Source organism: Numenius arquata, chromosome 3, assembly GCF_964106895.1.
Source record: "Numenius arquata chromosome 3, bNumArq3.hap1.1, whole genome shotgun sequence".
NCBI lineage: Eukaryota > Metazoa > Chordata > Aves > Charadriiformes > Scolopacidae > Numenius > Numenius arquata.
The window spans coordinates 52,573,193-52,645,056 of record NC_133578.1 but is presented as its reverse complement, the minus strand read 5'-3'; the positions used below and the strand labels follow the sequence as shown (position 1 = coordinate 52,645,056).

The following is a 71,864-nucleotide window of genomic DNA, read 5'->3' as shown; positions in this document are numbered from 1 at the left end:
TCTCTGCTCTGCAATGAGGAAATGAGTTGAAAGGGAAAATATTTTAATAAGTTCTGTACTCACAGAGTCACGCACAGGGAAGGCAAATGGAGAATATGGAAGTTATCAGAACAGTAGTTATAAAATACTATAAAAGCCAAATAACACACGTACCATTTTAAACACAAGGTAACAGAGTTTAAGTTGGAAGCACAGACTAAGAGATCTCCCGCTTCTCTCTTACCTAGTATTACTGTTAAACAGTTCTGTTGACATGCTAACCTAGAACAGTTGAAAAGGTTTAAAGGTGAACTTGAAGGTTTGTGTTGACAGTCAAGATTCAGCCATCCTTCTGGGCTGAGCCATGTATTTGCAGCTGTGAAATCCTAACTTGGAAAAGTAATCACAGCGTCCCATATAAAGTAGCAGTATCTTCCTCAATGCAATATGTTTAGTAGACAATGCAAACAGAACACATCCTCTGCCCGTGGCAGAAGACTGTTTCTATCTAGTTTAGCATCAATTCACTCTCCTGCCATTTTAATCTGCACTTAAGTATTTTGGATTGTTATGAAACGTATTGCTCTGTATAGGGTACAGTCCACACCGTAATGCTTTACCTGCAGCACTGTCCCTGGGGGTAATCATGAGATGATGGGAACTGAGACAATCGGTGACACTGAGGGAGAGATGTGCGCTTCACTGCCAGGCGGCGGCAGCACCAGCATGCCCCATGCAGGTGTTCAAGCCTCACAGTGGCATTTAGGAGCTCTGAAGTCCAAGTCTCAGTCTGTTTCCATTTATACTTTGCTTTGTCTGGCTATCTGTTCTATTCATAACAGGGACTACACAACACAATCTTGAAATACAAGCAATTCATAAGCTTCAGCCCTAGTGGAATAGCTATCACATTCTATATCAACCCAATACACGTGGATTTCTGCATAATTGATCATTTTATTGGAATTTGTTAAAAGATGTTTGTTCAGATCACCTGTTCAGCAGGCAGTTATGCTGCTGCTTTTCACTGCATACATACTGAGCAAGTCTCCAAGCAATACATAAATACTATTTTGTCTGACCCCACACATACACATCTTCACTACAAAAAGCAGCTTTTCCTCAATAAAAGTTGTATCCATGGGACCAATGTTCATTTCTTCTAGCTATGACTTGTACCAAATCCATACCAATAATCATAGGTTAAATACATCAATACATGTAATAGAGCTTTAACAGTAAAAAAGTAAGAAAGTTAAATACTGCAACAGTTTAGATACATACTGCATTAGAATGACAGAACATAAAGTCTATTGACCTAGCTAATGACACAGTCACCAAAACACAACATAAAGAAGCAATGTCAACAGCCGGTACTTGTCTAAGCATTTAGGAGTTCCCCTTTTCCCTTCAAATAAAGAAGGGTTGTGCACATCTTCAATGTCAACTTAGATATCATTAAGCTTACAGCAACATTGATCCTGATACTTAAGGGGTAAAGGAACAGACATGTTACAGCTGTAGGCCACTAAGTACACACAGCATTTGTGAGTTTGAGGAGCCAATTTTTACCATAGCACAGGTTCACTGTTCAAACCAAGTGTACCCTGTGTAACAGTGGCATTAATTGGCAATATCTGTATTTAGTAGAAAATGCCACATTAGTCAATTAACCAAGATCAGCTAGGTTTTTGAAGTGTTGATTTAATTAGCTATGATGAAGGCTAGGGAGGTATTTTAACTGAAACATCTTGGTAAAGTGAAATAAGCTGACCTATCACTGTTCTCTATAGCACAGGATTCAAGCTACATGTGTTCGCTGTCATCAAGGGCTGGTATTTTAGCCAGCATTCGAGTTTTTAACCTAAGAGCAGGTTAAAATAAATCTGTTTACAATGCAACATACCTAAAACAGATGCAATGATGACCAATAAATTAGTTGTCAAGTCCCTACTTTTTACGGTTACAAGCCCAACTTTAGGCACTCAAGTTATAGTCAATCTTTTACATTCAAATTCAACAATCAAGCCAGAGAGACCCATTTCAGAGATTGCTCTGTGATAGCATTCTGGACTGTAAGAACATGCATACACCAGCTGTCCAGAAATACAGAGCTGCTAAGAAAGAAGTTGCTAGAAAAAGCCATTAAACATATACATGCACACCAGTTAGCTTCCCAACTAAAACACTATTTACAAGCCATACTTCAATTTTTTGTAATTTTAGTTTTTAAACTAACTTATAAAATATGAGTTCAAGTGCAAGACATCCAATATGTGACCATTTGAAATAGCCAAAGTGAAAATGAGTGCAAATTACAAAGCCAAAGAAGTTAACAATGATTTCCTGATCTTTTCCAGATGAACATCTATTTACCAGGTAAGTAACACCAGACAGGTGTGGAGTCCATGAAGGATATGACCTTTAATAAAGCCAATCTTGACCAACACCACAGACATTTTGAAAAGTCTGGAAGTTTCTTCATACTGCAAACTGAAGTCCTCCACACAGTTATCTGGTATCTTACTGCATGTTGTAATGTATTATTGCCCTACAAGTTGTGCAGAAACCCACAGCAAAGAAACTATTAATGCACAAGAAGTTACCATGCATAAGATAGGATTAAGCTGTAACAGAATCTCAGGTATTGATTATGGCTTAGACCTGCATTGAAAGTCAACACTTAGACAAATATCCTTAAGTGAATGACATTGTCTATATGAAAGTGAGACAACTTTTTTTTTTTTACACCAAAGACTTACTCGGTTAAAGTGACCTTCTGCTTAGAAGAAACAGTAGACAATATATCCACAAATAACCATATCTACTTTGCAAGAATTAGCCCTGTAAGTATTCAACAATACTTCTTTTCACTCATCTTTTAAGATAATGTGTAGATATGTACAGATAGTTATAAACAGGCTTTGTTTCTTGAACAGCCAGATCTGTTAGTTAATTCTTCATCCTCCTTCCCTCTCTCAGTCAAATCTGCCAAATTCAAGACATTGTTCTAGCAGCATTCATGAAATCAATAGTGCAAAGTTATTACAAAAACCTCTTTTCCCAAGCTATGTCATCCTCTTCAAGTTTGTATTAGGTCAATGGCACTTCCCATGTATTCAGAGCTCTGGGGAAGGCAGAAACAATAGATATGCTGAATCTAGCAAGCAACCAATTTGTTTGCCGAGGGTTGGTTTTGGTTTTTTGTTTTTGGGGGGGTGGGGGTGGTATTGTTGGGTGGTTGTTTACTTGCTGCTCATACTGGCCATTGTTACAACTTTGGTAACTAGTTCACTACACTGGATTTACAGTGCCTCATTTTGACATGCACCTATAACATGCGAGTTGAACTGCACCACGATAATTGTAATGTCATCTCTATACATTCGAGCCAGCTCTTCTGGAAGACTAAGCATCTTGGACAATCGCTCATGATCCACAGTGCCAAACTCATTGTTACCCACTGCATGGCGTATCAGGTGAGTTGCTGCATTCTGATCTTCAAACACTGAAGAGATTCTTGCTCTCCTTTCTGTTAAGAGACCATGCATCTGTCCCAAAGTTACCTTATAGCCACCAACAGCTATTGGCTGTTGATGGTGAACACCAGTCAGGTACTCCCCTACAATTCTAGCCACATCTTGCCTGTGCATTGTCTCCCACAGCCCATCTGTGGCCAAAACCAGGAACTTATCCTGCGGCCGTAATTTGTGATGTATGACTTCTGGCTCAGCTGTGAGGTATGGGGGAGTGTGATAGTTTGGAGGAATAAACTTTGTATATTCATTGTCATTCAGCTGATCTGGGCCCGATTCTACTACTCTCTTCTGTAGTTCAATACTCCATTTGAACTTCACATCACCAAAAGCTCTGAAAGGCATCAGGAGACCTAAGAGACGATCTTGTTTCACAAGACTTTTCTCTTCAGACTTTGGATGCTCCATTTTCACACGTTCCACTTCATGTTCATTTTGTGCGTTGTGATCATAGGACAGATTAACTGCAGACCAAGATCCATCTTCTTCCTGAACCCCAAGCATTGCCCTACTATCACCTGTGTTTGCAATGTGCAAGTCAACACCATCCACGTGGGCCACGCAGGCAGTTGCACCAGAAAATGCTACTCGCAGCACCAGGTAGTTGAGAAAAGAATTTGGATCTCCTACTTGAGCTTCCAGAGAAATATCATTATCAAGCCTCTTAAAAGCATTAATTAAAGCTTCTTTCACATCAGTAGTCTCTCCACTGTTGAGATCAATCAGCTCCTGCCAGTAAGTTCTTAGACTATTGAAGTAAAGCTTGGAAGCTTCTTTGCTAAAATAATCATTAGGATGTTTGTGCCACTGTAAAATGGGCAACAGAGCTCTGCCACTTTCCACCGCATTTTCAATTTCAAGTAAAGTCTCATGAGGTAACAAAGAGACAGCAATGTAGTAAAACAGTCTTTCACTGACAGCTTGAGCACAAGCACAGCCTGCGTGGCCATCAAACACACCCAGAAGCATCCCTCTTGTCTGTAAGCAAGTGGCAGCACTCCTCCGATCTTCTATCGGAGCATTAGCAGGCAACTGGTTGCTATCGAAGCCAAGAACAGAACTTACATTTTTACCATCAAATTCTGGGACTTTGAAACTGTATTCGTTTGCCTTCAGAATGCTGTTGACCTGTGGAGGAGTGAGGTAAAATCTCTGTGGTGTAGAAGCATAATCCCTTGCGTGAATAAAGTGATTAAAGTTCTCCTTTGGCCTATAAAGTGCTGCAAATTTCTTCTGAGGTGCATATCTGAAGTGACCATGAGCAAAATGAGATGATAAACAACACAGATGTTTATGGTGGCAGTAGCACACAGTACTGCATATTCTGCTAATCTCACAGTTACGAATCAATGGAAACAGATGAGCTGGTGCTGGCATGGCATCAGATAACAATGGTAGCCTGGAGCTTCGGACTGGAATTGCTGAAAGACAAGAGAACAACTATGCTTAGGGGCACAGCTAATACAGAGTTCTGGGAAAAAAAATCTGTTAAGACATTTACAGCCCCTAACAACGTTACTTATTATATGGAGTTCACAGCTTCATAGATCTTGAGAAAGAAAAGGGCTTGAGAGGTGCTTGTTTATAGACACTCCATTGGGCTACAAGAATAAAGCCATACGATACTTAAGCACAGCATAGATATTTTAGCTCTTATACCCACTCAGATAGCAGGCAGGAAGTGAACACATCATCCAGACAGACAATGCAGCTTCAAACAGAACTTAAGACAACAGTTAGCATGGAGCACTCTACACTATGGCCATCTTCTACAAGACTTTTACGGAGACTTGTTTTCCTGCTGATTTCCCAGCTGACAGAGCCAGATGTGGCCCACAGGGAGGAAAACTCTGTCTTTCTATAAAGCTGAAGAAGACATAAAGTATCTAACAGTAAGATTCAAGAAACAACTTTGAGGTGAGATACGACTGGGTTTAAGATGAAGACGGTTTAGACAACAAAAGCAAGCAGTAGGTCATAGACAGCAGATATTCTTTAGGGAATTAGTAGCAGGTTTTGTTTCTTCTCCCCCCTTTCACATGTAAAACTTCAAACTTGTGTGACACCATGGTATACAAAGTAGCCACAGCAGTCTATGCAGCAATTTTCTAGCTTATTAGATAAAAAAAAAATTACAAGAGGTAAAAGCAGATGCATCTGTCCTACCAGCAGCTCATCTATCCCAGTAAATTTTAGGATCAGAGGTTGCTTAAAAAAGCTACTCAATTGGAGGACTACATGCAAGCTGTATTTGCTTCCACGACTACAACAGAGCCCTGAAGGATAGCCTAAAGCTAGTTCAGTGTTAATATAAACTACTTAGTAACCAAGAAAAGTATTCTACTACTTTTTCCCACATCTAAAAAACTCTCCTTAGAATGATCTTTAAGAGGGATGAAAAATTATAACATGCTTTTCCTCATCTCCATTTACATACCCAATCATAACATTAGCGTGAGTGCCTCTTAAATCCCTTATTTGCTATGCCTCATTATCAGGAAGTTTTTTACAACATTGTACTTGAGAAAACAATTCCATAGTGGAAAAAAAGTTGAACTGTGCCTTATGTGAAGCACACACAGTTAAGGGGAATTCAGTTTTCTCTTTCCAACCTTTATGATATAAAGTTTAATCATAAAAGCTTCTTTTTAGAAAAGACCATTACAAATTATCTTACACTGCAGTCGTAAGTACTAGTTGGTCAGCACCACTGTATCTCAGATGTAATCATTCCACTGAAAAACTGGATAATGCTATCTTGTGCAAGATGATTCAGCCACTCAATTGATTACCTATTTTTTTTTTAGCCAAGCAGGCATACCACTACTTCAGATGAGACACAACCCCTATAAAATATGCAGGAAGCCCCAACAGTCAGCCTAAAAGATCATGCAACATAGAGAGGAATTGCATTCTGCCATCACCCTATTCCATAGCTTCTGCCACAGGATTCTGATCACCCAGACTAGCTGAGAAGATTCTGGAAATATATGAAGCTTCACCCCATTCTCTGTGTTGCAACAGAAGTCACATTCTCCCTCCAAGCTTGCTTGTTCTCCTTAAGTAACCAGCAGTGGAGCCTGTTTCTCTGTTACAAGATACCTAAGTGCTGAAAGCAAAGTAGAATTCATGTTTCTACTACTCCACTGGCTTCCTACTACTAATGAGTGACTGTCAGTCTTGACTTGCATTGACAAAAATTCTTGTCCATTGACCTCTCCCAGGTCTCCCACTGACAGCTATGAAGACTGAACTGGCCAGTCTTCTGTCATTCAGCGACCAGGAAGAGCTCTGGTTGTAGCCCTGTGGATCACAGCCAGCTGTCCAGACACTCAGCAGTAGTGTACTGGCTTGAATTTCCAGATGCATACTAAATTTATGTTAGCCATTTGCTTCCCAGAAAGTCTATTTCTCCAGCCCAGGCTTCACATGCACACAGCATGACAGAAGTAAACTGCAACTCCAAATATAGATTTTAAAATCTATTCACTGCCTTCTAATTATAAGGGAGTTATTTTGGCAACAGTTATGTATATTTCTTCACATGACATTTAAAAGCAACAATTTTGCTTACACAATGGGAACCTCAAGGTTCTACAGATGTGCCTGGTCTACAGCAGCACCTCAAATGCTGTCCTGGTCTTCCATTAGACTCTGAACCAAGTTCTCCTGACTGCTAAGCATTTGCGTTCAGTGCTGACCCACACATAGCGCTGCAACTGTTCTCACAGTTTTGCTGTTGATCCATGATGAAGCAAAAATACAAATGCACTGCTGTTACAGTGGCTCTGCAGTGCCACCAGGGGATATTTTGCTGACTTTTAATCATTAGTTTATCATATATTACATAAAATCCAAGAGGAAGTAGTAAGAAGTTGGTGTCATATTTTCCATGGCCTGTATCACTTACAGTAGATCCATGTCAGTTTAAGATACCAATCTGTTTCACATACCAGATTTAATAAATCCTACTTATTAAGAGAGAAATTGCAAGTTTGCCAACCTGAAATTTTCCTAAGTTTCTCCCATTTATCTCCACAACATGGATGCCCCAAATATAACCAGATACTTCAACTAGCTCTTAAATAATTACTTTAAGATCCCAACTTCATTGTATTTGATCAAGAGATGGCAGAGAAGGAAAAAAGATGAAGGAGAAATTTTACAATCCAATTGATTTATCAAGAAATTAGCATCTGAACCAGTATTAAACACCTCTCCAAGCCCAGGATAGGGTACAAATGCTACTTTTCAGGCCACAAATATAATCTGACTGACTCATTATGGCCATTTTATGAGTTTTGTAGTACCACACTGGTAAAATGGAAAAAACATTGCCCCTTCCTTTAATAAAGGCTTGTTATAACTGGCCAACTGATGCTGCACAGACAGGTTCCTCCAAAACACCTGCCTTTAACTGTGCCAAAGGCACCCATGGCTTCAGATAAAAACACTTCCCCCAGGTGCCTTTCAGACAGTTGACAGACCTGAATGAATTTGCCCGTTGGAGAGGACGGGAAGGGTGGGGGGGAGGAGGAACAAAACACACTCAAGACAAGCAGAACCTTCCCTCCGGCCAGGTCTCAGCCCTGAGGCACAGCCCAACCCGGCTGCCCCTTCCCCGGGTCCCATCCGACCCCCGAGCCCGGCGCTCCAGCGCCTACCGGTGCGAGATACATACCGATCCGCCTGGGCCCGGGACACACACACATTCTCCTGTCACAACAAGAAGCCGCCAACATCCACAAAGCAGAAGCCCGGGGGGCGAGGGAGAAGCAAGGCAGAGAGTTTGTTAGAGAAAACGGAGAGCTCCGACACGGAGGGGGGGGGACGACGACAGAGAGGTGGAGACACGCACACAGGCACTCAGCCCCTCCGCGGGCCACCGGACTCACCGCCGCCCGCCCGGCCACGGCGGCGAGCCAGCCCCGCCGAGAGCTCGGCAGCCAGCGCCCACACACACCGCCCCGCCGCGCACCGAGCCCCCCGCCGGCCCCGATCTCCCTTCCGGCGGAGGCGAGGCCAGGCGCCGCTCCCGCTCCCCGCGGGCAGGGCCCGCCCGCCAGCGCTGGGCGTCGCCGCGGCGGAGACCGCTACTCCCTCAGGCGACGCGCGGCCCCGACATGGCCGCCCCTCCCCAGCCCTCCTCCCTCCGCAACGACCACCGCCTGCCTGCCTCCCTTCGCACCGGGCACAGACCTGGCCCCTTCGCGGACGGCTCAGCCCGGCCCTCCGGGCGGAACAAGAAAGCGGCTGAAGGGACCGAGCGGCCCGAGACGCCCCCACACACGCACCGGCCGCTGCTCCCGACCCCCGCGACCGCCGCCGCCACAACCGCCTCCCGCTCGCGGCCGCCGTGCAGCGCGGCGCCTTATAAAGGCCCAGCCGCGCGCGGCGCGCCGCCCATTGGCTGCCGGGGAGGGCAAGGAGGGCACGTGACACGGAGGCTCGGCGGCGGCTGAGGGAGCGAGAGGGGGTGAGAAGAAGAAGGAGAAGACGTGGGGGGGGGCTCTGCGTGCGCGCGCATTGCGCAGGGGCGGGAAGGCGCGAACGCGGTGGTGGCGTGAGGCCCTCCCCCGCCCCCCGCGGTGTGTGTGAGGGGAGGGGAGACCGTCCCCCTCAGGCCCCCTCGGTCCCCACCGCCCCTCAGCCGTCCCTCCGCCCTCCCTCCGCCCTTCCTCCGCCGCATCGCCGCGGGAGCGGGCCGAAGCTGCCCCTCCGTGAGGGAACAGCCGGTAGGAGGCTCGCCGCACTCCTGAGGGAAGGAGGGCGCGGCGGCCCGCCCGTCGTCCCCTCCCCTCGCCTCGTCCTCCTCCTCCTCACCCTCCTCCTCACGGCGGGGACCGGGCTGAGGTGAGGGGTGCCGTGGCCGCGGCTGGCGGCTCCTCCCGCAGCGCTGCGCGGGTGTCACAGGTGATTGGGAGATGAGAAGCGGAGAAGCGCTGTCCCCGGCCTCCGGCTGGCACCCAGCGGAGGAGCTGAAGGGGAAGCCCTGGCGCCTCGTCCCGTTGTCCTGCGAACAGCCACCCTCGCGGCAGCCTGCCCCCCACCATCCGCCGGTCGGGAGTCAGTGTCATTTAACTTCTGCCTGTTAAGGAGGCTGAAAATGGGAAGGCGTCTGAAAACTTCAGTAGGGCCTATTGACTTGTACTCTGAATTAATTTTTAAAAGTGGGAAATGTGTTATTTGGGAGTTTTTTTTCCCTTAAAATGTTAATGAAGTGCCTTTAGCAGTCACAAAGCACGCTAACTCTGCAAGAGGCCGCTGAAGCCTGTACTGCAACATTTGGGTTTTCTGTTTTTCATTAGCTCCCTGGTGTTCTGTCTTCACCAGAATCTCTCCAGGCAAAGCAGGCTGCCAGGGAGAGCAAAACACCTCCCTGCCCTGTGTTTCTCAGAAAGCCACGTTTGCTGCTGCCAGCAAGGGATGGTTTGAGAGCAATGGCTACCAAGAAAGCACAGTCCTTCCCCAGAAGAGCAGCACCTGTCGTTCCCACCAGTGGGACAGGAACCACGGCCTCCCCACCTTCCTTTCTCTCCCCTCCTTCCTTTCTCTCCCCTCTGTTAGATACAATCCTGTCCCCGTTTCACATCTCTAGGACAACGTTCAGTTTTGCATTCGCTTTTGAGACACTTTGACCCAGCCATAATCTTCATGTAAATTTTGAAATACGGAAAGTATATAAATTCAACAACGTTTTGATTTCCTTGATCATCTCTTTCTCTCTTTATAGATGCACGTGCTCTCATGCCTTTCTATTTTCAGGGTGGCTGGGATGCCCACTTTGCTGTGTGTTGTTGGCAGCAGATGTTCGGCTAGCCTGTGGAGTGCTGCAATTAGCATTCCGTTAGCGGCTGTAACAAAACATAGATTTTGACTATACTCGCATCCTTATCTTCTTTATTGTGTTTACAGCTGTATACTGAAACCAGTAGAGGAAACAAAGGAAAATCTGCGCTTGGTGCCCAGGAGACTCAAGAAGTCTACTTGCAACATGAGAGTGGAAAGTACTGCCCTGCGACCCTCTGCGTGAGAACCAGCTAGAAAGATAAAATGATGCCATCCTTAAAAATGCAAGTCTTTCACAGTAGTAGTTGAAAGCACAAAGTATTAAAATGTTCATTTATTGGTGTTCTGGGTGACTTTTGTGACATTTCTTTGTTTATCCAGAATGGTACACCATCATCTTCTCTTTGAGGCTTATTTTAGAATAAAATAAAGCATCTGACAGACACCATTGTACATTAAAGCCTTCATTAAACGGCATGGAAGATGAATAATTTACATTCCTTTTTAATGGTAGCACATGGTTAGAAATAGATTGGCAGAGTGTGCTGTAGCAACAACCGTTTACATAATTTTCTACTTGCAGCAAAAGTGACTGTAAAACGCCCAAGTTTAGGAATGTTCTTAAAGGCTAGGTAAGACGGCACAATTAAGGCATCCTCTTACCTCATCAGAAGGTAAAAGGCTGTGGCAAGACAGACCTGTGCCTGGGTGTATTTGAGTGACAGTCGTGTGAGTAGATACACAGAAATGGATTGGGATGAAGTCACCACTGATGACCCGTTTCTGATTGGAAGTACGGGGTTGGGAGAGTGGATTCCCGTTTGACTTCTGTAGAGAATGTGGCTGCCTAGAGTTGCCTGTTGAGGGAAAAAAAAATTCCACAAAATAATTATCATTTAGCACTTTTGGTCTTCAGAACCTCTTGTGACCATTAGTTCAATTCCCCATAACATGCTGTGAAATTGAAAAGTTAGTGTTATAGGTCCCTGATTATTTTATTCATTCCTTTTTCTTCCTGATTTTGGGCCAGGAGAGGAGCTACTTTTAGAGCTGGTATTGGAAGCCGTGGCTGCCTGTCTCACAGTATCTCTTTGAACACAAGAGAGAATTTGAATTTTAAAATACTGAGCGAGAAGAGAATTTGGCCTTAGTGGCCCCAAATAAATCCCACAAATGAAAAACAAAATACTGAAACTTGGCTGACATTTTGGTCCTCAAGCTGATGCGAGTTTGCTGGTGTGCCAGAAGCTGGGTTTTGCAATCTGACTGGAAAGTTGGGGTTTCCTTTTCTTCATCTTGCTGCTACCAAGACCTTTTTGTGCACTTTGAGCCACAGTCCCTTTCGGCTGATTTTTAGAGAATTAAAAACTATTTTAATGAGCAAAAAACCACGTTGTTCCGTGTTTGGCATTTTACATCAAGGATTGAAGGAAAAGCTATCACTTGTGACTGCTTCGAGGTACGCGGAGTCTCTCTGTCTCCCTGGCTGGAAGCTGAGTGTAACAAAAGACACCGGTTCTTGTGGGCTGCTGCGCCTGTTGCCGGCAGCGGGTGACTCTGCATTGCAGAACCGGCCGGCAGCCGTGCGTTAGCGCCGCAGCTGAAAGTTACCCTGCAGCTTTCGACAAGCGTTCCCGGAGGAAAATCCATCGCAGCGCGTCGAAATCCATTCCCGTTTTAGATCAGGTGTTTTGTGGTAACCTTCTAGTTTTGAGTGAGCTCCTGCGCCTAACGGATGAATGTTTCATTGGTTCAGGTTTACTGCAGGCCAGCCCCGGGAACACAGGGGTAATGCTTCAGCTGGTTGAGTCAGTCCCCTGACTGCTTGGCGTTTTTGGCGACGCCTTTGCACGCAGTGTTTCAGAAGTGCCATTTCGCTCCTGTGCCTGCTGAAAGGAGCAGTCGCTCATAAAAGCCGTCTCCAAACGGGGCGCGCAGATCAAATGCTTCCCAACCTGACGCGCTGCCAGGCCAACCTGGAGCAGGAAAAAAAAATAATAAAAAAAAATAAATAAATAGAGGAGTCCTGCGAGTTTTTGAAGGCGGAAAGAAAAGCCTAACAAAGAGGAAAATAAGGGAGAAAAACATGCCGTGTGCTGAATAAACAGGAAGAGCAGGACAAGACTAAACTATCTTCTTTCCTTTCCTGAAGGCATTATAGAAGCGACGACAGCAATGTATGTCTGCCGTTCCACGGAGCAGTAATTTATTTTTAGCAGAAATGGGGAGCATTACACGGCAAAACTAAATGTGTCAGTGGAGCTGGAAGCAGACGCGGTACCTGCGAACAGCAATGCTCTGCTTCTAAGGGAAGGTTTTGGTTGTACATCCGTGTCTTCTGCTGCCCTCTCGGGGAGCGTTTGCTGTGGGTGGTGTTTTCGGCCTCCTTTAGCACAGCTGGGTTCCTGGGCACGGGGAATGTTTCTGAAGTGTAACAATGAGCCCCGCAAAAGGTGATTTTTTAAAAACATCAGGCTGAGAGTAAACCAGCAGCGCTGAGCCATTCAACTCCTCTCCCCCCTGCCCTTTCTTAAAGGGGAGGCCGATGGGGAATTAGCAAGACAATTGCTTTCAGAGGGTATTTTGCCGTCACTGTGGGACTCAGGGACAGCTTGATTTATTTTGTCCCCCCCCCAGAGGCCCTTTGTATCTTCATTGTCTGTTCCTTTTCTGAAACGAAGTGGTGGCTCTGGCTTCATTCAGCAGTTGGGATCCAGCTTCCTAGAACCACAGAGTAATTGAGGTGGGACGGGACCTCTGGGAGGTCATACAGCCCAACTCCCCGCTCAAAGCAGGGCCAACCTCAAAGCTAGGTCAGGGTGTTCAGGGACTCGGCCAGTCCCGTTGTGGATGTCTCTGAGGATGGGGGTGCCCCAGCCTGCCTGAGCCCCAGTCCCAGCGCTTCACCACTTTCATTGTGAAGATTCTTTCCTTGTAGTTAATCAGAATTTTCCTTGCTCAGCTTGGATCTGTTGCCTCTTGCCCTCTCCGGACTTCTTTGCACCGTCCCATTATATTCCTCAAATCTCATTAGCGGAGAACCAAATGCCTTTTTCGCATCTGGTAGGAGCCGTGCGCTGGCTCGCACCCTTCACTGGGATTGGTCTGCCAGGGTTTGGTATCCAGTTTGAGCAATACAGCATTCTGACAACTCCATGAAGTAAAGGAAATTCTGTAGTAAAATATTATTGGAAAAAGACATTTTGGCAAGCTTCAAGAATGATATTTATGACGTTATCAATGTCTGTGCTATGAGGAAGCAGTGTCAGGATATCAGGAGGCTGGCTCCAACAATTCTTGTGGCTCTGAAGGGTCTGATCCCTTTTCCAGCTGCAGTCCATCGTGTGCATTTTTCAAATTTATTTGTTACAGTCATTTTCAAAAGTAGCTACATTTGCAGTTGCGGTGGCTGCCGTGCGGAAGATTCACCAGGCTCCAGGGGAAGTAGTGGAGAGTAAAGCTGGGAGGGGAGAGCAATCTGCCTGCATTTTTCCAGAAACAGAATAGCTTACACTTCTCAACAGACAAAATATTACGTGCCTGATACTACTGGAACAGTGATATCCGGGTTTCATTTTGTCATATATGATGCTTCTGAAATTAAAGATTGTTCAGAGATTGGTTACAATTGGATACAGCCTTTTGTCTTAATTTGAGATCATTGGAGGCAAGAGATGGAAAGCCAACGGGTGGTCTGCAGAAACCGCTGGCTGATTTGAGTTGAGATCTTGCAAGGCAGATGGGAATGTTAAAGAATAATAATTTCTCCAGCAATGAGGAAGAGCAACCAGTGCCAATGACCGGGCGTACTGGTGTTATCCTCCTGCCATGAGGGTGTACTTTGGAGTGGAAAGTAGTTATGGAAGATAAAATTAGAAATTTAGATTTAGAACCAAGAGCAGACTCTGAACCAGTCTGTTGGATGTCTCAGGGCCCAGGGTTACATCAGGTCCCATTTCCACTTGTAACAAGGAAGTTTAGAAAGAATACCAGATAAAAGCGACCTCCTCTCACTCCTATTTACTTTCCTGCAGTTTAGCCTTGCCTAAACACTGGGGAAAGAAGACCTGGCTGTATCCTTTGGGATTTGAAGATTTTTTTTCATGAAAAAATATAAGCATTTGTTATTTTTTTCTGTAGAAGAAAGATGAATTAGGTTACTGTTCTAATTGGTTAATAGAATTATTATCTCAAGTGAGCCCCCCTACATAAATATTTACTCTAGGCTTTATACTGTATGTTTATTTTATATTTTTAAACAACGAACCCAAACTATATTTGTTCTATCCTCTTAGTTTCAGTCTGGTTTGTCTGCCCGTCCCTAGACAGCGTGCTTCTCAGAACAAGGCAAATACTTTCCCGGTGGCTTTGGAAAGGGCTTAGCTTGGGTCTAGCCACAGACAAATAACTGAGAACGTGGTCTAACTAATATATGCCTAATATAGTCAGTTAAAAAGATCTGAAGTCTTAGGGCTAGATCCAGTAAATTATTCTGTCCTTCCAGGCAGGTGCCTGAAACCGAAGGTTAGAGAGTCCCAGTTGCTGCCTCTGAGCCAAGGAGTGGTGGATTCCTGTGTCAGTCGGAACCAGGCTTCACTGCAGGGCAAAGGGTTGTCCTTACCTCGGGTGACCTACAGCCGGACAGTAACAGTACTCGCCTGGACAACAGGCAGCGTGGGCTGAAGGTGAAAACTATACCAGTGTTTTCCAGTTACAGGGACTAGGCTTTAGCCACTGGGCTATTACACGGTAAGAGAGGAACCAGCAGAAGTAATGCTATGTCTTACAAGAGAAGTTGGAGCTTTGTTTATGATGTTGAGGAACTGGGGGTAGATGCCTCCCTCTGAGAGATCCTGTCCGTCTCAGTAGAACAAAGCTGGGCTCCTGTGCCAGGTTTTTAATCAAAAGTGAAGGCCTGACTGTCACCATTTCCAGCAGGCCTGCCTTAGGGGTGCCCTTCTTGTCCTGGGGAGTTTTTTAAAAGGTCATTTAGGGACTCCAACTCTAGTTTTGCCTTGCTTGGGTGGCCTTTCCTTCTAGTTTTGCCTTTCCTTCTGGTTGCCTTCCTTGGCTCTGGATTCCAGCCCAGGGCTGGATCTAGCTGGCAGGTCCGAATAACCTGCATTTTCAGTTGTAGAGATCAATGGTGCCCCAGTGGCACAGGCCAGGGAGGTGGTGCAAGGTCACAGGTTTCCCCACAGATGGGCTGTGCCTCTGAAGAAGCTCCAGAAGGATCTGGGAGCATCAGGAAGACATTCAGTGAGTGCAAGGTGACTGCTACCCTGCTTGTCGAAAGCTCATGGCATGTTTCCTGTGGATGATTTTGGGCTTGGAAGTTAGCGGTCCAGGAACCTTACCCTTTCCCAAGGTCCATGTTACTTGATGTGTTTCAAATGTCCTGGACCATGTCCAGGTTACAATCTAAGTGTTTTAGAGTAGTATTTGGAGAGGAAGGATTATTTCTTCTACCCGCGTTGATGCTGAACACGAGGGCTAAACACCAGCCTCGTCAGGCTGTTTCTTTAAATCTTCTTTGGACTTCGGATGCATCTCTGCAGCCCACAGCTCTGTGTAACTGCAGAGGCTTGTTCACTTCGGCTGGATGTTATATAATCAGTCTTTTATTCCCCTTTTTCCTGCGATCATGTTATGTAGGCTGCCTTCTTAAATTTCAGCAACCCGAAGGCAGCCTGAGTCATGTGTATGAGGCTCTTTTTTGCATGGTTGTGTAAGGTGGTGAGTTGCAAAGGTCATGGGAATGAGTTATTTAAAAACTGAAACATGCTGGGCTCCATCCAGCTTAGAATTAGATGAGCTCAGAAAGGCATTTACGTTTTAAATTACAGCTTTGGTTATCAAGGGCTGGTTGACTTCGAGTCAGTGCTTCTGTTGCCTTAGCAAACTGCAGCAGCGCACAACATTCCCGTTTCTCCTATATGTGTTGCTGATATAATCGTGCGTTCACACATGAGGCAATGAATAAAATATTTTCTTTCGATCCTCAGAAAACAAATGCATTCACAAGTGTTGCCGTCACAGGCACAGCCTTCATACTCATTCGTTTTCAGGGCTCACAGCAATTAATCTCCCTTACCGCTTGCTCTCAATGGAAGACATTAGATTCACGGTCGAGGTGCATACTTGAGTGCTTTGTTCCACCCAGTGGACAACCGGGTTGCGATGTGTCACTATGCTCTTGTGTAATCTGGCTCAGTCACAGCAGTGCCATTCAGGGAAAAGGCACAAGAACAGGTAATTCTGGAGGTCCCTTGGGCAGGTCTGTGCGTTTCTATTCTCCCTGTCACCTCTCTCCTTTAAGCCATCCGGCTGCACCCACATTTATAGGAAGCTCTTTCTCGCTTCCTCCTTCATGTCCCCTCCCAGGCCCTCCAAGTTGCCACCCATGCTAGAGTGTGTCCAGCCATACTTTAAGTGGAAGCACTCTGAACTACCCCAAAAGCACTTTAAAACTCGGATCATTTCCCTGAGCCATCCAGGGCACGGCTCCACAGACCACTCAGCAGGCAGAGCCAGGCAGGCAGCAGAAGCGGGGGGACATTTTGGCGGGAGCTGGGAGAGCAGGAGGGAACCCAGACTCACCCCCTGGGAGTGATTTTTGTTCTCCCCGTCAGCCCATGCAGCTATCCCGACGTCATTTTGGCCATTTGCAAAATCCCAGGCGTGCAATGGTAACTTACTTCCATTTGCGTGCAGCAAAATGTGATCAGCCCGTGATCACATCAGCTCTTGTGGAAAATTGTAAGAGAAAGTTATGGGATGAGAAAAAAATACATAAAATTAGTTTGGCATGAGGAAGCAGTTATAAGACTCTGATTACTGAAAACCTGAAGTGCAATCCTCCAAAAAAATATTGCACCACTATCACAAAACCAAGTAAGAGCGTGTCCCCTCCAGGCTGGTAATACAGTGTACTGGCATATGATACAGACGGAAAGGGGTTAAACCATGAGTTGTGCAGCCACACATGTGCATGTAAGTGAGAAAAAACCCCGTAAAAATAAAGAGTAGGAATGCAAAGGGCACAGTAAGATGAGTTCAGGGACATGACACAGAAAGGAAAGAGAACACTGGGGCAAAGGGCTTCCTGGAAGAGGTTTGAGCGGGAGCACAGGTGGGCTCTCGCTCTTTGCTCGCCTGCTTTTTGCTTGGTTTTTTTTTCAGAAAAAACAAGAACTTTGGATGTGTCTTTTTAAATGAAGGAATTGTATAAAGAATAACGCTTGAGTCTATTGGTGCACACCCAGTACCAGCATCAGGACTCGAGGTGATTGCTAGGATCAAACAGGAATGGCTATAAAAGGAGAGCTGGTACAAGGAGGAGCAGGGGATATGAAGCTGTAAGAGTTTAAAGATGTTAGCAAAAAAAAAAAAAAAAAAAATCCCAGTGATTTTCCCAGGTTCAAGTCCTTCTGTTTTGTATTTGCATGTATCAGTGGGTAAAATATGTAAGATTCACGGGTTTGTGTGTTTCTTGCATGATAATAATGAAGGGATGCCTTACCCAGAGTCAAAAAAGCAATGCCTTTAGGTTAATCTGGAAACCGCTGCTTGAATCTGCCATCGCCTGGAAACCGGCAACAGGCTCGCTCCCCTCCAGAGGGGAGCCGTAAAACCAAGCAAGAGAAATCTGCAAAAAAGAGAAGGTCTGTTCACCTCCCTAACGCTGCTCTTATCCTCTTGAGCTATCTCAGGTCGAGCGACCGGGAGACGGCATGTTCTGCAGGCAGGCGGCCGCTGGCAGGCAGGCAGTGCAGCTGCGCGTCCCCCACCCCTGCCAAACACGAGTCCGTAATTTCTGCGACTTTTCCAATCGTCTGCTCTTTGAGGATACCATTTAGTCATTTCCTGGGAAGACAAAGGGTGCCCATCAGAGCTAATGATACTCTGCTCGCACAGGCGTTGCCGTGTGGGAGGTTGTTGTTAACACGCGCTTGGAAAATGAGCGGGGCTGATGCAAAATGACAGCGATGGTGTTGATGCACGGCTGTGCTGCCAGGCAGTTTTCAGAGTCCCCCCACCCTTTGCCGAACGAGGAGGAGTTTTCTTCAGTCATCTAAACGAGAGAGCAAATGCACCTCAGGAGAAATAAGAAGCGTGTTAGTTTTCATTAGCTTTTAATTTGAAGCCTGCATAACTGAATGAAACCACTGTAGTAATCTGGAAAGAGTATCTGAAAGCCCTGTTGAATCAGAGATAATTCCTCCTCTCTTTCTGAAAAGCACATATGAAAAAGGTGCTTTGTTCAGAGGCACAGTGTCCCCCACCAGCGCTGCCAAAGAGTTTCCTCTGCCTGGAGCAGTGGGAGCAGCTCTAGAAAGTCATTTCAGGCTGCTGCAACATTCCCAGGGCTGTAGGAAAGGTCAGCGTGTTGTGTCCTTCAGCCGTGCGGAGTTTTGATTAGCAAATCTGCGTCGTCGACAGCTCTGAACTGCTTCCAGACGGCGATATATTAGGGCTGCCATGTGCAGAAGAAGTGCCCTCCCCGTGCCCAGCTTGTGCTCAAAGGCACCGGACTTGCCCCGCAGCATTTAGGCTGTGACACTGAGCGCAGCGAGGCTCACACCCAAACATTCCAGTCGTGTCAGGAAAGAAAAGTTTAAAAATGTCGTTTCGCTGCCAGGTTTTCCTCAAAAAAAAAAAAAAACAACCCAACAACAAAACAAACAAAAAAGCCGACAAAAAAAAATAGGCTAGTTCCAAATACTTAAGGATGACCTATGAGAATAGACAAACCTCTGGGTCTCAAATGACCTGGGTCTCAAATTGACCTGGTCAGGCTGGAGAACTGGGCAGAGAGGAACCTAATGAGGTTCAACAAGGGCAAGTGTAGGGTCCTGCAGCTGGGGAGGAAGAGTGCCAGACACCAATATAGGTTAGGGGTGGACCTGCTGGAAAGCACTTCTGATGTAAAGGGTCTGGGGGTCCTGGTGGATAGTAAACTTTCCATGAGCCAGCAATATACCCTTGTCGCCAAGAGGGCCAATGGGATCCTGGGCTGCATAGGGAAGAGTGTGGCCAGTAGGTCGAGGGAGGTCATTCTCCTCCTCTACTCTGCACTGGTGAGGCCACAACTGGAATACTGCATCCAGTTCTGGGCTCCCCAGTTCAAGAGGGACAGGGAACTACTGGAGAGAGTCCAACGTAGGGCAACAAAGATGATTAAGGGATTGGAGCATCTCCCTGATGAGGAAAGGCTCAAAGAGCTGGGACTCTTTAGCCTGGAGAAGAGAAGGCTGAGGGGAGACCTTATTAATGCTTACAAATATCTAAAGGGTGGGTTGAAGGATGATGGAGCCGGACTCTTTTCAGTGGTTCCCAGCAATAGGATGAGGGGCAACGGGCACAAGCTGGAACATGGGAAGTTCCATTTAAATAGGAGGAGAAACTTCTTTCTGGTGAGGGTGCCAGAGCCCTGGAACAGGCTGCCCAGGGAGGTCGTGGAGTCCCCTTCTCTGGAGATCTTCAAGACCCACCTGGACGCAGTCCTGAGTGATGTGCTCTGGGCAATCCTGCTTCAGCAGGGGAGTTGGACTAGATGATCTCTAGAGGTCCCTTCCAACTCTGACAATTCCCTGATTCTGTGAAATACCTCCCTGCATCCTTGTAACCAGTAAGGCCAACCCTCTTGTGATTTTGTGTATGAAACAAGGACAATTTGGCTAAGGGAAAAGGGACTACAGCGTGCCTGAGTCTCTCCCCACCCTGCTCCATTTTCCAGGGTCATTCCTTATGGCCATCTTCACAGCACTCACAGTGCCAGACCCTCATGTTTTCAGGATTTTAGTGTGCCTCCAACAATCGTTAATTCCACCAGGCATCTCGCCATCTCTACCTTGTGTTTTGTGACTGTGTCCAAGCCTGTCTGGCCTTGCTGCCGAGGCCAGCTCATCAGGTGTAGTGTGGTGTTGGGAAGCCACGTGTCCCTGACCCCCTTAGAGCTCCAGTGATAAGAGTCCTGCCAGAAATCTGCCCATCCCTGTGAACTAGAAGCTCTTTCTTTCTTGTGCCCCAGCACCACTAACCAATCTGGTGTGGATTAGGATGAGGGTGAGGGCTTGTCGAGTATAGCTATGGTGCGGTTGCTTCCATATGGTGCATTGGTATAGTGAACGTCGAAGTAAATACAGGATCTGGGGCATCCTCCCACTTCTTTTGGTCATCAATAAATAGCAAGTGAAAGCTCATTCACTACAACGTATGTATAAACAGGAAGGGTTTGGGTTTGGTGTTTGAAAATTATTATTTTTCTTCCTTTTGCTTCATCCTCTGTCAGCTACAGCCATTTTCTGCACCAGAAAAAAACCCAACAAACCAAACAGAGAAAAACTGCTGTTTGAAGCAGAGCTGAATGACAGTCCCACGCCACGTGCCAGGGAGCAGCCGGGGAGTGAGGCACTTCCCTGGCAGCGCGGGACATCAGAGGAGCTGGATGCGGAGAGGAAATGTCACTGTATTGATCCATTGCTTCTGGTTTGTTTTATTTTCTGTTAATGCCACACTACTCCCTCATTCGAGCTCACGTATGGGGAGCGCTGGGGACTGTGACGACGCGGCAAGCCAAGGCTGCTGACGCCAACGAAGGTGGAAGGGAAAAACGTACATTTAAGTGACAGAATAATTTGGCCCAGGGTCACCTTTTGCTTTTGTACAGGCAAGGAAAACTGAAATACTGTTGCTGACAATGCCAGCTTTTAACACTAACTGCACAATTACAGGGCATTGTATTGGAATTTAGGTTAATACTCTATTTTGGATTTCACCTCTTTTTTTTTTTCCTTTGCCCGTCATCTTGAAATATATCTCCCTTCATGCCTGGGCACTGCGGAAAGAGGTGTCCCTGTAGTCAGCATGGACAGGGAATGCAGAGGTAATGTCAAATGATTCCTGCAAATACGAACTTCCTACAAAGTTTAATTTTTGTAAAAGTTCATGTCTTCGAAATGTTTGTAAGCCAATGATGTAGACAATTTATTCAGGCTTCCTGAGCGCACTATTTTCCTGTCCTCTCAGTTAAATACTGTGAATGAAGGTTGCCATAGTTACAGCAGAGTTCAGAAATTACCTCTCTTGTATTGTAATTCTAGTTTCTTATCTCGCTCCTCTTGCTCTGATACAATGAAAGACACATTTCCATCTCTGCAATTTAACCGTGATGCGAAAGATCTTGCTCATTCATTTAAAAATGAGCAGATGTGGGAGGGGGGACATTTTTCCTTCTCATTTTCACCAAAACCAATAAAGAACGTGGTACTTCCTGCACCCAGTCTGCATACCTTCCGTGCATAACTTCGGCTTAGTCCTTGAAATTTAGTTTGGCATTTTAATTTGTTGCAAAAATATTCACCATAAATAAACAGCTACACCCATGACTTCCTTTTATAAAGGAAATATTGCATGTAAAGACCTGCACTACACTGGCATTTACTTCGACCAAAATAAAAGGTCCCAACGTGACTGGAGTCAGAAGATCTTCACATTGACTTCTGTGTGGTCTGGACTGGGTCTTAACGTGGTGGTGGGTAAGGAGGGATCGTCAAGGACTTCATGTAAAATCTACTGAGAAGCGAATGCCTTCTCCTCTGGATGGGGAACGACAAGGTGTCTGCCTTACTGTCAGAACAACTTGTCTCCACGAGCTGTTTGCTAACACATCAGAAATGACACGTGAATAATTGGTAGTGATTCAGGAGGTTTTTTTGCAGGCTCCTGAGTCATTACAAAGTAGATTTGGGAGCCGGGTCGTACCGCCCTGCAGACGAGGACTCGGCACATGTGGGTCTGTCCCAGGCTCGCCGGTGAGAGCAGCCCCTGCCCGGGGTCCGAGCGGGGAGTGGGGCAGTGGCTCAGCGACCCAGCTGCAGAAATACGTCCTCCTGCCTTCTGCCCACCCACGTCTCCCACCCACAGCACAGCCCCTTCCTTGTGCCGCCTGTCACGCTCCACGGACCCTTTGCCAGGACAGCGTGACTCCCAAAGCTGGAAATAGAGAACTATTCAGTGTTTTTTTTTCACAGAATCACAGAATAATATGGGGTTGGAAGGGACCTCTGGAGATCATCTAGTCCAACCCCCTGCCAAAGCAGCTTCACCCAGAGCATGTTGCACAGGAACGCATCCAGGCGGGTTTTGAATGTCTCCAGAGAAGGAGACTCCACCACCTCTCTGGGCAGCCTGTTCCAGGGCTCTGTCACCCTCAAAGTAAAGAAGTTTTTCCTCATGTTGATATGGAATTTCCTCTGTTCCAGTTTGTGTCCGTTGCCCCTTGTCCTTTCACTGGGCATCACTGAAAAGAGTCTGGCCCCATCCTCTTGACACCCTCCCTTTAGATATTGATAAGCATTGATGAGGTCCCCTCTCGGTTGTCTCTTCTCCGGGCTAAACAGACCCAGGTCTCTCAGCCTTTCCTCATAAGAGAGGTGCTCCATTCCCTTGACCATCTTCTTAGCCCTCCGTTGGACTCTTTCTTGAGCTGGGTGGCCCAGAACTGGACATGGTACTCTGAATACTTTCTTGTTGCCTGAGCTACTTGCCGGTTCCGTGAGTTGAGTCCTGCCCAGGGAGGAGCAGAGGGATGCCGGGCTGGGGTGAGGGAAGTCACCAGCTCCCGGGGAGAAGCAAGGGAGAGCGAGGGAAGCAGATCAGCTTCTCTTCTTGGCTCCGCTCTATCACCAACCTCTGCCTTTTGAGCTTAAAGGCCTGTGTTCCCATGCGGTTTGTTAAAGAATCAGCATCTCTTCCTTAAGACAGTACTGAGAATAAACACGTTTTATTCTCCTGAGACAGTGGGTGGGAGGGCACATCCGCAGCACAAGAGGGGGACGGCCAACCTTCGTCCTGTGAACATTTTCCTGGGATTATTTTGTTTTTCCCCAGACAGGAATGGGACATGTGTGTACCTTACAGAAGGGGTCCGCTGACCATTTGGGACAAACCACCGTAAACTGACGCAAACGGGGCTTTGTTTTGAACACCATATTCGATGCAACGCTGGTAGAACATTAAGGAAAACCTGCGCTTACCAAGCTTTAATATTAAAATCGAGCTCTGGGAGATTATACGCACATCCCGTCTGCATAGTGGACACAATGAAATATGTATTTTGTACCCGCATTGAAACGAACCTTGGGTTTACTTGCAGCCCGTGAACTGCGGCGGCACATGCTTGACTGAGCATTGCTGCTGCCAGATCCCCCAGCAAGGATGCTTCACGCCGGGGGGCTGAGCCACTCGGTGAGTCACTGGAGTAGAATGCACGGTAGAAAAGCTCATTTCCCTGGTTACTCAGAGGTAAAATATTTTTGGATCCATGCCTGGTTTGTGCTAGGAATATTAAGGATGTTTCTGTTTTTCTGATAAAGTTCAGTCAGGAGAGGGAAGGAGATATCATTGCTGCTGTTAGCACCGAATTCTCTCAGCCTGTGGCTGAGTTTCCCTTTCCAAATCGGTTTGCACGGCGCTGTCTGAAGCAACGCCTTGGAACAGTGCGGTCGGCTTCTGTATGGAGCACAGAGGACTGCATTTACTCTTTCATCTTTGCTTTATATTTAATCCCCCGTAGCAAACTAGCACTGAGCCCTCATCTGAAACACAGACTGTAGGAAATCTGTAATTTTTCAAGCCTTGGTGGAGAAGATGAAAAGTCATATGATAAAAATAATAAAAAAAAAAGGAATAAATAAAGGAATAAATGCATGTTTAGCTCAGTTAAAGCTATTCAAGTTCTTCAAAATAATGTGTGGAATTAAAACCATCTTTTTAATTAAAACCAAAGCAGCGGAAGGAGTGCCCTCAGTGAAAATCTGAGGAGGCTAGGAGTGAAATAGCCCTGGAGCTGGAGGTCAGCCCCATAAAGCGGAGCACGTTCCGTGCTCAGGTGACTGTGGATGGCGCTGATGGGCTCTCACAACATCTGGATGCGAGCGGCTGAGCACAGAACCTGCCCTGCCGGCAGCAGGCACAGCAAGAGCAGACAACCAAAGAGAAAGAGGTGACGGGCTGCTCAGTGGTGTTGTCTCCGAGTTCAGTAAGTCCATGTCCATCAGGGTGGGAAAAGGATGGGCCATTCCCCACATCAAAGGGTTTGTCTCTCCATTTATTGAATCCTAACCTCTTCTAAACGTGCTGTTTCTTGTGCTGTTTCTGAGGGGGTGGTGGCCTGGTTACAGAGGGCAGCAGGGTCCCCTGAGCTGCGTACGGTTCTGATGGACCAAAAAAAGGCACCACGCTGAAGACAATGAAGATTTCTGGCTGTTTCTGCTGAAGGCAGACAATACCACAACATTGTTGGCAGATGCTTTTAATACACCAGAGCAACAAGGCCTGGAAATCAAATAATGGTAGGTAAAATAGGGCTGATACATCAAGCCAGGATGTATTTGAACATCAGAAGACGTCTCATAACCCCTGCTGTAGGTGCCGAGCCTCAGCGGTGACGAGGAGGAACCTTTCCCCCCCCTCAAGCCCCTCGCCTTTCCTCATGTTCTCTTGTCTGTTGTTCCCCATGTCACTTACTCCTTTTACTTCCCACAAGCAAAAGAAATGGGAAGTATTTAGTGCCTTTCCTCAAATCCTGCTGGGGCTATGGAGCACGTTCTCTGCTCTCAGCTCAGGGTCTGCCACCCTTTGCAGCTGCTGCTCCTTTGCTCACATCTGCATCAGACGACGCTAAACCAGAACTTTGGAGGAATGTGTGGGTGTCTGATATGGTGGTTAAAGAGGAATTCAAGCCAGTGCTTACAACTAAGCGGACTCTTAATCACAAGTAATCAACCAGAAACAGCAACGGAAGCACTTCAGAGAGAGGTTATAAACGTGTGCCTTGTCCCTTTGGGGACACACAAGTGCATGTCTCGGAGCTAGGTATCTGCAGTCCTGCCAAATGCCCCTGAATGTCACGTTTGGCGTGAGTCCTGCAGAACGTGTCTCCCCGAGCTGCGGGTGCTCAGTGCTGGTAAGGCACGTGAACAGCTCGCTGTGGGTAAGGAAATGAGGGCTGTGGACTTCTCGCCTTGTACAAAAAGCCCTTGGACCATGCAGAGTAGCCTTTGCTCCCTCCAGCTGTTTGAAAAGACCTGCCCAAATTGGACATCTAGTCTTGCCCTGGGTGGTGGAAGGAAAGGTCTACCCAGGAGAATTGATTATTGTAGCCACAGCCGAAGCGGCACATCTCTTTTTCTGCGCTATCTCTGGATCTCATACAGGCAATTTCACTCTGGCATACAGAAGAGAAGCAGCACCTGTTATTATGACACCTTGGGAATCATCGGCAAATAGCTCTTATAAACATCAAACACAGGAGAGATAAGCACCTGGATAAAAGGACGAATTGTGTGCCCTCAATACAGCAAAGCCAGCACTAAGGGAAGTATATTTTCCCATAAGAAACCTGCAGGATAGCTGCAGTTCCTGCAACAAGTGAGAAAAAGGGATGGAGAGTTACAAATCCTGAGCACTCTCCTTTCCCAGCGGTGGGAGGACGAGCGGTGGGTTTGTTCCTCACAGACCACCAAGCATATGTCCCATTTCAAAAAGAAGTTTGGATAAATGTGTAGACACATATGAGACCTGAATGGAAATCCTGGGGTTTAGGTTGGTTGTTTAGGGTTTGGTGTTCCTGTAAACCTCATTTTCTTCCAGGAATTTCCTTTTGTGATATCCAAGTCCTCTTCAATGTGTCCAAGCTCCTTGTTCCTTGAGCCTGGGCATGGGAACCCTAAAGTCCTTGGTGTGAGGTGATATCCTCTGGGATGCCAGGCTCTATCCTGTGCTGCAGGGAGCTAATCGCTCTTCCTGCTAGGTGTTTCCAGGCTTCCCAGCCCTGGAAAATAAAAAGTCTGAAATATTAGGAGCCCCCAGGAACTACAGATGCAGGAGTCCTGGGAGACTCAAGCACCTCAAGAAACCAGCAGAGAATGAGGCACGTCCTGAAAAAATCTGTTTCTTTTTTCTCAGTAGTTCATTAAAAGCTGCTCTGCTGGCTCAAAGCATGGTGATTGTTCATTTTCTGATGGAAACCTGTTGTTTTGATGGATTATTGATTATAAACATCAAACACAGGAGCGATAAGCACCTGGATAAAAGGACGAATTGTGCTCCCGCCAGCTGCAGGTTGTACATTACAGCCTGGCAGAGCTGCAATGACCAGTGTCAGCCGGGCAAGCGAGCCCTGAGCCCTCATGGCTGGGGAGCACGGTCAAGGTCCATGAGCTGCCTTCAAACGAGGCAGGAGTGGAGAGGAGCTGGGTTACGGCCAGGCAGCTCCTTCTTCACATCTCCCGCAGCCGGATGCTGGAAGGGCCTGGCCCTCCCCTTCTCTGCCTGTTGTCGAAATGGGGCTGCTGGGGCTCGTACTGCTCCAGAGCAGTTTCTAATTTGTTTCTTGACGATGACAAAAGCCCAATTTTACTTCTGTCAGCAGAGTGGACGTGGCTGCGAACGAGCGGGCTGCTTTGCCTCCTGCATTATCAGCAAATTTGCCAGCGAAGCACTAACTCCTGGACCCTTTTGTGGCTGATGCTCGGCGCTGATGTATAGAGCAGAGCAGGAAAACAAGTTGCCTATTTACATTTTGCTATGCCGGGGGTGAGAAAAACGGGATTTTAACCACCGAATTGTCCAAGTGCATAAACAGGGAATATATATGTATGCAGGTGGGTATATGGCCCCGGCATACGATTCCATGGAAGTGTATTTTCGATCATAACTGATCTAAAATAACTGGGCTTTTGGTAATGTCTAGCTATTTTGCCTCCATTCATACTTTCTGAGTAAATCTCATAAGACGTAGATGGCTGTGCTAAGACGCTGATGGCCCTGGTGTGATTTGCATGCTGTTCCGTATAACAATACATATATATAACATGTACACAGAACATACAATATAACAGCTTTAACTCAGATTATTGCAAGCAATATTAACTTGAGATAATTGCAGGGAGATTGCTTTTAATGAGCCCAAAGACCACACTTTCTCCATTGGAAACACCAGTTCTGCTGTTTTGTCCCTTTAACCTCCTCACTGGTCACGGAGAGCAGGGACAGGACGGGGTGCAGGCACAGGCTGCTGGGAGGGGGGGTTATGGGAGAAATAAGAAAGACATAAGAATAAGACATGCCAGAGACACGGCACGGAGCGGGCTGAAGCAAATAAACATAAGCAAATTCATGATAACAAATAAAATAGCGGGTATTTAAGGTCACTTACTGGCAGGGGGAAGTTTTATAACCTGGTATTTTGCAGTGTTTAGTATATTTATTGATCTACCATTCTTTAGCCTCACAGATACATACCTTTCTCTTTTACCTCTCTCTCTAATATCAGAGCCTGTTCCATGCACGTTACTTTGAAGGCCTTTTAAGGCACTGCCGTGGTTTCGGCGTAATTTACCAAAACCAGACTGACAGATGGCCCCCTTTTCCCCCCCCAAAAAGAGAAGAGAGGAGGAGAAAGAGATAAGAAGATTCAGAAGTTTAGAATGAACTAAACTACTTTAATGAAGAATTAATATTAAAATAAAAATAAAGAAGAAAATAATGAAATAGATACAATATATACTAAACCGTATCAAGCTCCCAGGATGACAGTCACGTCACCGGCAGGCACTGGGGAAGTCCCAGACTGGACTCAGCGATGGATGGGAACTGGATTCCAGCTCTGGAGTCAGGAACACACGGATCGGGATCAAAGGCAGATGAACAGAGTCCTCTCTGGACATCGGCCATCGCAGGAAGGGGCTGACCCTTTGATCCCTCAGCTTTTATACTGAGCATGGGGCAGATGGGATGGAATACCCCAGTTGGTCAGGTTTGGGTCACCTCTCCTGTCCACTCCTCCCCACAGGTGTGACCCCTCTACGTTTTTTCCATTTCCGACCCTCTAAGGGGGCAAATAACGAAATGGGCTGCCCTTGGTTGTTATAGCAATAAGTATAAGCAAGGTCTTCCCTGCACACCATCCCTTGGCATGTGGCACAAACATTGGGCTGATCATTCTGAGAACGAGCAGTTTTCTCCACAATATGCCGTTCATTTCAGAGAGTTAGAGGAGGCCTAGCTAGGATGTAAAGTTACTGAACAGAAAATTGGTTTGGTTTTACTTCAAACCGGGACAGACACTTTTTTTTTGATTTTTCTAGCACACTTAAAAACTCAGCCAGAGTTCAACGCAGAGGTTGTCACGAGCAGAAGTAGAAGGCTCATCCTTTGGCTTCTGCCTCAAAATCATCCCCTCGGCAGCAAAAAGTGGCAGAGTCTGATACGCAGCTGAATGACGGGGTGGTTGGAGGAGATCACAGGGCGGGGGGGTCACTTTGAAGAAGCTTCAGGACCGAAAGCCAGCTGGCAGCGCTGGGGTGGCCACTGGAAAGGCAGCCTTTGGGCCAGAGCTTGTCCCCGTGCAAGAGCAGGCTGCACACAGCGGGCTTGGCCCAGGGGTCTCCAAGTGCTCGGCAGAGATTTGATGGCCGGGAGGTGATACAACATTTTGCAAAGTATTTGGGGAGCTCAGAGTGTTTCAGCCACCATTCTCAGCAGGCATCACCAACTCCCTGTGCTGCAGTGGCATCACTTGACTTAAATTGCCCCACCAATGCTTTCAGCCTCCAGCCCAGGTATTTTTTGAAAACAACAGCAAACTTCATCACGAGATGTTCCTCCTGTGTTCCCAGAACATATTTACTCTTCTCCTCCCAACCTCCTCTATCCCAGGAGACAAGGGTCTGGATGCAAAATTTTCCTGGGCCAAAGTTGGTCCTTTAGTCCCTTTCTGTCCAAGAAAAAGCCTGTCTTTGTCCGACCTGACTTCTGTCAGCAGCAGAGCGTGGGAGCAACCACACAGGATGGTGGCAGCCAGAGCTGCCTGGCAGCAGCCATTCCCGGTGGCAGCCCTGTCCCTGTGGAGAGACTGCAGGGCTGGCATCTGTCCTGCTGGGGGACAGTCAGTGTTTTGCAGTACGGTGACAGGCAGGGAGGTAATGTTTGGGATAAGCAGGCGCATAAGGTGGGGAAATGTCCTGAGAGAAGATGAAAGAGTGGACTTCTGGGCTTAGGAGGGAACAGGGGTTTGGGGCGACAGCCAAGCAACCCCCAGTCACGGAATCAGGGAATTGTCAGAGTTGGAAGGGACCTCTAGAGATCATCTAGTCCAACTCCCCTGCTAAAGCAGGATTGCCCAGAGCACATCACTCAGGACTGCGTCCAGGCGGGTCTTGAAGATCCCCAGAGAAGGGGACTCCACGACCTCCCTGGGCAGCCTGTTCCAGGGCTCTGGCACCCTCACCGGAAAGAAGTTTCTCCTCCTATTTAAATGGAACTTCCCATGTTCCAGCTTGTGCCCGTTGCCCCTCATCCTATTGCTGGGAACCACTGAAAAGAGTCTGGCTCCATCATCCTTCAACCCACCCTTTAGGTACTTGTAAACATAGATAAGGTCTCCCCTCAGCCTTCTCTTCTCCAGGCTAAAGAGTCCCAGCTCTTTGAGCCTTTCCTCATCAGGGAGGTGCTCCAATCCCTTAATCATCTTTGTTGCCCTACGCTGGACTCTCTCCAGTAGTTCCCTGTCTCTCTTGAACTGGGGAGCCCAGAACTGGACACAGTTCTGGCACGTCCAGTGGCACGTCCAAGAGTGGCATGAGAACTCCTTGTCCCTCAGGCGCCGGGCCGGCATGGCAGAGCCTCTCTGGCTCTTCTTCCTGCGGCGGGGAGGAGGAGTTTCCTGCTGAGCAGAGCTCGGCCTGACAGCAGAGCTGCCGCTGCACGGTGGGTTTGATCCTAAGGTGATGCCTCGATGGCAAAAGGGCCATTTTGGAGGCGGGCGGGTGACGCAGGGGTGCGGGGACGCTGCTGGGGCTGCGGCAGGACCAGCAGCTGGAGAGAGGACGGGGTGCCAGAAAACACCCTTCCTCCCTCAGCCCCCGCGGCTTGTAGAAGTGTGTCTTCTGTCACGATTTTTTACACCCTCCCAAAGATGCCGGCCACGGTGAAATCGCCCCTGCCGGCTCTCTGCTGCGTTTGGGGAGCGCCTCCCCCTGAGCCAGGAGCCAGCCTGACCTCAGCAGGGCTCCAGCGCCGGCCCAGCCTGCCAAAATCACTCCTCTGGAGCTGTACCTCCTTTAAACCTGCCTGCTCGGGCACAGCCAAAAGGGGAATTATCAGCTGCGTCGCTTCCTGCTGTTCCAGAAGCTCTCCCGTTTCGCCTGGGACGGGCCGGTGCCGCCTTCCAGCAGAATTATGGTGCCCGGGGAGCAGCACAGACCCCTGCCACTTCCCAGCGAAGGGCTTCACTGAGAGGCCCCCTTTTCCCTCCAGGTTACGAAAGAAATTTCAACTTTTCTAGCAGGTCACTGGCGAGACAATATTCTTAAGTCAATACCGCTCCGGGACTGAGCAAACAAGAGGGAGGGAGGTTGTTTAAAACATTTCTGTTCCAGGTTTGGCCGGAGTACAGCCTTCGTGACGCGTGCGTAAAGCCAGGGAAAAACCGCGCTTGGTTAACGAGCGTGGTTCGTCGGGAGCGTGCGTACCTGCCCCCCCCATCCCCGGCTCAGAAATTAACCCTGAAAAATAAATATTTTGGGAGCAAACCGTGCAAGCGCCTGTGCTATGAGGCAGCGAGGGGGAGCAGGCCGCCAGGTGGGGTTCCAGCACGTGCTCCGTGGTTATTTTTGAGAAAAGTATTTACAGGCACCGGCGTCACCGGCCAAAGCAAACAGGGCGATTTCCCCTTTCCTTCAGCTAAAATCAATCCTTGGCAACAGGGGAGACGGGGAGCTGCAGCATCACCAGACTTTGGACGGGGATGTGATCTTTGGGGCAGTTTTATGATCGCTTACAGCCTTCCTTTACGCTCTTAAGCAAAGCCTCGGGGGCCGGGAGGGGAACTGGACCCTACTGGCTCTTGGGCTAATGGTTACAAGCACCCGGCGGGCTGGGGGAGCTAACTTTTAAGCTGCCAGCGTGGCCACCCCGCTGGGAACCCTCAGCTTTGTGTGCAGAGGTGGTTCAGAGGAGGAAAGTGCACTTTGGGGGTACCCAGACCCACTGTTGGGAGCCCTGCAGGAAGGAGGTCACTACTCCCCACCTTGCTGGTGGCACAGGTGCTCCTGCAGAGAGTTTAATTTACGTGCGCCAGCGACTCCCAGTACCCTTACTGGTCCCAGCTGCCTCCTCACCGGGGCCGGCAGGGAAGCAGGGTAGGGGGCGGCTCCCAGGGAGTCGCTGAGAGGGAAAAGGGGCTTTTCTCTCACAGCAGGCAGCTTGTCTCCAGGGATCAGGCTGTGTCCCTGGCCGTCCCCAGGGTTTCTGACACTTCTCCTGGAAAAACCCCACACCAGCCAGCCACGCGGAAGGAGGCCCTGGCTTGGCCAGAGGCTGCGAGGGCACATGCTGGGGGGCTGCCTCCAGTCCTGAGGGGCAACTGGGGCTAAAGCTGTGAACTGGGGTGGAAGAGAAGTCCTCAGGACGTCTCAGGGCTGGGTTTTAGGCTCATCGGTGACAAACCTACCCAGCAGGCTGGGAAGCAGTGTATTATTTAGGTGTACAAACCCTCTACTGGCTTCTGTTCTTAAATTAAAATGAAGTCTTCTCTCAATACATACATGTTTCCTTGAACTTTGCTTCAGAGTGCTTGTAACTAAGGAGATTTGGCCTGTTAAGATGTCCTGTGGAGAGGTGGCCGAGTTTCCCTGCTTCTTAGCAGGAGCTCCAGATGGTTTCACCGTTTGTCAGGAGGGACAGCAGATACACCGTCTCCCCCTCACCCCGACACGCACACTCACTTTCTCTTGCTGTTTACCACATCTCGGGAGGGTTTTCACTTTGTGCGTGCAACTTCTGCCGGTTTCACCCCAAGTGAAAGATTCAGCCTAAATTGCCCTTGAAGCAGATGCTCTGCACTGTAACGGGCCTTGAGCAGAGAGCTTGGCAGGAGCAACTTGCTCAGAAAGGCCTTTTTTTCTGATGCAGGAGTAAATCCAGGTGCAGAGTCATGAGTCAGAGTCAGAGTGTGACACTGGAACAGGTTGCCCAGAGAAATTGTGGACGCCCCAGCACTGGAAGTGTTCATGGTCAGGTTGGATGGGTAACCCGAGCTAGTGGAAGATGTCCCTGCCCATGGCAGGAGGGTTGGACATGATGATCTTTGAAGGTCCCTTCCAACCCAAACCATTTTATGGTCCTATGATTGCTTATGAAATAGGAATGTTGGTGGTTCACCAAAGATCCCTCACTCTGGGGCTGACTGCAGAGACCCCAGGGCTCCCTGAGGAGGCACATCAGGCTGCCTTGGCTGGGCACACACAGGTAGCCAGGCACGTGGCCACGCACCCAGAAGGGAGCCCAGGGGTCAAACAGAAGTATCAGTGGGTCTAGTCTCCAGAATCCAGACCTGCAGGTCCCAGTCACAAATGCACCGTGGATCTCCTGAGCCTTTGTCACACAGGGAAAAGACTGAAGATGGCAACATCCAGGACTGCAGGCATCTTTCTCAAGGAATGCCAGATTTGCTGGGACAAGGGAATCTGTCTGGTGATTCTTGGGTAAGGTCCGAACACAAAACCATGTGAGAAGGTGTCATCACAGGGGGAGTGTCCCTGCCGCATTGACTTTGGGTCCCTCACTCTCGCCCCAGCTCAGCACACGTCAGGCGGGCAGATTGCAGACAGCCACGAGGAGGGTCATAGAATCATCTAGGTTGGAAAAGACCCTTGGGATCATTGAGTCCAACCAAGGACTCCAAGGTCTGACAAGGTCTGCCTTGTATTTCCTGCGTGGTGCAAAAAAGACAGCCAAAAGAGCTGGTGGACCTGAGCTGATGCTGTGCTTTGCTCTGCTGCCTCTGGGCCCGGCTGTCCCCGCTGTCCCCTGTGTCTCTTCCCAGGCCTGGCTGCTCCACTCGTTCCTCTCCTCACGTGGTGCCACCAGCATCATCCTGGCTTGGCTCCTCCACTCGTTCCTCTCCTCACGTGGTGCCACCAGCATCATCCTGGCCCTGCGGGGCAGCAAACCCTGCCAGGGCTCCTCTCTTACCAACAACCCTCCGAGCTGCTTGATCCACCCCAGCGCCGTTCCCGGACAGCGTCAGGGACCAGGGCTCGCTCATTCCCAGCCGTGAGCTGATTTCTGAGGGTGTTTATTACCGAGCACAGGCGCCCGCAGAGCTGGATCCCTCTCCTGGCAGGCTCCTGTTGCACCATCCTTGAGCTGAGAGACTGACAAGGGGGGGTGAAGAGCAGCTCGGATTTTGCACTCCAGCATATAGACAGGCACAGAATGCGAAAACATCACCTCCTCTAATTATACACTGTTGTTTCCAGTATAGCTGTTTTATAGCTACCGGTGGCATGACAATGACTGGGGCGGGGGGGGGGCGGTGGTTTAAGCTTCCCAGATTCTCTAACTGCTGCTTTCACCTGCTGCACCCATTTCCAGCTCTCCCAGTTACAGCAGCTGCAACCAAGCAGTGCTGGAGAGAAAGGGGAAGCCGAGAAAGCTAAAAGCCTCAAAAATCCAAATGCCATTCCCCGGGGGCGATCAACTCCTTTCTCTTCCTCTCTCTAGATACATTTAGATGTGTCTGCTCTTTAATTGCATCTTTAAGAGTCCCAGCACTTCCCCAGTAATGGCTGCTGAGGCTGCAGCGTTGCCCTTGATGACAAAGGATGGGGAACGGGGAGGGCCGGGTCGGAGGAGCCAGGAGCACCGGGTGGCACCAGCGAGAGAGGCTCTGTTACCGCGTGGTCTCTTCTGGCTGGACATCTGGTGAGTAGGGGCAATGAATGTTATTATTTCCAAGCAGCGTGTCATCCAGGCGTGGCTCTGCACTTACTCGTGCTGTCAGAAGAAGCGAGCCGCCGGGGAGCACTGCTGGCTCGAAACAGCGAAAGAGGTTGGACGTGGCAATCCCAGGCACAAATACAGGTTGGGCGGAGAACGGCTGGAAAGCAGCCCTGAGGAGAAGCACTTGGGGGTGTTGGTGGATGAGAAGCTCAACATGAGCCGGCAGTGTATGCTGGCAGCCCAGAAAGCCAACTGTATCCTGGGCTGCATCAAGAGAAGTGTGGCTACCAGGTCGTGGGAGGTGATTCTACCCCTCTGCTCTGCCTTGTGAGACCCCACCTGGAGTACTGTGTCCAGCTTTGGAGTCCTCAACACAGGAAGGACATAGACCTGTTGGAACGGGTCCAGCGGAGGGCCACGAAGATGATCAGAGGGATGGAGCACCTCCCCTATGAAGACAGGCTGAGAGAGCTGGGGTTGTTCAGCCTGGAGAAGAGAAGGCTCCGGGGAGACCTTATAGCAGCCTTCCAATATCTGAAGGGAGCCTACAGGAGAGCCGGAGAGAGACTCTTTGGCAGGAAATGTAGTGACAGGACAAGGGGTAACGGTTTTAAATTGGAAGAGGGGAGATTTAGATTAGATATTAGGAGGAAATTCTTTCCTGTGAGGGTGGTGAGACACTGGAACAGGTTGCCCAGGGAAGTTGTGGATGCCCCATCCCTGGAAGTGTTTAAGGCCAGGCTGGATGGGGCTTTGAGCAACCTGCTCTAGTGGAGGTGTCCCTGCCCATGGCAGGGGGGTTGGAACTCGATGATCTTTAAGGTCCCTTCCAACTCTAACCATTCTGTGATTCTATGATATTGCGGTTTGCTTGCAGTATTTGGGGTGAGGAAGCAAAACTTCCCCCCCCTCCCCCGATGGCAGCCCCCGCCCCATGACACCAGCCTGTGTAACAGGGGTGTCTCAGCCACGCAGCTGCGGCCGCGAACCAGACAGCATCGCTGTAGGGTGCTGCTCCTTCTCTTGCCAGACCAGACGGTCCTGATCCATAGGTCTTGGATCTGGTTCTCTCCTGTCACAAATCCCTGGGACCCGTCACGGCATCTCCATCCTTCCAAGGAATTCAGCGTTTTGCCTTCCAAACAGCTTACGGCCGGGCTCGCTGCAAATCCAAAGGCAGGATGCCATCTAAGAGAAATAGCAGGCAGTAACATCGGCCTTAGTCAGGAACGAGAGCTGCAGCTGCCTGCGCAAACCGGCAGCCATAGTCTCTCCCTCTCTCTTGGGTTTGGTTTTTTTTTTGGTGGTTTTTTTGTTTGTAGTTTGGGTTTTTTTGGAACTGAAACCATGTCTTCACAGAGGAATTTGTCAGGCTTCGTCTCCATCCCTACAGAAAGGGACATCTCCCTGTCCCTGCGGGTTTGGGATGGTGGGAGGGGAACCTCTGCGCTGAGCTTGGGTGCCCCGTGACACCACCCACAGAAGCACGGCAATCCCAACAGAAAACACCGTCCCCGTCCATCCCGTCAGGTGTCTGACCACGCAGTAATATTTTCCAGTGTTTGTAGAGAGAGCTACTGCGCACAAGGTACAGACGAGCAACTTCGGTGCTTTCGATGGCGAAGCTCAGATCTTTATATCCACACACACACAAAAAGAAAGAAAATGTTGAAAACGGGAAACGCAGCCTTTTCCTTCCCAGGAAAAAAGTGCACTGTCTCAAACTGTGAAACAAACAGAAACTAATTACTGACCGTACGCTTTTAGGAGAAACGAACACCTGAGAGGTCCCTCTCCCGGCATCACCTCTGCTCCGACCTTCTGGGATAACATCATAAATACTGAGCTTTCAGCACAGCTGCTTATTAAACATAAAGGTACCAGCATAACTCCCACATCCCCTTGCCAAGATTTCCAGGGGGGTCAGCTCTCTGCAGGCCCAGGTGGACCTGGAAATGAAGAGGTGATGGGAAGGGCTGGCACAGGTGGGGTACCAAAGCCAGTGCCCAGATTTGTCTGTCGAGAGGCTGAGGAGGGAGGCGATGGCCCCCGCGGTGCCCCAGCAGCTCCGTGGCACCTGGGAGGATTCAGGAGAAACCACAGCACCTGAAAGAGCAAAATCCGTTGGTCTCAGCGCAGCTGTCCCCGGAGGCGCACGGCTGGGAAGCGGGATCAGGCCAGGCTCCGGGAGACACAGAGCTGTTTGCTCAGGAGGGGGGGTTGGCGCAACCCTCCTTGTCCCAGGGATCAGGCAAAGCCAAAAGCAAACACCTCCGTTCGGTATTTGCAGGAAGAACTGGAGACTTTTTTTTTTTTTTTTTTCATGATTTGAAGGGGATTATTTCCTGCAGGGCGAAAAGGTCACGGACACCATGGGGTTGCCGGTCGGTTTTGTCATTCCAGGTTTTCCCGTACTGCGTGAGCCTTTCTGTAAAATGGAAACTCGGTAACTGCTGTAACAGCAGGTCCTTACGCAAAGAAATAAAATAAAAAAGAAACCACCTAGATCTGTCTCAGCCGTTGTGTATTTTCTAGGCATAACTGCGTTTGTGCTGTGGCAAACGAGTTTCCTTCTCTCTGCTTGGATGTAGCCTCGGCTTTTGGTACCGTGACCACCACGGGTTGCGAGGAGGTTGCCTGGCGAGGGCTCAGCTTCCACGGATGAAAAAAAGAGAACAATTCTGAACATTCAAAGGGAAACTCTCAATGCCAGCTAATGCGGCGCTGCCTCCTCATCTCTGCAGAGCCACCAAGCTGCAGAGCCGTTCCACAGGTTGGTGCTGGTCTCTTCTCACAAGCAAATAGCGACAGAACAAGAGGGAATGGCTTCAAGCTGCAACAGGGTAGGTTTAGACTGGACATTAGGAAGAAATTCTCCACAGTAAGAGTGATCAGACACTGGAACAGGCTGCCCAGGGAGGTGGTTGAGTCACCATCCTTGGATGAGTTTAAGAGTCGCTTAGATGTGGCGTTGGGGGATATGGTGTAGGGAAGAACTTTGTAGAGTAGGGTAGATGGTTGGACTCGATGATCCCAAGGGTCTCTTCCAACCTAGATGATTCTATGATTCACAGGTGAGCTTTGAACATCAAATATTTCCTAATTAACCCCAAAGGCTGCCTCACCTCTCCCCAGCCGGCCAGCTTACAGCCGCTCCTGCTGTGACGGAGGTCACCTGGGAAAACTAAGGGGGTGACAAGTCTGGAGTAGCACCAGTAGGTTGGTAAAGCAGCCTGGATCAGAGGGGGATGCTGAGGTGGGGATCTCCGGGGATCAGAGATGGAGGGGCTCTGGACCGTCAAGGCTTACTTAAGCTCTACCAGGACGAGATGGAAATGTTTTCATTCCAGAGAGGAAAATGCATCTCCCATGGGGTTTCCAGGGGAACATCCCTCTGGCTCCGTGATCCCCAGCCCGAGCTGTGGATCCAGGTGCTCCCCGTGGGCACCGGAGTGCAGAGCCACCCGTGCACTCCAGCCTGTGGAGGCTGGCAGCAGCTCGGCTGTCCTGCCCGCAGGGTGACATCCACAGGGCAGCGAGGACGGTGGCTTTTCCAAGCCAGTTGTGGCAGGTGTCACCACTCTGTGACTTGTGTGACATGGTAAGAGTCACACAAGAAAGCTGGGAGTGCTGGGGTGGAGATGGTATGTAGACAATAAAGGAGGTAAAGCTGGAGGAAGCCAGTGCTTAAAGAGCAGTTTGTCTGCAGGGGTCTTGGTTTCGTTCCTTCTTCCTTTTAGACACACAGGGAAGTCGGGACATCATGCTTCTAAGCTGATTTCTACCAAAGAACCTGTGCTGCTACCTCGAGGCACACCTTGGCACGCAAGACACTGCTACCCAGCTTGGCAGCATTCTCCTGCAAAGGCCACCTCCTCTCGGCCTCTGGCCACCCAGGATGCATTTCCCTCATGTTCTGGGGGGAGCAGGGACAGGCAGCAGCTGCCCCAGCACATGGCCCTGCTGCCAGACAGGGGCAGGATCAGCTGAATCATGGAATGGTTACAGTTGGAAGGGACCTTAAAGACCATCTTGTTCCAACCCCCTGCCATGGGCAGGGACACCTCCACTAGAGCAGGTTGCTCAAAGCCCCATCCAGCCTGGCCTTAAACACCTCCAGGGATGGGGCATCCACAACTTCTCTGGGCAACCTGTTCCAGTGCCTCACCACCCTCACAGGAAAGAATTTCTTCCTAGTATCTAATCTAAATCTCCCCTCTTTCAGTTTAAAACCGTTACCCCTCATCCTATCGCTACACTCCCTCATAGAGTCCCTCCCCATCTCTCCTGTAGGTCCCCTTAGGTACTGGAAAGCTGCTATAAGGTCTCCCCCGAGCCTTCTCTTCTCCAGGCTGAAGAACCCCAACTCTCTCAGCCTGTCTTCAGCTGATTGAACAAGTGCACAAAAAACCTCTCCAATACTTGAAAAATTTTTTACTGCTCAGATACGAGAATTTGAAATGCCATGTGATTAAATACAACATTTTGAAACCTGAAAGACATTCATCACATGAACAACAGACTGTAGCTGCATACTAATTTTTAAAAAGGAAAAATATTAAATTGGAACTACATTCACAAGAGCTATTTCTTGAACAAATATCAAGCAATAGGAGAACAAAGCGCAGTCAACCCATTTCAAGTGTTCGTTGGACAGCAAGAATGAAGAAATGAAGAAAAGCTTCTACGAATTCCTGGAGCTTTTGACTCCTGTGATTATTTCCTAAATCGTTTAGAGTGCCTATGTTAGCTATATTAACATTTTAGATAAAAGACCTGGAAAAATAAAACACAACAAGAGTAGTGCGTGCACTGAGGAGAAAGAGGGGGCCAAGTGACTGAACTGCTTTGACAGGACAGTTTTAGATTAATTTATCATTTATCTGTAACAAGAGTTGCCTTTAGCAGTAGTTTTTACAAGTTGCAAGGTCATTAAAGCTTTCACACGACCTTCTGAGCAGCAGATAATTAAAGGCCTATCTAAAGCAATCACAAAGCACGATTTTTGCATGGAAAGGTGTTAAGCTATGCAAAGATACCGACCAAAGAAATACACAGACATCATGTGAGCCCGACTTTGCCTTGCAAATGTCCCACTGCAGAACATTTTTCAGATGCCTCCTTTGCTTAGTTCACAGTTTTGGCACTCACGGACAAGAACTTCACAACTAACGAAGTCATATGGGTATGGTACTCAGCGGAAATACGAATTTTGGCTGTTTTAACAGATCCAGAACCGAATGGACACTTTAATTATTACAATCACTCTAAAGGCAACAACCTTAATTTTATTTATAGTGGACATTTCACTCTGTTGGAAGTTTTGTATTCACACCTTTTTTGAGGCATAGTATGCACCAACAAACTAAGAATTGTGCACATGAGCAGACAAAAGTAAGGAAAGCACGACATGGAAATGCCCACACCAAACTGCGTATTAATAAAATAACCAAAAATCAACTCTTCAGTTATCCGCCTTGTCACAGCCTCACTGGCAGACACATTCTATCAGTTAATAGCAACCATTTTGGACTAGCAAGCTACAGGGGTTTTGCAGCACCAACAGCAAATGCATTAGAGCAATAGTGACCCTGAGATTTATGTCCATGTTACTGTAAGCTTAATACCATGATATATGATCTGCTATGGCATGGTATGGTAAAGTATGGTATCAACATGACAACATGTTACTTTTTATGAAGCCAAGAAACACCTGAAATTCAATGCTGCTTCAACTCAGATAAGCACGTCTGCATCGGAAATCTGCTAGGTACAACTAATCGTGTCCTCAGACTCTGTTTCAGATTAAGCACGCTAACCTCAACTTACATTTTTACGGTGGTTTTGCTGGTGAAAGTCCCTTGTTGAATCATCTAAAGACAAGAAACAGCTATAAAAACAGCAAACACTCTTCGTGTTTAACCATTTATTGAAAAACATAATTTTAAAAAGGTATGGACACCTTTCAGAGATACAAATGGGAGGTAGACACCTCACTTTAAGGTGTTTAGGCCATTCGTCATCTCCCGTAACTCTTAATAAGTGGCACTTGAATAATTACTATATTGTGTGGAAACAGCACACAAGAATTACTGGTTTTCCCTGGGCATCTCGCATTAGATGACAGAAGATCTGGAACAACCCCTAAATACCTGTAACCATCTCCTCTGCTCCTCTATCATAAGTAGCCTGTTTTTCTGCATCTCTGTAACACTACTGTATCTCAAACAAGGAAACTTTGTCATGTGTAGTCTACACCCAAGAAAAACAATGATAAACTCCAAGAGAAGAGACAAAAGCAGACAATACTATGACATAACAAAGAAAAGTTAAAATTCAAGTTGGAGTCGCTGTAAATAAGTGATCTTTAAAAAGCCCTCCTGAAATATTAACGTAATTCATAACAAATCATGTGCTGTGTATAACTGGAAATATGTTTGCTAAACATTATACCTCAAAAGAAATCTAAAAATATAGAAAAAAGATTTAAGGAATTTTCAGAAAACTTAAGAGTTGACAGCCTCTGCTGCCAACCAGAATGCTCAATTAATTGCCTCAAAGGGAGCAGTCCATATCTTACCAAAAGCCATTAAATAATTTTTATCTTATTCTAATAATAACAACAGTAAGTTTATTTCTGTCTGATTTTCCTGTACCTTTCCTCGTAAAGGTCTATGGCTTAGTGTTCACAATTTAAAAAAATATTTGTAAATATATAAAAATAAAGCTTAATAACACACAGTATAAAAAATGATACATTTCAAAACCATTACATTATTATTATTATCGAGAAGTGCACTGCAATTAATCTGCAGGTCAGAGATGCTTTGATATTGGACATAATTTCCATGATTAACTCCTCAACAAAGTTTTTCATCTTCTTAATTAAATGAGAAATCTTTCATCCACCAAGGTTTTGGATGCCAAATTCTTCTGCCCAAGTGTATTACGAATAAACCTAAATATCTAAGGATATTTTAGAAAAAAAGTATTAACAAAGAAATACTTCAAACAGTATGTTTCAGTACCTAACATAAATGCATAACTTCATATTCTCTTTAAATTGTAAATAACATGAGTCAGGTGCTTAGATCCCTTTAGTGCTTTTTAAACATTTTTAAATCTCTTTCCTAAAATATGATATTTATAAAAATTACCCTAAAATATGATATAATTATGTGTGATTCATTTTAACAGATTTTTTTTTTTTATTGAAAGTTATTTGTAGCCTCTTTATTCATGACAGGCATGTGAATAAAATTAATTTCTCACAAGCCTCTGACAAAAAAAAATCAAAAAACTATTTTATAAGCTTGCAGTTTAATCTTCTGTCACTGCATACTGCTAACTTACTGCCTTAATTATCTAGTTAACTAAGATAATATAACATAAACTTCCCTACTAACCCACATTTTCAAAATATGACTTTCTTATTAAATTGAAATTTACCTCTTGTTGCAAATATGTTAGAATAGCTGCTAAAACAAAACTTTGGGAAGCCAGATCCACAACGGAGAAAAACAGGATATCGAAGATGAGCAGTGTTGTCTCATTGCCATAATAGAAAACATCACTGAAAGAATGTCCTTCATCTACAGAAAGAAAATAATTTTTGAAAAATGATTATTTCTGTGAAGTGCAAGTTTGTGGAGTTCATCAGTCCATGCTGAGAGAGCTGACAAGAAAAAGGAGAGTCAGAGCGAGAGCTAGTTCTGGCATTCCATGGCATCATAAGAGCTAGTTAAGTCATTCTATTTAAACGCAATAATAAAAACTTTTTCACTTATAAAATGGCTTTATACTGATGGAACACAATAGGAAAAGCCCATGTGCTACACACAACTTCATTCACTCCTGAAATCTCAATCAGATTGTTTAAAAAAGGCTGCTTTGAACAAGAACCAGATGTGACTTCCTCGTCACTGAAATTTTTAGCAAGTGTTAACTCTGGCCCCAACTCAACAAAATAATAAAAACATATGCTTAAAGCCTTACTTAGGAGGAGGTTCAGAGCTGAACATTATCTTTGCTCATTGGTTAACAGTTTCCCGGAAAACTGGTCATTTAAGCTTAAAATACCTTTTTCATTGCCAAAGTAGTCTAGACCACTTATCCATTTCTTTATTTTATGGAAAAGCACCACTTTCAAAAGAGAAAAGAACATTTAAAATAAACAATTACAGAAAATAGGTTCTTTTCCCTCTTTCTACTTTTTCAGAAAAATGTCTAATGCGAGTTTTATTGGAAACAGCCTATTTTCATTACAAATTATGTACGTCTTACTGCCAACAAATCTTGATTTGTATCTAAACTTTTGGGAACCACAGCAGTCTAAACCATCAAACAATATATTTATATCAACGCTTATGATTACGAACTTTGAAACAACAGCAGTCGAAAGTCCAAACCTTTGTTGAATACTGCACAATTTGGAGACACCACATCACGCTTACACACTTAATTCTAACTCAGACATTGCATACGTGCCAATATTTAGGGGTGAGTAGTTCTGGGGTTTAGAATAGGGTTTTGGAATAACTGATATTGCAACGTATGGAATCACAGAGTGAGGCTGTAGGATGTACAGGGATGTAATCTGCAGGTTGCTATTACATAAGAAAAATGACATATTTAGGATGTGTAATGGGCATCTGGTAATATCTATGGATTGGATTACAGCTCTGATAAGGTTTAGAGTTTCTGAACGGTGAGGCTGGAGAGCCGAATACATGAGGGACTCAAAATGAGGGCTTGCATCATCTTGGATGACTAGTTAATGTTTAGTTTTCATGCAGGTGATGGCCATATTTATGGTTAGGGGTAGAATCGGGGTCTGAACTAAGGTTTTCAAAGCTAATTTTTGATGGATTCTGTTCAGCTCAGGGACTGAGGAAGCAGACTGTTACGAGGACTAAGTTCACAGCTCATATTTCGCTGCAGTGTGGATACTGGTCCCCAGACCACGTCTGTTAAGGTTCCAGAACCTTGGAAAGGGAGGATTTAACGCTGGATGAGGATTCCAGTGATGCAGGTATTGGTGACCTGGCACTAATTATGAATAGGTTAAGGTTTTTAGAGCCTTGGTGTTTCACAGCATCCATCTTTCAGGGATTTCTGTTTAGGAACAGGTTGAAGGTTGACATATGGTCAAGAGCTTTCACTAAATCTATTTTTAATACATGAACTGGTCACTTTGAAATACTTATGGCTAGGTTTAGCATGGGCTTGGGATTCAGGATGATGCACTGCAGAACCCAAGTCTGACTGATTTTGCATAGCTCCAGGGACCAGAATCAGAAATGGTGCCATCCCTGTTTCTGCTGGAACACTGATTTTTGCTGTAGGTATTGGCAATGCTTAAAAAGCTTCAAAATAAAATATTCAAGAACCCAAATTACTTAGTGGAGTCTGAAAAGATGAGTGGTGTATTAACATCAAGTATTCCACTAAAACATCCTCACTGTGATCAATATCCTCTTTAAAGAAATTGTCTTTCTGTACTTTTAGTTGTTTCATAAGAAATTTGGCTATATAAAAAAAAAACCAGCATGGAACTACTTAAATCTCGTGGGTCTTCTTTCCATTTACAAAGTGGATATGGATCTAGATAGCAAGTCAAAGGAGCACTTCATAAACACATGCATGTCTCTACACAGTACACTTTCAGTTGCCTAAATTAAAAAACATTGCAGTCAAGCGACAAATTATAAATAGAATTTCTGTAACCTGAAGAACTTCTCTTAAATACCTCCCTCACAAGCAGGCATTTAATGACCTCTCCTGTAAAGTCAAGTTTAGATTGTAAATCCTGAGAAAGAAATCTACACAAAAACCTACATGCTTATAATAGTACAAATATCAAATCACAAATCTTTTTACCATTGTAAAAAATACTTTTATCTATTGGTTCCATGAACTCCATGCCAAGAATCCGTTCAAGCAGCAACTTATCTTTAACAATATAATCCATTTCTTTATGAACCTATAAGAAAAGGAAAAACAGTACTTCTTGTTTTATGATTTCAAAGAAAAAGTTCTTGTTACAATGTGTTCCAGTTGCCATAAAGTCTTCAACAACAAGTCTTTTAGCACATATGCTTAGAGAGAAATTAGTCTTTCAGATTTATGATTTTTAGTCTTTACTTATATTTTCCTTAATATAGCAATGTGATTTACATGTGTTATATACATACGTGATCAATAAAAGAACTGAGAAATTTGTTCATGGTGTTGTACGCCCTTGTGCTTTGTTCAAAAGTATTTGCAGATGAGTCCAACAGCCTAGCAGGACCACGTTTCTGAAATACAACATGACCATGACTTCAGCGGAAAAAATACATATTTTAAATAACATTTACAGAATACAAATATCTCACTTACTCTTGTTAGGCTTTCATGAATCCTTTCATAGTGCAGCCGCATTTTTCTTGAAATGGAAATCTGAAATGTCTGGCCGTCTGTGTTCGGTAACAAACCTCTCTGACTACATAGGTTTTCCTATGCAATTAAAACAATTGTAAATTAACATTATTAATGTCATTCAGAGACCCAGAAAAGTCAAAAGCTTTTAATTTCCTCTCATTCATGTACACATAGTACTTCATATCTCTAAATATTTGAATCCACTACACTCTTGGTTCTAATATAGCAAGATTTTCTTAGGACATGAAATCCTGACCCCTACTGTCACAAAGTCATATTCCTCTTTTCACCTGTGTTCGGTTCATTACCTTCAACACATCTTTTGACATACACTCCGAAACCCTTTACTTTTATGTTTATCATTTATTCTATACTCGTCCTGCTTTTTTCGTGCTTTGGATTCCTGACTTTTTCCATATGCTTTTCAGGTCACATTTAATAAGTCTCAAAAACCCCAAGAAAATTCGACAGCTCCGTAGGGGAAAAAACTTTTACCAAAGTTGTATTAAAATAAGCAATAAGGAAAAAATTATAGGAACACACAAGTCAAAAATATTATTAAAGAGATTTTAGTGTTTGAGATTTAATTTTCACGTGATTATGTTTTTTTCTGTCCATTTATCACTGAAATAGCAATATCCTTTGTCTAAGGTACTTTTTTCTTACTTGTCCCTACAAAGATGCAAGATGTCATGAAATTCAGTGCAAAGTGCTCCAATCTTGTATTAGACATTTTACATTTGCCTGATCTTGCAGCAATGATACAACAAACTAGAAGAAATACTAAAATTAATTTCTGTAAAGAACAGGTTATATCACCAGGAGAAGAGACGGAATAAAAGAATTTATTGAAAGAGCAGATGTTTTTTTATTAGGAGTTTTTCAGATTTGTCTCTTTATGAAAGCTTTTTGGTATGCACCTTTTTTAATGTGGCCATAAGATTATGAAAACCCTCATTATCAAAAAGAAGGTTCTTAAATACAAGAAAAAAACTTTTTAGAAAAACAGGAATTTTATACCTATGAAATCTGAAGACGTAACAGATAAGAAATAGTGCAGAAAGATGAAGAGCTAGTTAAAAAAACTATTGAGTGATATATTTACATGCCAACAGCTGCTATCTTTTAAGTATCATAACTTGGTACAATGTAATGCACAAGTGCAAATCTATAATGCAAAGGTGTGGGGTTTTTTAATAAAATAAATAATTGGAGCAGGTGTAAACTTTAATACTTTTACTTACTGCTTCTCTCTTTAGGTTCATATTCATTTCTTCCATATTGGTATCTGCATGTCCATGCACAGAGCGACCATGTATATAATAACCAAAGCAGCTGTGTGACAAGAGAAACACTGAAATCTAAGAGATGAGGGAAGAGAAAAATACTTAATTAAACACTATAATTTTATTTTTGAACTTTTGAATCCATAGTGAAGATCAGCAAGACCAGCCCCTCTGCAAATACAAAGTAGGCAGGTACCAAAATAATTATGGCAGAAAAATATTTAATAACCCTTTTACTGATTAGTTTTATCTATGTTTAACTAGAAACACACACCAGCTTCAAGTTTAGTTTGTCAACAGCAAAGATCACTGCTTAATTGCACACAGCCAAAAAATTAAAGCAAAGTTATTAGATTTTATTTTGATTCAAAAGTTATTGCTGTGATACATAATACATATGCATGATTCCAGCTGAACTCCTAGGAGACTGTATTTAATAGAATTTAAATCGATATGATACAATGCTTATGTATCACATAAAACCCCAAATTAACTCTCCCTACAACCCATGCACTACATAAGTGTTTCATGGAAGAGGAGTAACTAAGGCTGGAAAGGCTGATAAAAGGGATTAATCTCTGTAGTTTTAAAAAGTTCTGGACAAATGAGCTAATCCAAACTATTCTGACTGCACTCTTCTTTAGTTAAAAAGAAATTTCCGCAGTACAAAGCTTCAAGACCCATATTTAAACTAGAGAAAGGGAAGTAGTTCAGATGTAAATGAAAATGCATGAAAAAGGGGATAACTGTCCAAGAGGGACAACCACAAAGTTTAGCAGTTGAGGGACAACCACAAGATAGGAGCAGAAACTGAACATAAACATATTAAATAAAACCAAGATAGCTGTCTCTGCAAGACAAAAGCATCAAACTGCAAACCAGTAGACAAAAAGGCAGCAAATGGTTCCACACCTAATTTCTCTCACAATTTGCTAAATTTTAATTCTCTATGAGCATATGTAACTGATTTAACTTCAAAAAAACAACCTAAAAATCACACGTCTAGAAGAACATATTGATACCTATGGTTCCAGAATCTTTTTCCAATTAAAATTTAACTGAAATCTTCTTGTAGATTGCATGAATAAAGTGAGCTGAAAGAAACATTGACTTTGGCTGTTAGCTAGTAAAGCCTGATTAAATTCAATGAATAAATATAATTGAATATTCTTAAAACTCTCTTATGTATTATGCTATTAAAAATGCCACAATACAAATGAGACAAAGAAATACTTACATTGCTCATGCAACACAAATCAACAAATTGGCTTATCTTATCTTCAATAAATCTTTCATAAACCACAGAAAAAAATATTATCTGTAAAAAATCAACCAAATTTTATTAGTTCATCAGATTTGACTTTATTAAGCAATTAACTTCACAGTTGAACACCACAAACTACAGACTTCTATAGTGGCCACCATATTGCATTGGTGTCTATGAAATGGGACTGACATCCTTCCTCTAAAAAGTAAACTTGTAGCAATAACTTGCTTTTCATTTTAGAGATGCTTCAAAGTTGTTTAAAACAAAACAAAGTAGTTGCATAAATTCACACCTTTGAGAGGATTAAAATTCTGTCTACAAAGTAAGATGTCTCATAGCTCAGAAGATTAATTTTGAGTTCTAAAGATCTACCATGCTAAAGCAGCTAAAAGTCTAGATCAAGCAAACCAGTTAAGAATATACCCAATGCGGTGATAGGTAGCATGGATGGCCTACTGATATATCCTAGCTTCCAATAACCAGCCTGAAAATGATAATTCAATATGTCATGTGTTTCACGTACCTGTAAGAAGGCAATTGCAAGCCAGAGTGCAGCAGACACACCAAATCTTAAAATGCGGCTCCAAGGAGCTACGTAACTCTCACTGCTTCTTGAAAGACTGGAAGAAGAATCCATTAAAGCCAGGTTTGAAAATCCCACCACCTGAAGAGATAACAAGGTCAATATAGCGACATGAGGCAATGAATGGTATTAATTATGACCCTGTTGTTTCCATCATAACAGGAAGCAAGAATGAAGAAAGTAGGAAAAATGGACCTGGGAATAGTAACATGTTCACTATGATAGAGCCCAATTATGTGATCCAGCGTTATTACTGAGAAACGTAATTAAAACCATAAACTGTATGTATATGTGTTGATATATAAATTCAAAAGCATACGCAGCTAAATCTCAAGAAAAGCCAACATTGATTTTTACTGAAAAACTCCAAAAGATTCTACTGTTAGACTGCATATTATTCTGATATTACTTCTGCCAAATTTCAACTTTTTGGTTCTATATATTCCAGTGTTCCAGTTACAAAACAAGATGTTGATGACTCTCTACTAAGAGTAGCCTCTCCCTTCTAGTAATACCAGGAGCCTACGAGGAGTAACCTGAGGAAATCAATTAGTTTTGGGAAAATGTGCTCTCTTTTCTCCCATTCCTTCCTTGTAACATGGCACCTGAGTTGGTCCCGGCCTGTATGTACCAACAGCAAAAATACAGATGTAGTGAATGAGGGAGGTTTGGGGTTTTTTACCACATTTAGTTTAAAATAAAAATAATAAAAATAGGAAATTAAAAAACCAGAAATATAAAAATGAATAAGAGTATTAAAAATATGTAATAGAACCTCACATAAACAACTATATGCTACAAGCTTTAAGAATACTTCCCAAAATAAAAGCACTTACTAAACTACAGAAGAAACAAACCAAAAGGTTTTTGAAAAGCTAAAGCACAATTTCTCACATATCTCTAAGCTGTAACTGAAGGCACAGTGCCTTGTGTTATGCCATCGCAAACAGAACTGGCACATTTCATTTCCTACTTTATAAAAGGTCACTATCACAAATTAGCAGGAAGGAAGCTCAGTTCAGATAAGTATGAAACCAGAAGAAAAGCTGCAGACTGTGGCAGGAGGGAGCTAGTACACAAGTAATGAATTGAGTGTGTACACAGTTTTATCAGTCTCTTAAGCCATTTAGGATAACTCATTACCTTAAAAACAACCAAACAAAGCTAACAAAGGCCTCTCGGGTAATTAAAGGTTGGTTTTGGTTATGTTTTTAAGTTTCCCTTAATGAAATATTGCAATGAGCTATACATACATACTTATAAATTAAAAAATGTATTAAATTTATTGTTACTTGTTTTCAAGTGAACTGAAGGTCATCCACTATTACCACAGAGAATGCAAGAATTAAAAACCAGCCCCTTATGTTACACTCCGGTTGCGAATCAGAACAAAATTAATAACAACAACAATAATTGTAGTAATAATACCTCCAGAAAAAAAAGAACCGCAAGCACTTGAAAGAGGGGATTTATCTTTCTCACTGTCTGAATTTCATTCCATTCATTTGCTATAAAATATGTCCTCCATATGCTCACAGGTGCAGCAGCACTTTTAATAACACCTTCACCTAAAAAGAACACACAGAATAAAGCTCTGAAATTTAATACATGAGAAAAATATTCGAATTTAACCAAAGCTGTTTACACAAACAAGCACAGTTTGAGTTACCTTCAACTGCTTTAAGAACTTTGCCCTTAGGTCTCTCCCAGTCAATAAAGAAAATATCTATAGTAAGCTGTGAAACCAGCAATTGTAAGAATTGCAGAGCCTAAGAAAGAAAAAGGAGAAATATAACAAGTAAGGACAGCAACAGCTTAAAGATGAAGAAAGTCATTGCATGCTATCCCTATTCGTAACAAGTAATATATTTGACGATACTTGAGACTGCAACTTTGTTACCAACTTTTGATACATCTTTCTTTTAATTTAAAAGCTTGGAATAATGGTAAATCACTTGATGAAGTTCAAAATTACGAAGAAAATACAGAAAAGTAACAAATTCCAAAAAAATCGACTATTTTCCCATAACTTATTAACCTGTTATGAATTCCAATTCATCATAATATCCATAACTAATAAAATACTTGTATGTCCCATGAAGACAGAATATAAATCGCTGAATTCTACAAGTATGTTTAAACATAATTATTTTAACCTGTCTTCTTTTTAATCCGGAACTGACAGCACTTATATTCTGCTTTAAAAGAGAGCATTTGCTTTCTAGATCTGGTGCTATTTTATTTGGGTTTCCTCACACCTTTATCCTTGAAAGAACAATTTTCCAGAGATCATATTCCTTAGACATTTGTTTCCCTATAAAGACTCCACAAAATACATTTCTATGGAAAAATGTCTTAATTCTTAGAATAAAATAATTGTTTACATCTATACACTAATGAACTGTACAAGATGTTCAAAAACAAGCCTACTGAAAATATACAGAAGCATATGTTGAAATGTCTTTAACGTCTGAATAAAAAAAATATTTACCTTTAAACTAAAGGCACATGCTATGTATGTAACAAAATCTTCTTCTTGAGACGGAAGTGGTAAAAGGACAGAGACAAACTGCTGAGCCTATAATTGAGAAGTTACATTGAAATAGTACGGATGGCATATGTAACAACATACCAAGTGCTTAAGAGTGAATAATGTTTTGCAGAAAAAAAGATCAATATTTAATATGCAATCATTTTGAATTTGTAAAATATTTTAAGTGACTATTAAGCAGACTGCAATTACAATGAATCCTAAGGAAAAGAAATGGGTGAACACAGAAATTCAAGCACACAAAACAGAACATGACATAGAACTTGCCTCAATAGTCTGACCAGAAAGGCAAAAAAAAAAAAAAAAAAAAAAAGAAGAAAAACAAAGAAAATGAATTTTTGTGTAAAAATATATGCAATATAAGTAGGTTTTCCTAATACCCGAGTCTGGAAAAACACTTACTTTGAAGAACACAAGCCAATAAATCCCTGTGCCCACTGTGATGATAAAGAAGACGTTGGCAAGGTCTCCAGCGTAAAACAGTAAGAACTTGAAAACTGTCTGCAATTATAAAAACACACTGTAGAGATCTGTAAAACTAATTAAGTAATGCATATGTACATTCATATAAAATGTTATGCAGCTCACACTACGGGAAACTGCAGAACTGAAAGCAGCCTCAAACAAAATTTTTCTACCGTGGTCATATATTTATGGTATATTCAGTATCTGAAACTTCTATATGCTAGTCTTTGTTCAAAGAAGAATTAATCTGAAAACTAAGTCCACTCAACTGATCAGAATAGCTCTCTAAATACCTTTATTTTTAGCAAGAGTATATCCTAAATGAAAACATCAGAATCCAAAAAAATACAAAAAAACCTACTTCCTCAAGTGAGTCTAACTCCAGGTCACGGTTCTATGCAGCTAGGTTAGAAATTAGAACAGTTACATCACCGGGAATGATGGCAAAGGTCTCCTTAAAGGGAGGGAGATGGGTCCCTTTTTAGGTTGCCAGCTGTTTATACCTGCAAGTCAATGATAGAGCTTCCTGTGCGCCTCTTCCAGCCTGCAGTCTTGAGAAGGGACCATAACACTGCGAGCCCACCCAACACACCCAGTGTGATCTGAAAGGAATGCAAAATTATTTGCAGAATTTTTTAAAAACACAAAATAGAAGTAAATCATTCTATAGGCAAATTGAAGGGAAATGCAACTTACATCAGTCTGAATCTGAGCCTCTGACTGATTCATCTCGTAATTGACTGAGAAGGAAACCTGAATATTAAGATACAAAAAGTAAATATGCATAGAAATTCTGAAGTGCTACAACCGCTATAGACAGTGGTAGTTTTCACACTTTTAGTTGGTGGGAATTCCCATCTAGGGCTACTATAAAAGTACAACATACATCTTCTTGTACTGTATACACCTGACCTGGTGTGCTACGGTGCCAGGCTTAGTACTAGCATGTGCCCTGCTACGCTTAGCGCAGATTTGACCAACAGGATGCCTGCTATCTGCAAGTTAACAGCTGTACCTAATTATAACCCTTTCAAATGTGCATAATTTTCCTTCTGAAAGGAGACATCAAAAGTTTGATACTTCCCTTGTTACCAGTGTTCATCAAAAGTAATTTTAATGTAATTACACCAATACACAAAATCATAAAGTGAGTTCTTGTATAGCTCAGACACTAATTTTTTTTTCCAGCTTGAATGAAATAAAAATTGTCATGCGGCATCAAAGTTGCTCCCTCTAGCTTAAATATCTATCTAACCTAAAGCCTACTTTGAACTTTGGTCTGAAGGATTTGTACAAGGAAGACAAAACATTTGTCTTGGTTTTATAACATTCTGGCCTGAGCCTTTGTCACAGCAAGGCTAAAGTTAACACAAGTATGATAATGAATAGAATTTTTAATTCAGTTTAAATAAAAGGACAAATTGCCCCCAAAACAATCCCCACCTTGGCTTCCCAAAACATTCGTTAGGGTCAGAGCTCATTCTATCTCCTCACTTGGATTCAAGTCTAAATATGCTCAGTTACTAGCAGCTTAGTGTTTATAGAACTTGGAATGAAATTCAATGCATCTTTTTACATGCATAAAATTTGTTAAATGCAACAAGACATCCAAAATTGTCAACATCTAAGTACATCAGGTGTAGATGTAAGGGTGAAATAGCGGAACAGAATACAGAAACTGAAAACAATTGTTCCTGTCATTGCCATTTGAATGAATTATTTTCTAAAACCAGCGCTGTTTCTGTGGTTAGATAAAGACATCACTTAGGCAGGGAAGAAGTGTCTGATTAATTTTTCTGTCTTTCTAATTCCCTGTCCCTTTTTTCCTTTTATGCAGCTAATATGGAATGCAAGGAATGGTTCTAGCACCAGAAATTTCTAGCTAGATTTCTACGTGTACTGGAAGACTGAACTGTTGAAGGTTGATAAGCAGAAAATGTTAATATTATGGTTTTTTTTAATAGCAGCATGATTATTTTACTATGTTAAGCTCAATATTTTTACTTTTTAAAGCTGTGTGATCTAACAAGCAAACAAAGCACAGAAAGGCAAGCTGCTGCCCATCATGGCAGGCAAAAGGGCATTTCCTACTTGGAAATGCCTCTCCTACATCTGCTACAGCAGAATTTGGTGCCTTTCAGTAAAGACAGATCCCCCAAACTGATCTCCAACCCCTCTGGCTACAGATTTTTGGATTATTTTACTTTAATTCTTAGAGATGTGCTGTAAAATAATACACAGCAGACAAAACACTAAAGGATGTTTTAGATATATTATCAATATTTTAACTTAAACTGCAGGTGACCTGAAATGACTGTGTCATAACAACCTCCTCTTAATGCATCGCTTTAAATAAAAATATTCAATTCCTTGCATAAATTGCTGCTTTCAGTGCATTACATAGAATACTTCTCCTGTTACTTTCTGTGTGCATAATTTTATTTCAACTGTAGCCTAATTTAGCATTATACAACTGACTGTAAAATTCTGAGTATTTTAAGTTAAAAAAGACTCAAGATAAATTACTTTTAACTGCTTTGTTTTAAAAGCTTTAAGCTTAAGGGAAAACTTGCAGCTTCAAAACTGAGCACAACTAGAAACTGCATATTAGATTTTTATAACCCCTCCAAAAATGTTCACTCAACTGGAATTCCAACAGAACTAAAGGTATGATTAACAGATCAGTTCAATTAAGATAGCACAAAGATCTCACCATCACACTCTGGGTTTCAGGGTTTTGGACAAGCACATCTGTGTAAGCAATAGTAAGTAGAGGAGGGTAGATCATTCCTCTCTGAGTATGGGATACCAGACGAATACTGCAGAAATAGAAAGTATTATTTTTAATAAAGAAAATGGATGAGTTGCTTGGAAAGTATTAATTGAAACTTGTATTAATAAGAAAATACCAAATGAACACAACAAGCTGATGAATAAAATGTGAGTTTCAAACCCAGTGACGTGGCAATTCACATTTTAAAAGCCAGCAGAGTGTACAGAGGCATGTACACAATTATATAAAAACAAAAAGCTGGGAAGCATTGTTTATTTGTAAGAAAATACCTAAATCAATATTTACCTAATGCTCACATTATGATAGCTGCAATTGAAATCAATCCAAAAGGTAACTTTTCTCAAAACATTACAGAATGACTTTTTCTATGTGTATTTTGAATTTCTGGCATTACCCTTTTTTCAAAGGGGAAGTAGAAGAGGGTTCTCTAAAGATACATAAGCTAATCCTTATTTTTTTTAAAATAATGTAATATGCAATTCTCAGCAAATGGAGTTAGTACATTAAATTAATCTTCAAGATGATTAGTTCTATGGATCAAAACTCAGTGCTACTCAGCAATCTTTTTAACTAATAAATTGTGAAGAAGAGCTGAAGAAGAAGGGAGATCTCAATTTTTAGACAGTCATCTCAGAGGAAGGCATTAATAAAGAAGGAGAAAAGAAAGGTTCTTCCAAAACATATTGCAACTGAGATTAACCATCAGTAATGACCCTAACAGGTAGTCTCACAATTTCAGTTAAATGACTACAAGCCTATTCTGCTTTGTAGAACAGAATAAGCAACAGTTTGTAAAAATACTGCAAAAAAGAGTATGGAGTATGAAATAGCATCCTTGTATAGTCAGCAATGTACACATCGAAAAAGAATTAACAGAGGAGGTTTTAGGTCTTTCCAGATGACACCTGCTTCGAAGAGGTGACTGAATGCCTGCCAACTTGCATTGTGCATATCGAGTCTGATCCATCATACCCGGAAAGTAATCACAGTAATTTTAATCCCCACAAGTCAATGTTTTCTCACTCATCAGAACATCATATGGAAACTCTTGCTATTTCCAAGTATGCCATGGAAAAATCAGCATGGGACATATTAGAAACAACATAATAAAACAACTTTCTTTTAAGACAATAAAATGCAGACTGCACAAAATTTATTTTCTGTGTAATATATGTATTATATGCCATTAATCACCTTATTGTTATTTTGCTAGCAATTCGAATTACTCTTGGTAGTTTTCCCAAGTCATTCTCTTTTCCACTTAGTGCATCCACCAAAAAAAATCGACGAGTCAAAAGCCAGTTGTTCATATTACTCCCTTTGAAAAAACATGACAGTCATATATTTAAAAAACTAACTCAACACACAAAAAGAATGAAATTACTAGAAATAATACATATAAATGTATAATACATATAACTGTATATAGGATGTAAAATTATTTATTTTCAACTTAAACAAATACATAATGAAATTAGATTGCTTTATTTGTGCATATTATTGATTGGGCTTGTGTATGCAACCAAAGTCTGCACTTAACACTATCAGAATTTGCCCACAAAATATTAAATTCTTAGAAAAGAAACAAGTTATGGTGGGTTGTGGTATCTTTAAAAACAAGTCAGTAACAGTAATTAATACAATTTTTTTCTATTTGAAGTTAGATTATTTAAATTCACAGAAGGGTTACTATGACAGTCTAACCTTGATTAACAAACATTTCGCTGTATTGAAGATTCAAGTTTAAAACCGGCACGGCCCAAAGATACTGTTGTCCGTTGTTGCCATTATATTCAAGGAATAGGTCATAAAAGATTGGATTAGCAAAATCCAGCAAAATCTTGGAAACTGAAATTTTGCACTACAAGAAAAAAAAAAAGTTAAAACAAAAAGATCACTTTAGCCACTTAATATTTTATCAAGCTGTGGATTCTTCCCCTTCAAAATTATTGTGGAATCTGTCCCACTTACAAGACAAGACATTCCAGGTATTTGCAAGCAATTACAAAGTACTAATGATTTTATACAAACCTCTTGGAAATGATTGCAATTGACTAGAATGACTGGTGTGGAGAATGAAGCTCTGCTAACATTTTTCAACAGATTGGGAAAAAATATCCCAGCAAATTTCACAGACATATAATTTAAGACATCATAAACACTAAAGTCCAGAAACATAAAGGCTAAAGTCACGGAGTACTGTGTCTGGTTCTAGGACCACCAGGACAAGAAAGAAATGGAGCTACTTGAGATAGTCTAATGCAGGGCACTAAGATGATGAAGGGATTGGAGCATCTCTCCTATGAGGAAAGGCTGAGCGAGCTGGGACTGTTTTGCCTGGAGATGAGAAGGCTCAGGGGGGATCTTATCAATGTATACAAATATCTGAAGGGAGGGTGTACAAGACAGAGCCCAGCTCTTTTCAGCGGTGCCCAGTGATAGGACCAGAAGCAACAGGCACAAACTGAAATGGGAGGTTCCCTCTGAGCATCAGGAAATACTTCTTCACTGTGAGGGTGACCGAGCACTGGCACAGGTTGTCCAGGGAAGTTTTGGAGTCTTGCTCCTCGGAGATACTCAAAAGCTGTCTGGACACGGACCTGGGCGACCTGCTCTAGGTGGCCCTGCTTGAGCAGGGGATTGGACTAGGTGACCTCCAGAGGTCTCTGCCTGTGATTGAGTGAAGAAATTAAATGTGAAAGTAGGTAGTTTTTTGCATATGTGAACAACCATGCAGTCTTTAAATACTCATACAACATGTCCACCATGTTATATGAAACATGGTGGGGAAAAAAGAAAGTGATGCAAACAATCCATGAAAATAATTACACTAAGAAATACTTAGTAAGTTAGTATTTATTGGTGCTTCTATTTAAGCCCAGTAATATTAACTGTTGTTAATACTTAACAACAGGTTCTACATACAAATAAGATATAGTGATACATAAGATTTTTAAAAGTACCAAAAAAAAGAATAACCATACCCAACCACTTTAATGATCCTAAATAGAAAATAAGTTCCCATTCTACTGAAATATGGATTAAACAACATTAAACGATATGGAGAAGTAAAAATATTTAACAAAGATTTGTCAAAATTATTTGGTAAACAGTTTAGTTTTCAAGGACTAAAGCTTTGACAGCTATTACAGTAAAAGACTTTCACACCACCCAAATAGCAGCCAGAGTTTATATATTTTTACACTTCAACACATAATGTGGGGAATGGTTTTGAAAGTCGATGAGTTAATAAATGATATTAACGGATATACGGGTATTAGATGCTGCGCACATATGGAGTCTTACAAAAATAAAGATGTTATTTCTCTACCCCCCCACCAAAGAGACCTCCACCTCCCCATTTAACACTTAAATGATAAAAATTACTGAAGCTTTATTGCTGGCAGAACTGTGTCTGTGGCTGACTGAATTTAGCATTGAAGTATACAGAAGATCAAGTGCTCTATCCCCTCTCCCTTTACTGGTTTAGTAAGGTGTGAAAACTCCAACAGTTTTCATAGTTAAGACAGCTAAAGGATCTCTTTCCTCTGTTATCTGTTCAATTAAAACTTGCATTCAGTGTCATTACTGAATTCACTGAAATCAGGGAATACATCGAAGAGTTAATGGGGACAACCTACAGGCATGGCATGATTGCATATGCCTTCTTTCCATAGGAAACCTGATGAGGTTACAATGAGATTGGAAGTTACAATGCAAAATATATGGCTGTCAGAATTCAGGCACTGTGTTCTTCCACTGATAAGTCAGCAGCCTCACTAATACAAATGCCAGTTCAATTTATTTTGATTATCCTATGTAGTAAACAAGTTTTGTGATGTATAGTCACATATTTTTTAAAAAATACATTTATTTCACTCAGTCGTAAAGACATCAAAATAAGTAGCAGTTTCACAAGAAAGAAGTCCATGTTGCAGCTTATGGCTAAACTCCAGAGGTCTTTCAGTACGCACTGAATTACTGATGATAAAGCAACTTAATTAAAAATTCAGAATAGCGTTTTATCTCTTACTTACACTTTGTTGGTAAGTGGTTCCAAATGTATAAGCTGCATTCAATTTAGTTTGGGTATCAGGACAAAGCTGAACAAAACATAATTATAATTAGGTTAATTCAAAGGTATCATTTTCTCACATGAAATATTCACAGGCACTCCAAGCAGTTTATGTATTCACAGTTCTCACAAAAGATATTTTGTTCTATTTTCTAAGAAGAGAGGACTTGATTTTGAAGAGTAAACACAATTATTTATTGTACTAATATTGGTGGTTTTAAAATGCTATTTTAGCTTATTTATACTGGCATAGTACTTTTCGGTTCCATCACTGAAGTTGAAATCTGCAGACAGTGGCATCCAACCAGGCAATAATAATCTTTCTGGGGACTGAATGTTCAAGGCACTGTGGTACCTCAAGCTTTACTAGTGGCTTCTGCTAAACTCAAGAACGCCCTAAAAAAAGAACTCCACATTCACCTTGCCCCTCTTCTCTTAAGCTAGCATTCTCAGAGGATCGAAGTTATCATGGCAAATAACAGATTTTTTTTTCCTTTTTCAGTGTAACTTCTACATTTTCTGCAAAGAACAAGTAGTTCTAAGCAGAACCCAGAAAAATGGGCAAAATTCAAATTAAGCGAGCGTGACACTTAGCAATGGAGGGCACAGCCATTTTTCCTGAAATGAAAATCAAGTAGAAATTTACATAGAGAATTGGTGTGCAACTGAAATTCTGGTAATTGCTAAAATTATGCACTGCTGTTGCTTTAGCGCTGCGATGTCTAATCATCACAATCTACTACATTAAAAGAGGCTTTGAATGGAAAAGCTATTCCTTTCCCATTGATTTTTTAAAAGCTACTACTAAAAGCTCTGCATTTAGGAAATTAATGTGTCCCAATAAACCTGTGTCAGAATATCTCATTTTCTGTGCACATTAATTGGCTTAGTAACCTGTTTTCTCAGATACCAGTTTTCCTTAAAATTTGAGAGGCAGATGAAAGACAGTTCATCCTGAGACAACAACAAAAGAAATTGCAGTCACTGTCTAAATCCTGAATGTCAGTTGCTCTTCTGTAGATACTGGAGCATTTTATGTGACCTAAGAGTGACATGAAGAGCTTAGAAAAGGGGACAGACAATTCTCAATTGTTCTTGCCAGTGTTCCTATTGTTGCCTGCCTAGGAATTGCTGAGAGTGCCTACATCACCACTGGACTGCTAAACAAGTTCTACTCTGCAACATGTTTCACAGCTGCCAATTTCTGCTAAGTGTTGGGCTAATTACTATTGCACTTTCCACTTGCTTCTTCCTTGTGTTTTTCGTACCCAATACAGCAAGGTACTGCTGAAGCAGAATGTGTGTGTGACATTGAAATATGAGGGTAAAGTGTCCAAGGATATTGTAAATCCTCTAGTCAGTGTTCCCCAATTCTATGTAAAGTCTCCCAGCAAGTTTTTATAACTTTCTGTTATGAAAAAGCCAGGCAGATACTGGTCAAAGTGTTTATTTTATATTAAAACCAAAAGAAATAAACAAACAAAAAATCCCAAGAGGACTGAAAGAAAATGGGGTGGTAGATCAGTTTTCCTACCTCTCTTGATAGTGAAATAATCACTGATTTGCTTGGCTTCTCCATAATTTGTGAAAACGGGTGACAACATCCAATAGGGATATACTCCTATAATTTTCTACAAAACTTATGTGGACTGAGAGCTAAAAGAATATACTTTTCTCGCCAGGAAAAAGAGGGCTAATAATAAATTACATACATGGGTAACTGTATGCTGAATGGAAGAAAAAGACAGTTGGTTCTAAATGACTAGTGCTTTCCAATATTCCAAATTTATATTGGTCCAATGGATGAGGGCAATGTTGCTGAATTTATACTTTTGATTTTGTAGAGATCATCATGAGCAAGAATCAAGGGCTATTTTCTCTAATCTAGCTCAATGGTTATCTTATGAACTCACTACTGTAGTAACCAAACTCTTGGGTTTTGTCTTCATGTGGCTAAAGGCAATCAGAATGTTATGGTATCAACAAAAGATAATTAAAATCAAAAATACCTGTAAGATGCCTCCTTCCAAATTTTGCCACTTAAGAAAGTTTCCTGCTGCATCAAATGAGGCTGCAATAAATTGCAGCTTTACATCCTGATGACGAAAAAAGATAAAGAAACAATGAAACTGCCATAAAGTGGACATACACACTTTAGAGACTGCTGTCTCCTTTTTTGATGCTTCCCTAAAACTTTCAGCATGACGCTTCATTTCTTCCCTTTGACTTTATGTTTTTAATCTTGGGTTTGGTAGTTTACTTTTTTTTAAAAAAAAAACCATGTTTTACAGTTCTACAGCTTCATTGGTGACATGGAAAAAGTTCCAAAGGGACTTCTATACAGGTAGACATGCCCTAAATTAATCAGAAATCTATGCAGATTTCTACTGTATACCAGGCTGGGATTTTGAGGGCTTCCAGGACCTTCAGTGTTAGGAAGAGTAATGAGTATTTTAGTTGTTAAAAAAGAAGCTGCATTGCAACATTGTTTAATTTAAACACGACCATTTAGAATATGGCTGAAAAAAACCTATTTCTGAGTCAATAAGAAAATGGAAGATAAAATTGGCAGTAGAACCTACAAACAGGTTACCACTAGCACTACTTATTTTCTGTGATTAGCTTAACCTGCATAAACTATTCCAGTTACTGTAATTTTACAATGAATCTGTAAAATAAAACGCTTTATTGTTTGATTTAACGTTTGATTCTTTCTTAGAACTGTGGCAGTTAACAAGCTACTTAAGCAGTCCATCCCTCCCAGGGATGGATACCTGTCTTTGTTAACATTGAAATGACTGTTTTGCCTCACCTCTTTTTTTTTCCTAATTCACTACAAGAACAGGAAAAGGTTGGAGTAACAGACTGAATCCATTGCTGATACAATTCAACTTGTAGAGATTTATAACAGATATTAAGGTTAGAATATATGAAGTATGGATAGAAATGTGTTTGTAAGCACCAGAAGCAACAGAAGGAAAGGGTTAAACACCGCATAGCAATAATAAAGAACGCTGTTCCCAGCAATAAAGCTGAGAAGTGGGTTCTGATAAAACCATGGCACAGACAACTTGTCAGCAAAAGATCATGTACCTTGGCACCAGGAGAATAGCAGCAAAGTTACTGTACATCACATATACCCCTCTTTTTCCAATTAGCTCACCAGGAAAACTGAAAAGGATGTATATATTTCAAACAAGGGAAAAATACTCTGCTCCAGATTTATGGAGACTGAAAGAAACAAGACTCTGAAGCAAAGGACAATGCCAAAACAACTATTAACTCCTAAGGGGTATAAAAGATTTGTCTGAGTACTAGTTCATCGCTGCCAATCCAGAAGAACCTTGGGGACATAATGAGAACTTAATAGCTGGCATCTCTTGTTCCTTGTGTCACACACAATTGATCCTGGTCAGACCACTCAGGCAAGCATATCTTGGCCTTATGAGAATGTGGGTATGAGACCGTAAGCACAATAAATTTGTGAGCAAGTGAGTGTAAGTCAGCAAAATCATCTTACCTAGAGACTTTTTACATAAATATCACCTTCCTCTTCCATAAGATCTCACACTGAATTTTGTTACACTAATTGTCTAAAAATTATCTTTAGTGGAGCCACATCTGCAATGAATCTAAACCTCTTTATGTGACTATGTCCTCTTCCAAATGTCTGTTTCCCCATGTCTACTACCCAACACCTACCTTATCTGTTCCTTTAAAACTGAAGACCGTAGGGAAATGATTTGCCTCAAGCACTTGGGATGCTAATCCTGGTTGATCACCATAATAGAGCCATGGAAGATTATGTCTCCTGAAAACAATTACAATGTTTTCTCTAAAGAAGCATAATGTTTTGCATCAAAGAACATTCAGAATAATAATTTCCATAAAACACTATTAAAGACCGAAGTTATGGAAAAGGCAACTTACCAGTAGGCTATTGAATGAACAATGCCTAGCCTTGCTGTGTTGACATAAATATACTGAAATAAACCACAGGCATCAGTACTTGAAGAACTCAATGAGTTCATATTCATTACACACATATTTCCAAGAGCTTGGCATGCTGTTAGATTGGAGTAAAACTGCAGTGGAGAAAAACAAGAACACAGAAAAGTATTTATTTACCCCTCCTTTTGGTGAGGCAGTCATAAAACTAAATGTTATCTTTAATAAGCCACTCCTAAACCCTCATTTTTACTTGAAAGTAATTTAGTTTTGACAACACCTAATATTTTCTTCCAGCTATTCAGGTTCTGTATTTTTATAGGTCTGCAGATGGCTGCAAGAAATTAATGCTCTCACTTTTTCAGTTTATTTTAGCTGCATCAGCTAGATAGTATGATGTGACAGAAATGTCAAAATCTGCATTTAGAAAACGAAGTAAGAATCAAAATGTTTAACACCACTTAGGCTATATGACAAAGATGACTCCATCAAAGACGTAAGACTGACAACTACAGTTGCACGTATCGTAAATATTTTCAGGTTTAGTACTTTTTATTTTCTGCTGTTCCTAAACTATGTTGTATTTATACCATTGCTCAATTTTGGTAAACAAACCACTGCCACGTGATAGGTAGACGCGATGGCTGGCATCTGTGCAGTGACCACTGCATTAGTATTAACTTGCCGACTCCCATTGCCTTTGTGTGGGTCAGATCAGCAGTTGGACATTACAGTCAGGCAGCACCTCTGAAGAGCTGAGCAGGCTGACATGGACAAACAGGATAAACTTCAGTAAGTGACAAGGATAATCTCAGTTTGTAAAAAAGAATGGGGAAAGTCGGAGATTACATCTCAGAGCTGTGTGTATGAGGCAGCGATGGGAGCAGCCACAAAGGTGACCTTTTCTAAACATTCTGTATATATATTTCTTTCTTATCTACTGCCATCTCAAAATAAGATTCTTTAAAAATAAGCAAGCTAACTTCCAAAAACTAAAGTGCCATGCTTTTATACAGAGTATCGCTTCTACATAAAAAAGCAAACTGCAAACATTAATGAAACTCACCCAACAGGCAGAGGCTGAAGATTGCAGGTTTTTCAGAAACCATGCCGATGTCAGTGTTAGACCCTGTAAATAAGGAACTACTTCACTGTCTTTGTTCAGAACAATTTGTCCATAACGTAACAGTCTGGAAATCTATGTCACCTAGTAGATGCTTATTTTTTTCTAAGAGCTTTCTGTCCTTTGTAAATGTCTAAATCAAACCAGCTCAGTTCAAAACACAACCATAATGCAATAATTTGTTTCACTTTGCTAAATTAGACAAAATATGTAGAGCAAGAGCAGAAATATTAACTTTTGAATATGGATTCTGTGACAAAGGAGTTTCCTTCACTGCACAAGGGAAGCATCAATGATTTCAAGAGTAAGGTGTTGACCAGGTAGTAAATTTAACTCAGGGCCAAACTTGCCATATTAATTATTTCACAACTTGCTTTTTATAACTACTCATGTTCGAACTAAACGTAGCTTTCATACATACTGTAAGCACCTGAAAAGCCATGGTTTCGATAAAATATTATTTAGAAGAGTGCATTTACAGAAAGCAAGACTGATATTTGTTGTCAGGAAAACTGAAGACTCTTTTTTGCTTTCTTTCAAGCAGTAGCCTTTAACTTCAATTAATTTCAGAACAAACTACATTTATTGGTCACATAGCATTTCCTGAATTCAGAGCTACATTGAAAATGGTCCTAACTTCAAACAGATTTCACAACTAATACAAGTTCATTAGCTAAACATTTGAACATATTTTAAATCATTTCCCAATTCAAGGAGTTCAACAGTTTTATTCACTGTCTCAAATTATATAGGTGTCCATTTTCTTCTATCAGCTCTAACTTCCTGGCAACTAAAAATGCTCTTTCAGTCTTTATATCTTCTTTGAAATATTTTATATGAATACCAATTTTACATAGTAAAAAGAAAAAGAAATTTAAAAAGGCCAGAGGCACTCATGAACCCTTCAATGCGTTTTTGTGACGTGAGTGTGTGTTTTAAATACATACAACTAATACAGGAGACTACATACTACTTGTTTTGATACTAAATTAATGTAAATTACTTCCCTTTTTCAGTTTCCAAAAGGGCATGAATTTTCTTAAACATATTCCATTAGAACAATGCTTGCCTGGTCTACATGTCTACACTCTATCTTGATGCAAATTACTTTGCAATCACCGTGACCAAACAACAAACCGCCACCTTTGTTTTTTTTGGAATGGAATTTAAAAGACTTACTGAAAGTAAATAATGAGATAGCCTGAAAATGTTTTAGAGTGAACACACTTACCAGCTGTCCAAAACGAACAGTTGCAACTCCCTTTGGTGGTAAATTGTCACTAGCACTGAAACACAATCCCCCAGTCTGAAATAAGAAATAAACAAAATGGAAATTTATATATTTGTCAACATAACTTTTCTTTTTCTGAGCTTCAGTACAATAAGCATTCTTCTACTTACTAAAATGTTTGGGCTGCTGCAGTCACAAGACTTGCTTGCATTGATGAATGTTTGCTCACATCTTACACACCTATGGATCACAAACATGAACAACGCCCTTTAACTGTAGTTAAGTATGAGATTTAGTACTTACTGAAAACTGGTTACATAGTAATTCTGATAACACTGTTAGCATCTTCACTAGTTTGCACTAAAATCCAAAAGACATTACTGATTTGTTTCTATTGTCAGTGAAGTAGATAAGAAATTAAGTAGTCAATTATCAAAATAAGAATTCTCTTTCTGCCCACTTTTTAGTCACATTGAAGGAAAACAAACAAACCAATGGTCATAGAAGGACTTCAATGAACACAAAACATATTGAGTTTGATATAGGGTTGAGGATTTCCAATTCACTGCTTTTAAAAGTGTCATCCCAAAGACACAGACTGCTCCTCTGAGACTATTCCATTTAAAGAGAACAGGACCCGTTCAAATTTATCATCACAAAAGGCGAAGAACACTCACCTATTTCCTGCCGAGTCTGAAGCAGAGAACGATTGCTCACTTCCATTACAATGTATGCATAATGCTTCGTTAAGCAAAATGCCCTCGATACTTCTTTCCACTAAGTAAAAAAGCAAAGCAACTGTGATAAAATGGCATGATGCACAGTATGTCACACAGGTTAAGAAAAGTGTGAAAAAATAAAGTGTCTATGCAGATCTAACATAAGTGCAAAGATTTTATTTAAAAAAAAAAGTAATCAAGAGCACAGCTTGCAAATAACACCCACTATAAATGCACATAGATATATGTATATGTGAATTGTTTATAGCTATGCACATGCACTCTAGTTTTAATGAGAAATGCAATATTTCACATCCAGTCTTGCTGTTCCTTTGTTACCTATTGTGAACCAAATTTCAAACTAAAGCTTCACTGCAAACCTAAAACTCAAAATACCAAGTTTGCAAATTACTGGAAAAAAACATTTTTAATTTTAATTTGGAATGATTAATGTAAATGCCACAAATTCAGAGTTCCAAACCCACATCCTTCAACAATTAAATCGTTTGGCAAGAAATTTCAAGTCTAACTGTAAAAAAAAAACAAAAAAAAAAGGAATACAAAGAAGATCAAAATAACTACAATACTAATGTTCTTTCTGCATTTTAAATTACAAAATCAGCTTTGCTCTCAATATTTTACCATAAATGCTCAAAATGTATTTTGTAACACTCATAAAGTTTAAGGGAGCTGATTTGGTGTTTACTCTTTTACAGATTCCTTTTAAATTAATGATCTGGAAAACAGTGATTCTCCAGTCGAGTCTGTTAGATATGTAACCAAAGTGGACATGAGTAATACTTATTCAAAGAATTACAGGCACACGAAAAGTCTTTTCCATCCTATGTCTTTGAAAATAATGAAAACTAGAGCTCCCAAGAGCTTTTTTGTTTTACAGCCTTAATGAAAATTATACTTTGCTCTTAGTTTATTACTATGCAAGATAAGCAAAAATATAGTTAACACAGACACTAAAGTTAATATTAAAATTAATTTTCTGTGTCTACTGAAGTTAACCTGCAACTACTAGAGAGCATCAAGTAAGAGGCACAGATATAGGGAAGGACGACGCAGGGAATCACAAATACAGGAATGTGTCTCAGGGAGGAACGAAATCTACTGATACTAACACATAGTAGTTTGCTTGGCTTGCTCAGGCTATTCTGTTCCACCTACTCATATATGTATAATTCCCATACTGTGGTGTACCTGTGCATTATATCCTTCAAAACATTTTACTGTTTTTTCTTAGTCTATATTGACCTAGTTTTTATCCAAATTTTAATTCCTCCACCCAGTGTCAACCAGCTTAAAGGAAGTGACACACCAGCATTCATTTTTTGAATGTTTGCATAATAGATTTTATTGCAATGAACAACAGTACAGATTTATCTGCTGTCTTTCAGGAATGAGGTTTAAGGTCAAGAGGAATGTGAATTTTTACATTAGATACATAAACATATGTTAATTTTCCTTTCTTATTGAACAGACGAGCATGTCTTAATAAACTCAAATAACTCTAAAATAAGGACTAATATCTCATAACTTGCATATATTCCTTACCTAATATTTCATTATGGAGGCATTTACATTTTCCTTCTGAATTTAGGCCTTTAGGGCAAGTAATGCAATTCCACCCATCTTCAGTAACACCACTCTAAAATAGAATGTAAAACTATATAATTTGCAAAAACATAGACATCACCAAATATCTGTAAAGAATGCCAGATCCAGACGTTATTTACTAGAAAATGTGTTCAGATACAACAACATCGATAACATTCATGAAGTATTGAAAATAAAAAAAAGGCTAAATATCTGAAAAAAGTAATTCCTATGCAGACATAGACTAAAAAAATTGTTCTTAAGTTTTCCTGAACCGATTAGCTAACACACTTTAGTGAAGATAAGAGTTGATAATAGTGGAAGGTTTAAAAAAAAGATATAGAGGTTCTACACTGGGGAAAAAAAAAATTAATACACATAACAATGCATAAATAGATATATTTGCATATAAATATACAGAAGTAATGGAAATGGAGGCGTTTTAAGTGAAGCAGCTTATATAACTGCAGGGAATTTTGCATGTACTCAAACAGTTCACATCCACACTTATTTTATATTATGAAGTAGCTGCGCTACAGATTAAAACCAATGAGGAAAATGAAGGTAACTGCTCATCCTTAGGTGATACCGATGTTATTCCCTTCTCCACTAGATAAGCCTTGCCATAGGATCAAAGACAAATGCCACCATTACAGGAGAGAGAAAGAAACAGCAGAATGATCAAAACACCAATGGATATTTGTCAATGTCTTTGTCTAACGTAGCATGAAGATGGAAAGAGAAGGAAAATTACTACATTACCCGTTAGTCATTAAACACGTAACTTACACAACTATCTGGTCTCTTGACAGTTCTACAGTTAATGGAGAGAAAGAAGTATTCAGGAAGGCTTTCACCCTGAAAACTTGGATTTGCTGGAGAAAAATTACTTCTCTATTTACTATAGTGGTAAAAAGCTGGTTAAGCCTGGTGCCTTTGGCTCTATGCTGTGAATATGACCCAAAATTATAGCTTAATTTGTCAAGGCAGGTAGAAAGAACTGACCACACTACAAAGTTATATGTAATTAAAGTAACATAATAACAACAGCTCATTTTGAAGTAAAAAGATAAAGTATCAGGGACTACGAAGATACAGCCTAAATATTACAATAATAGGATTTATATAAATAATCAAATAAGGTACCTATGGGCTGAAAAGCATCTTTGGCATTCTATAAAACAGTGTTCTCCGGGCAAGGATAACATAACATGAAGTAGAAAAGAAAAGCAGTGGAAGGAAATTAAACATTTAAAATACTCTTTCTTTGTCTGTGGGGTCAAATTTACAATGAAAAAATGCCTGCAAAATAATAGTAATATATACTTCTAAAGAGAAAAAAATTACTACCTATAAGCACAGTCCTAAAAATTCCCAAGCAAAGATTATTATGCAAGACAATTTTAAATTAACAAAAAATAACTAGCAGTCAGGAGGAAATTTAAAATTAAAAAAGCATTATTACTATGGCAAAGTATGAAAAGTTCAATACTAACCATATTTTCTGGGCATTTTTCACAAATAACAGAGGAACCGCCATTACTAGAAACCATCCTGTACCCTGGCTGACATACACATGAGCTACCTGAAAAAAAAACAAATACACTTTTAATCTATGTAAAACTCACTTTTTTTTTCCAGAGAACACTAAGAACAACTGCTGTTCTTCTCAAGAGATCAATATAGATTACTAGATAGACAAATAAAACATCTGAGTGAGATGTGCACGAAGACCACCTTGCTTTTTAAAAAATGTTCACTTTACAGTTTGTAGAGTGATGTTTTAGATGTTATACATATATATATATATGTTTAGAGGATGAAGGCTGACTGTTATACCAGGGCAGAACTGGAACCTCACGCTTGGTTTTGTGGGTTTTTTTAAACCAAACTGTATCAATTGGTTTAATAACAGATGTAATCTCTCCCTCTAAATCTTGCCACAGTGCTATTCTTAGCCCATCCTCTTGTGCGGAAAATCTCGTTGCCGGAGGTCGGTGTTCACAAAAGAGACAGAGGAGTCCCGGAAATAGTTGACTTTATTCAAATAAAGGGCGAGTCCGCTGGGGCATACCCCTGTGGGGTCTCTCAAAATTGCTGGAGGACACAGCCTCCTTTTATCCTAACTCCCGGGCCTCATACAACCCTCTTCCTTTCCCCATTGACTGAGGTACTTGGAAGGTACAGACTCCCTGGTCCGCCTATTACATATTTTCCTCTAACATGTACCCCTCCCTCACATCGTACATATCATACATCGCATGTATCATTAACTCTACCTTTATGCCGCCCAGAGGCAGAGAGGTTAATATTCATAAGCTTATCAAGCATCCGTACTAAACTCAAAAGGTGAAAAGTTCAACTTTTGCGGTTTTTCAGTTATCTAAATTCTGCAGTTTCAGCTGTCTCCTCTATTTGTAAAGACACTCCTATCCCTGTCTTATCACTCTCTACAACACCAGCATTATACGTTTGTATACAGTTTTCATCCTTTGAATAGGAAGTCAGTCCTAAAATCAAAACATTTATATGTAAAGGTTTTTCAAAATATAACTGTTGTTTGCAAAGCTATTTTAAACTCAAAGCTTTTAAAATTGTGCACGGGGGTGAAGCTTTACATTGAATGGTTTTCAGGGAATAACAAAACATACTTAACATCTAGTATGAAATTAAAGTAAACACTATTTTTATGGCACATCATAGTGCACGGCTGCTAGTGCTCAACAACTTTTTTTTCTGAAACTTTTTCAGTCTCACTATCATGGACCCCTCTCCGCATTTTTACACACATACCACAAACCAAAATTGATTCTATACACTAATAAACTGTATTTATTATTATTTAAGCTTATTCAACTGTGCCATGTAAAATCCATGTAAAATTCTGTGAAAAGTTTTATAACCTTAAAGTACATCCTCACGATGCCAGTTTTACAGAAACAACATTGGTCCAAATGATCAACCATTCATTAACTACATAGAAGAAAAAGCCCAATAGGATTAGACCAACAAAGAGACTCGAGGTGTGACATTCACTGTGATGGTACCTAAATTTTTCTGATGGTACCTAAATTCTGCTCAGCAGAATCCACGCTGAGCAGCTAACCACGGTGTGCATGGGCAGACTTATGCAATCCCAAGTGGAATTCAGACAAGACACAAAGAGCAGACTGAATGGCAGCTACCTACACTGCTCCAGTCAGATGCTGCGGAAAAAGTTAAATCCCTGACCTCCCCCTGGAATTTCTCTCTCTTTGAAGCCCTTCAGTTAGAGGAAGATTCAAGCCTAAAAGGGAGTTATGGCTCTAGACACTGACATTATCAGGGAGTCTGAAATCTATTACAGTGCATTTTTTCTGCAAGCAAACTATAGGTTTATTCTTTTAAGATATTGTGTTGGCGGTGGAAGAAGTGACCAGCTTTTACGCAGCAGTTGTGAACACAGCCATCCAGATCACTGCATCTGACTGAGGTCCCAGTTCTGAAGAGAGATGCTGTTGGGTCTTAGTCTCGAATTTGTTTCTTGTAGCGAACTCCCACTTCTTTTGGGCTGTGTATTTATAAAAGATAGACACTATCATACCATCTTATCTCCTAAAGAAAGTCAACTATCGTCTGTATTTTTCATTTACTACTGTCAAGGTGTCTTGTGTGTGCTCTAGATTCCCACATGGGACTTGGATTAGTATAAGCGCAGTCCGAAGTTCTCAGATACTTAACATCTCAGACATTCAGGTTTTGACAAGGAGTTTCAAGTTATGGAAGTGTTCGAGAGCATAAATTCAGGGCCCTATGGAATTTTACTGATGACGGCGTGAACACCTATAACCATACAAATGCCTCAGGAAAGAAAGACTACAAAAAAAAAAAGGTCTGCAGACGTTTCTCTGGGATGCCTCTCAGATGCAGGTACCAAAGTTGTGCTGTGGCCACTCGTGTCTTTACAGGATCCCGGCCCGTTTCGGTGCCTTTTCAGACTTGCCCCTGAGGCCAGATCTTTTACCGCCAAAACCTGAGCTCAGATTTTGCACCTCCCGCTGCTGGAGGGCGGATCTCGGCGCGGAGCTGACACCTGAGCCCGAGCTTCGCCGGCCCCCCACGGCCCCGGGGCCCGGGCCGTCCAGCCTCCCCCCGCCCGGCAGGGCCGGGTCGCTCACCGCCGGCGCTCTGTCGCTGGTGGGCTCCGCAGGGCCCGCAGGCCAGGCGGGAGATGTCGAAGTAGCGGGCGGCGCCACAGTCGGCGGGTCGCTGCAGCGGGAGGGAGAAGCCGCGGGCGGGCGGCAACGCCGCCATCGCCAGGAGCAGCGCCGTGGCAGCGGAGCCCCAGCGCCATGGCGTCGCCATGGCTACCCGCGCCCCCCGGCGGCGCGCCCTGATTGGTCAGTCGCCTCCCGTACGGCAAGCGCGAGGGGCCGGGGCAGGAGGCGAAGCGTTCGGGGCGGGATGGGGGGGGCGGCAACCCCACGCACAGACGGGGCAATTCCAAACACAAATAGAGCATGGGGGATGAAGGGATTGAGAGCAGCCCTGAGAAGGACTTGGGGGTGTTGACGGATGAGAAGCTCAACGTGAGCCGGCAATGCGTGCTGGCAGCCCAGAAAGCCAACCGTATCCTGGGCTGCATCAAAAGAATTGTGGCCAGCAGGTCACGGGAGGTGATTCTACCCCTCTGCTCTGCTCTGGTGAGACTCCACCTGGAATACTGTGTCCAGCTTTGGAGTCCTCAACACAGGAAGGACATGGACCTGTTGGAGCTGGTCCAGCGGAGGGCCACGAAAACGATCAGAGAGATGGAGCACCTCCCCTATGAAGACAGGCTGAGAGAGCTGGGGTTGTTCAGCCTGGAGAAGAGAAAGCTCCAGGGAGACCTTATAATGGCTTTCCAGTACCTGAGGGGAGCCTACAGGAGAGATGGGGAGGGACTCTGTGAGGGAGTATAGCGATAGGTCAAGAGGTAACAGTTTTAAACTGAAAGAGGGGAGATTTAGATTAGACACCCGGAAGAAATTCTTTCCTGTGAGGGTGGTGAGACACTGGAACAGGTTGCCCAGAGAAGTTGTGGATGCCCCATCCCTGGAGGTGTTCAAGGCCAGGCTGGCTGGGGCTTTGAGCAACCTGCTCTAGTGGGATGTGTCCCTGCCCATGGTGGGGGGGTTTGGACTAGATGGTCTTTAAGGTCCCTTTCAACCCAAACCATTCTGTGATGTTGTGATTCGGGGTGTTGGCTCCAGAGGGGCAGGGAGTTTGTTTGGCACATGGAGCTGGATGAGACCAGTGGGATGAAATGAGAAGGCAGAAGTCTAGTTTGCACTTTCTGGTACCTCATCTCTAAAACTGTTACACAATGTGTAATACAAATGGAGTATGTGTCACCTCCCCCTGAGCAAACACCCAAAATGCCTGGAGGAATGGATGGATGCACAGCCAAAGTGACCCCCTCTACCTTTTTCATCTGCCAGGACACTCTTTGTTCACATTCCCTCTGATGTTACAAAAACATCGCAGGGTATTTCATGCCCTGGATTTTAATTATTCCTCGCTGTCCCTCTCCTGTGTGCTAATTGCCTATTACGATTCCCTGTATTAGCACTGCATGCAAGCCTATATGCTTATAGCACCAAATGTTTTCTTCCTCATCAGATTTCTTCTGCCGGGTTCAGTAAGTTTTTAAAGGCTGAGTTACTACGTGAATCTACCA

General features: G+C 42.8%; 2 protein-coding genes across 4 annotated transcripts in view; both read right to left on the bottom strand.

Moving 5' to 3' along the window:
• PDP1 (pyruvate dehydrogenase phosphatase catalytic subunit 1) overlaps positions 1 to 8,858 on the bottom strand; it is a 9,952-nt gene extending 1,094 nt beyond the window's left edge. The window contains exons 1-2 of one of the 3 annotated variants that reach the window (XM_074145291.1): positions 8,810 to 8,858; positions 1 to 4,936 (exon numbers count right to left, since the gene is read on the bottom strand). The exon at positions 1 to 4,936 is cut by the window's left edge and continues 1,094 nt beyond it. In XM_074145291.1, coding sequence (XP_074001392.1) covers positions 3,285 to 4,892 — 1,608 coding nt within the window. In that variant the 5' untranslated portion in view covers positions 4,893 to 4,936; positions 8,810 to 8,858 and the 3' untranslated portion in view covers positions 1 to 3,284. Of the gene's footprint in view, positions 4,937 to 8,196; positions 8,258 to 8,714 lie in introns of those variants that run through there. The other 2 variants (XM_074145289.1, XM_074145288.1) reach the window with 2 other exon arrangements.
• A 32,124-nt stretch (positions 8,859 to 40,982) lies between these two features.
• TMEM67 (transmembrane protein 67) lies at positions 40,983 to 70,513 on the bottom strand. The gene is made up of 28 exons (XM_074145223.1): positions 70,324 to 70,513; positions 67,663 to 67,751; positions 66,125 to 66,218; positions 64,520 to 64,619; positions 64,013 to 64,082; positions 63,843 to 63,917; positions 62,555 to 62,617; positions 61,471 to 61,625; positions 61,243 to 61,351; positions 59,550 to 59,636; positions 57,503 to 57,568; positions 55,170 to 55,326; positions 54,660 to 54,783; positions 53,385 to 53,490; positions 51,368 to 51,424; positions 51,175 to 51,273; positions 50,609 to 50,707; positions 50,147 to 50,233; positions 49,325 to 49,424; positions 49,084 to 49,223; positions 47,596 to 47,736; positions 47,043 to 47,123; positions 45,764 to 45,880; positions 44,478 to 44,594; positions 44,291 to 44,395; positions 43,977 to 44,079; positions 41,547 to 41,689; positions 40,983 to 41,063 (listed from the first exon to the last, which is right to left on the bottom strand). Exons 1-28 carry the CDS (start codon positions 70,508 to 70,510, stop codon positions 40,983 to 40,985), a joined length of 2,952 nt encoding a protein of 983 aa, XP_074001324.1. The 5' UTR covers positions 70,511 to 70,513.
• Positions 70,514 to 71,864: the final 1,351 nt, after the last annotated feature.

Excerpts from the sequence above, each read along its gene's own strand:
- TMEM67 (XM_074145223.1), bottom strand. The coding sequence starts at position 70,510 with ATGGCGACGCCATGGCGCTGGGGCTCCGCTGCCACGGCGCTGCTCCTG. Across the intron at positions 51,425-53,384 it reads CTGAAACCCAGAGTGTGATG|GTTTCCTTCTCAGTCAATTA; the intron begins GTGAGATCTTTG and ends CTTAATATTCAG. Across the intron at positions 49,425-50,146 it reads CATGTGCCTTTAGTTTAAAG|GCTCTGCAATTCTTACAATT; the intron begins GTAAATATTTTT and ends TTTCTTTCTTAG.